This window comes from Motacilla alba, chromosome 1, assembly GCF_015832195.1.
Source record: "Motacilla alba alba isolate MOTALB_02 chromosome 1, Motacilla_alba_V1.0_pri, whole genome shotgun sequence".
NCBI classification, from domain to species: Eukaryota; Metazoa; Chordata; class Aves; order Passeriformes; family Motacillidae; genus Motacilla; species Motacilla alba.
In genome coordinates this window covers 100,643,175-100,715,263 of record NC_052016.1, presented here as the reverse complement: position 1 = coordinate 100,715,263, position 72,089 = coordinate 100,643,175, and positions in this window count along the sequence as shown.

Genomic DNA, 72,089 nt, shown 5'->3' with positions numbered 1-72,089 from the left:
AACAAATGCACTGGGAGATTTGGCATAAATTCTAGGAAAAAGCAGATTGTCACAGAAACAAAGTATCTAGCTGCAGGGACAGAGTGGAAGGGTGGAATTTCAAATTGAACCAACTCAAAATATATTAAAATTGACTGAATTTGCAAACACCAGTGAAAATCTGCGGCTCTACCTCCACAGGCAGAAATGCATGGGTTTGTCTCAGATACAGACTTCATGTGTTTTATGACAAAATGTTGAACATAATCCAACATTTTGGTGAGAAAAATGTTGTGGCAAAAGATATGTCAACTGCTCCTGTCATATGAAAAGAGTACGAATTTTTTGTTAATTTAGTCATGGTAGTCAGCTTCATGAAACACGGTACTTTTTCCCACCGCACTCAAGGTTTCTGTGGAAGAAAATCAGACTGCTGGTATGCAGTCTGTTGATCTAAATTTTCCCCCTTGCTTTCCAAAATAGTCCTTTTTGCAGATAAATAGTTCTCTGTCTCCGTGAAGGTTGCAAATAACTTTCACAGTAGTAATAAAACAATGAATAACAGCTCTTACAGGTTGGTGATTGTCAGAAAGACCACAAAGATGAAAATCAGGGCATTGATTTCACTGTTAGTGTTCTGATTTGAAGCAATAGCTCAGTTTTGAAGGACTATTTCCTTGATTGTCCCTTTGTATCAGTTTGATTGGAAAAGCATTTTTGTTGCACCAATGAGAAGCCTTTCAGAAGAATGAAAGCTTGTATTTCTGTTCTAGATGTGTGTCTTCATATTAAACCCACAATCCAGGATGACATAGTCCTCACTGGAACTGACCACAGGAATAAGGGAGAAAAACAAATCTGGAGATGAAAAAGCCTGGAGACTGTCTAGCAACACACCTGCAGAATCTGACCCTATCTGGAAAGCCTGCGCTTCCAGGAGGACACCATCACAGAAATCTTCTGCACAGCTGTTTCATAGATTTGTCCTCTGTACCCTGTCAGGTACCTCTGAGCCCCAGCAAAGAGGATTTCACTACTGGGTCTTACATTGTGGTTTTCTTTCCTCTCATGATTTGTGGTCTAATGTTCTGATTTTTGAAATTGCTTATTTTCTTAGCCTCAAGATGAGCTAAAATCTCATGCAAAATTCAAACAAGATTGATTACAAGACTCATCAAGTTTAGGACATTCAGGCCAAGCTGCAAAATAAAATCAATTCCAGTTGCTGCCTTTCATAATCTGTTTACTTCCTGACTCTGTGATGCTATTAAAATGCTTCATCTCCAAGTAATCTTATTGGCCTTTGCATTTATGCTATGGCTGAAAGGATTAGCTCTGAAAAGCACTTACATACTACCTGTGATATAAACAAGGAGATTAGTGGATGGTCCTTTGGACTGAAGCTATTATTTTCTTTGTAATTTATATACTGGATTCCAGAGGCAAAACATATCCCGTTGAATAGTTAAAATGCTTGTCACATAGGCTGCAAAGAACCTACTCCTCCTGTCAGAAGGCCTTTTGGAACTCTTTCTGTGAGAAAAATCTGTTTGTCTGTGAATTTTCTGCAAGAGACCATTTGAACATCTGGTGCCAGTGTAGCTTTTCCAGCAGCACACTCCAGAAGGTGCAAGGAAACAAGTAGGTAACAAGGTGACATGGTTTTCACCCACACTATTTGTCTAGTTGGAATGTGGGGCTATATTCGCAGTCTAAATTTTATTCATCTTCTAAATAAATTTTGTTGGGGACCCTGACTTGCCATGAAGAACACAATCCAGGGATTCAGAGAGCTACTGCTTCACTAAAGGTCATAATGAATATTGGCTAAACTTGGGAGATAGCAAATATATATGTGAAGCTTGGGAGATAAAACACACTAAGTATGTGATGTGTACATAATATTGTAAAAATACAAACAGAGAACCATTTCTTATTGTTTTTATTATGTTTACCAGCAGAGGCATATTCTTCAACTTAGGCTACTACATGATGTATGAGTATTTGGTTGTTATGACAAGGTCTGTTTTCTAAAAGAGGATATTTATTTTTTTGTGCAGTGCTAAGCATTCATCCTTTTGTCGCTTCCTTGGCTTAGATTGCTGAGGTTATTTTGAGATCCATTTTCATCTCCTATTTAAATCATATGGCTGCTGGTTCAGATCCAGTTTGGGTCAGTAATTCTGCCATATACATGAAAGCAAGTTCTTGGCATGAGCCAATTATTCCTGCTGAAAAGGTTGTCATGCTACAGGGAAAGAACAGCAGCTCCCTTGGCATTTATCCCACCAGCTTCACTAGAGACATTACTGAAGAGGTGTCCAGGATGATCTCTACAAGCTGGGACCAAAAATTGTGTTGCCGTTCTAAAAGCAGTGTGGAAAAAAATCAGTTGGCCATTCATCATAAAAGTGAAAGAGTTAATCTGCATCCTGATAACATCCTTATTTGCTTACAGATGCAAATATTTTAAATCAAATTATGTAAGTAGCAATAGTGACTTGTCAGACATATAAACCATTAATGAAAATTAGAACTACACTAAAATAAAAGGAAGTACTTGCAAACTTTTAACATTAGCTGAGATGCTCTTCCTTAGATGTTTGCTTCCTTGGTTTAAAAAAAACAATCTTTGCTCTACACTGATGTTTTAGTTCCAATCAGGTAAAGTTACAAGCGAGATCTAACTGATTTCTGTCCTGCAGATGATTAGCTAGTTAGTGCTGAAAAGCTTTGTCGTGTGATTTTATTTAATCTGGAAGGGTCTCTACTCTCAGAGAAAATTTTAGTCTTGATAGCACTTGCCTAGGCAGCAGGAAGGCCCTTTTTTGTTGGATTCATGCTTCAAATTAGACCTGGAGACATTTATTTTTTTTTCAAACATTTATTTCCAAAACATATTTTAACTTTCCACCCAGGTGTGTAGGTTTGCCATTGTTACACCTGGTAATGGGAATGGAAACTTGCTTTCCCACTTCCCAAAGGTTATGACAATGTCAGGCTGTGAAAACAGCAGTGTGGGGCAGGGGAACAGCCAGCACTCGCCACCCACCCCTCGCCTCCTTGGGAGCAGGGATATTCTTGTGGCAATACTTAAAGCTCTGCTGAGCTGGGGCCAGCCCTGCAGCCTGACATCGCGGTGTGCTTGGGCTGCCACGCCGGCTTGGTGCCCCTGGCCTGAGAGCCACCTGAGGGGCAGCAGCAAACAGCCGGGGTGTGAGCGCTCTGTCCTGGCTGGGAGGAAGGGCTTCCTGCCCAGAAAGCACTGCCAGGCTGTAACACTGCAGCAAGGTGCAGTCTGGCGGAGATGCTGGGGGTGGCAAAGGACAGAGGTTGCCCCACAGCCATTGACATTTCCAGCTGTCCCCACACTGCGGGCTGGACCAGCCCAAGGGCTGCTCAAAGACACCCTGACAGGCTGGATCTGCTGTGCTGCCAGGAAGGCACAGTCCCGCTCTGCTCGCTAGCAAAGCAGCTGGGGGTGCTCAGTGCAGAGGGACAGGAGCAAATCTTACAGCATCCAGGGTTTCCTGCCAGCAGCCAGCCAGCAGCCTATACCCAAGAGGGGCTTTGATGCATTTCAGTGAAAATGGGGGAGCTAAGTGGAGCTGATAATCTGCCCTTTTGCATCACACTCCAGGAATTACCTGGATACTCACTAACTCGAAAAACAACATGGGATCTAAATAAATAAATCATGAAATAAGCCTTGTACCATTTATAAGTAATGGAAATGGAATGTGCCGGATAACATGAACCCATCAGTAAACAATAAGGCTTCAAAAGGACACTGCCAGAGTCAGTAGACCACAAATTTGGACTTTTATTCTTGTGCCTTTGTCAGAGCATGTAGACCTCCTAATATCAGCTTACATCGTTGGAGCAACCTTATCTTTCTGTAGCAGATAAAGCAGCATTGGTTTTGCAAAGAAATAAAGAAAAGAGCATTAGCATTGCTGCAGTCATGAGCTTTCTGTCAGAATATGAATAAGGCAGAAATCAGCAAACAATATAAAAAATTCATATCCAGATTTTTACTAGAACATTATAAAACATTCAAATAAAATGTCTTTTCATGTTTTGAAAAAGGACTTCAGGTTACTCACTGAGACTGGAATTTCATATTTCAAGACATGTTTATGCACTCATTTTGAATCTGATTGATGAAAGAAGGGGAGGGGCTTTGTGTCTTCATGAAAGAAGGAACACTTCATTTACTGTCATCTTCTGAATCTGATTGTGCCCTGTGAAATGGAGTTGATATCCTGGCACTTTCTAAAGATTTCAGAATATGCAGATGAAATATAAAGACCAAAACTATAAATAAGGAGAAATTCAGGAATATGTGATCAATTATTTAACATCTGAAATAAATAACAGAAATTTTATTTCTACTATCTCACAGCCTGAACTTCACTCTAAGTTGAAATTTGAGACAGAAATTCGGATAAATTTTCAATTCTTCTTTAAAGGGAATTACTAAATTAGTCTGTGGTGGGGGAAGAGGTGTTTCATTTAGGAAAAAAAGGAAGCATTTTATAGCATTTTATCAGATTTCCAGAGGAAATCCAATTCTCCCTTCACACAACTTCTGTGTTAAAAGTTAGTACAAATATTTCATATGCAAAGAATCTTTCAGTCATTCTGCTGAGAAGTAGATGTTTTTAATAGGTATGCTTTGCTGGCTGTAGTGATAGCAGAGCTATTGTTCTGTTAAAAAAAAAAAAGAAATTAAAATTATCACTATTCAATAAAGTTTTAAACAGGATCACTAATGACAAAGAACATCAAATAGCCATTAAATTTCTGAAAATGAAAGCCATCTGTCCATTACCCTTTCACTGAATCTAGCTCAATGTGTCATTTTAAAGTGTTCTATCAAGCTACATCAGTCACTTTTCATTACACTACTCCCAACGACATCCAGAGACATGGCAGGCACTTCCTGGAATTGGGCCTGCTCCAGCTCAGCCTTTCTACAGCTTTTTGAATGACCAACTTTCCCTCAACATCTTTAGTGCATGCTAAATTAGAGGCCTGATCCTGCAAATCTTATGACTATATTTCAATATTAAGGGCTTTAAAAAACTCCTATTCCGTCAATTCCAAGGCAAACTACCCCTGACTTCCAAGGAGGCTGCCAGACAACTGATTAAGCACAGAGTAAATCTTCAGGGTTTAGTCCACTATTTTTGTCGTGACTAATAAGAACTATTTACCTGAATAAGGGAAAGAAATACACGGCATCAGGTTGTGTTACTGCAGGCATTTGTCATCACACGTGCACCTTACAGCTGGAGCTCTAACTCCAGTGACAGGAGTCTCCAATCATTCTCCTTGCAAGTGTTGTTTTCATCTTAAAATCAGTCCTATTTAGGAAATTATGAAGAAATTGACATATTTTTCTATCCTCTTTTCAGAAGGAAAGGGGTTGTTGTGTCAAAAAGCCTGAAATGTCTTGCAAGGTAAAAAGGAAGCAAGCTCCAATGAAAAATGTCTTGTTGCAGAGGTCTAATTGCTATGCAAGAAATATTTTTGCTGCAATATTTGGTATCTGTGCAGTATTTCTGTGTTTTAAGCAGAGGATGAGGCATATCCTCCTTGCTTGTGTACAGCAAGAAGGTTTTCATGCTTCTGATAGACTTTGAATTAAATAAATTAAGGAGAACAAAACTTTTAACCTATGCAAGATGAAGACTGATTGTATTACAGCTATGTCATATACACCTCCCAGTTTTTCTGGGAAATTTATAAAAAGAAAAAAGTTGATTTGGCAATGTTGTTTCTTTTGGCTAGTGCAGTCACATGTTTTTGCTATACTTTTTTTTTTGGAGGAGAAACCTTACCATGACTATAAAAGATAAATAGTCTAAATGTAATTCATTTATCCATGGCTCATAATTTTATGTAAGATGATGGTGAGACAAAATTATTTTAAGAGAATATATGAGTAACAACTATTAAACTGCATGCCAGACTGTTCTGTCAACTTAAAAAATTTCTCTTGAAGTTCATTAAAACTCAGGTTGCTTCACTTTTCACTGCCAGATTGGGCACCATTGAACAGCCTTGATTAGTCCAGATTATGCTGGATTATTTTGGGTAGTGGAATAATTTAGAAACTTTTGAGATTTTGTGTAAATTTTTCTGTGTGAATTATTTTAGATGAGGAAAGGTCCAGTACAAGCTCCAGATAAGAAGCCAGTGTGATGTCTAGTGAAAAAAAATTAAAAATATGTAAATTTGAGTATGATATCTGATAATTATATCGACTGAAAACTGGCTTTCATATTTCAAGTTTACAAAGAGAATGGTAGGAATTAAGGATGATTGAAATATGTTAGAAACACTCCTTGGTACACATTATAATGTCAGTTAGATGGAAAAAAGTTCTAAGAATTTAAAGGAAATACCTTCCTGCTCTTGAATTGGAGGCTGTGAAATGTCTTTTTCTTGTTCTTGTTGCCTTTTTTTTCTCTTTTCATTGTTTTGTTAATATATTTCAAGTCTCCTTGAATAAAAATTAGTTATTTCTATTATTGCTTCTTGCCAACTGCAAGGATCTACCAGTTCAAACACTTTGAATGTAATAAAAGTAATGTTAGACAATGGAACCTGGTGATAGATATATAAGCCATAGTTTCTTTTTCTTTTTTTAACCCTGTCTTTTTTGCATGCAGCTGTATTAATCCTTATTTTCATTATAAATCAAAGCATTATCAAGTTATGACTGAAAAAGAAGTATTGTACATTTAGAAGACTCAGACAGCTCAATGCAGCAAATTACTGAGAATTCCCTTCAGTTACCACAAAAAACCCCAAACAAAACAAACAAAAAAACCTTGCAAACCCTTTATTAGTGTCTTCTAAGTATTTGACCATTACAACCACTTTTTAAAAACATCTTTATATTCATGAAGTACACAGAGGGCATATCTTTATACATGAGTGTAGCTCAGTAGTTAGAAAGTGAGATCTACTTTCTGGTAGGCTCATCTGTTTGACAGGAAACAACTGTCTTTTGCACAAAACAGAAAAAGACTGCAAAAACAGTAATTTACTCTGACCAAACATATGAACCAGACTGGACGATTCATAATGATCTTAGTCAAACCTTCTGATTGAACGATAGAATTTATTGCTCATAAAAGAGGTCTGTCTGCTTCCAATTTGAGAAAAATCAACCAAAATGGAGAAGCAACAATACCCACAGACAAGTTCAGGACAGCATTTTTTATCCACACTTATACAACCTGCACATTAACTCCTATTTGAAATCGCAAACTTGCATCTTTTAAATATAAATGTCAAGACACAGGCTCCCAACATTACCTTTGATTTCCTATCTGGACACTTCAGATTGCAGCTGGCCAGACTATTTAAATTCTGAATTGTCAACAGGTATGCCCCCTTTTAGGGTTTATAGGTTAACACTGATCATGAATTTTATTATAATATCAGAAAAAGCTATTTGTTGAAAGGAACCTTAAAGATCATCTAGTTCTAAATCCCCTTCCATGGGCAGGAACACTTTTTAGTAGACCAGATTGCACAGGACCCCATCCAACCTGGCCTTGAATACGCCCAGGAATGGGACATCCACAATGTATCCAGGAAGTCTGTTCCAGTGTCTAACATCCTCATTTTGAAATATTTCTTACTTATATCCAGCCTTAAATCTGACCTCTTTCAGTTCAAAATTCTTGTTCCTCATCCTATCACTACATTCACTCCCTGATTAAGAGTCTCACTCCAGCTTTCCTGTTGCCCTACCTCAGGTATTGGAAAACTACTCAAGGTCTCCCTCGGAGCTTTGTTTCCTCCAGGCTGAACAACTCCAAATCTCTCAGCCTGTCTTCATAGGAGAGCTGCTCCAGGCCTCTGGCCACTTTTTGTGCCCCTTCTGTGGACTGACTCCAGGTCAATGTCTTTCTTACACTGGGGGCCCCAGAGCTGGACAGAGCACTTCAGGTGAGGTCTCCTGAGAGTGGAGTGGAAGAATCCCCTCCCTCGACCTGCTGGCTATGCTTCTATTGATGCAGCTGAATGCAGCTGGCTTTATGGGCTACGACTGCACATTTCTGGGTCATAGCTTTTCATCTATCAGTGCCCTCAAGCCTGTCTCTCAGGGTGCCCTCAATCCACTCATCACACATCTTGTACCCATGTTTGTGATTGCCCCAGTCCATGTTCAGGACCTTGCACCTTGCACCCTGTTGAACTTCATGAGGTTTGTGTAAGTCCACCTCAAAAGCCTGTCCAGGTCCCTCCATGTTTCCCTCCAGCATGTTGACCACACCACAGAATTTGGTGTCACCAGCAAAATTCTTGAGGGTGCATGCAATCCCACTGTGGATCAACAATGTTAAATAGTGCTGGTCCCTGTATGAATCCCTGAAGAATGCCACTTGTCCCTGGTCTCACTTGGACCTCAAGCCATTGATCACAACTCTTTGAGTGTGACCAGCCAATTCCTATCTAACAATATTTTTATTATTATGAGTTTTTGTGGATTTGTAGCAATTGCTTAACAAATGAGAACCTTGTCATTATTTGAACTGGATCTTATTGTGCAAATTAAGGTCTCAGAGTGTTTTTCTTCACTTCACCAAGCAGTTGCAGCATCCTCATACCCCCATATAATATTATATCCTCATATAATTATATCCTCATATAATCACTGTGTGATGGGTCACATCATTAGTTATTTTAACAAAGATGTGAGAGGCTTAAATGCTGTAATTCCTGCCTCAGTGAGCAAATTAATGAGTGTACAATGGGAATGTAGCTGTGGGGCTTGACAAAACAATAGACCGGAGGAAAACCACAACAGCACACACAGGAGGGGTTATTTCTGTAGGTAAATTAAACTGGATATGGCAAACATGGAGCTGTTTCAGGATTTTACACACTGATTTACAAAAATAAAAATTGGGGGCACAGAGAAAACACTGTGATTTGGGGAGTGCACAAGAAAGCATAAAAATAATTTTTTGGCCAGTCAAAAAAGAGACTGAATGAAAGCTACCACCTTCAGTGTGGACTGTGCAAGGGTGACGTGGTAAGACACTGTCAGAAACAACACACAATCTACAGCAATGAAAAGTGCACAGACAAATTGGCTACTGACAATCACTACATCCTTTAGTCAGAAAGGCCTGTAGAGAGAGTGTGAAGTGGCTACATTCCTAATTTAGGCACCCTTAATAATCCCATAATTACACAAGATGAATTCAGAACCTTGAGCCTTTCAATAATGCAGGGCTAGCCTCAATTTCAGCCTGCAGGCAGAGACACAGAAGTGAGAAGATCATTTCAGACCTCAGCACACAGTGCTGCTTCAGTTGTTCTCAGAGGCTGATCCCTCTTCCTAGGTACTGTACCACGCTACAGGTACATCATGCTGCTTTTTGAGGTTGAAACACACTAAAGGTGTCACTGGGACAGAGAATTTGCTACTGCAGCATCACTGCCCTTGTGTTATACACCTCTCATTGCTGCTCCTGCCTGAGTGGGGTGATGTACCTGAGGTTTTTTGAAAGCCACTGCCATTTGATTTGCTCTTTTTCTCATCTCAGAATATCTACATCCTTACCTCATGCAAGGTAAGTATGCCACCTCAACCAAGTGGCTCCCAATATCTGGGTGAGAACAGCCTGAGTGAGGCTTTGCATTGTTTAGTTGTTTACTGTCTGCACACATGAATTTCCATCTCTGTTGCAATAAATGCCCTCCTCCAGGTGAATTAAAATTGATTGCATGAATATTTGTAGGCAAAGAAAAACATTAATCTCCACATACCAGAATGGAACATACTTGTTTGCAAATAGATTTCCCTAAATATTAATGCAGTTCCTCTTCAGAAGTCAGAATCTTCAGGTTTGCTGGGGTTTTTTTTCTCTACTTGTCTGGCATTGCCTGTACATTTTCACTGATCTGTCCCTCCTTACCTTAGTCATCATTGTCCTGTTCCATGCAACACTGGCAGTATGGAAAGCATAAAATTGTTCTTATGTTCCAGTTTCATATAGAAAATTGTTGTCAAATAACTTGTTGAAGAATGTTGTGAATATTTGGAGCAGACCAAGGAATTAAACACAATTTTCCCATTTTCACTGCTGGTGACATCTCCTCAGTATTCTCCCTGTCACTTTATTCTGCCAAGGGAAATTTTAAAAATTGCAGTTTTAGTTCCTACCAACGACCAAGTTTTAAAACACTACAGCCGCAGTTATTGTCCCAGGCCATACAAAGAACAACTATGCAGATATTGTAGTGTGCATAGGAAATATCAAAAATTGTATGTATTGCAAGGAAGGGAAGAGGTGCTGAGATTTAAATGCCAGAGGTGATGTGGAAATAGCCAGAGGTAACTAAAGCAAAAGAGAAGAGGAGGTAACACTGTGCTGACAGTGCAGCCTTTGTGTGGGAAACTAAAACTACGAGCAGGAATCACTGCAAATCAGGCTTTGTCCCTTGCAGTATACACAGAATTATTTGCTAGGAAGTGAGATGCTTGCACATTCTTCTAAAGAACTGATTAACTGGGGGTGCTGATCCAGTGCTTTTGCCTTGGTTCTATGAAGGAGAGTTAATGGTACATATTCTAAATACAAATAAATGTGTTGGCTTCTTTCTATCTTTCTTTTCTTTCTTTCCTTTCCTTCCTTTCTTTCTTTCTTTCTTTCTTTCTTTCTTTCTTTCTTTCTTTCTTTCTTTCTTTCTTTCTTTCTTTCTTTCTTTCTTTCTTTCTTTCTTTCTCTCTCTCTCTCTCTCTTCTCTTTCTCTTTACTTTTCTCTCTTTCTTTTCTCCAAAGTTATTGCTGTACAGATAAGGAAGGCTTTGCCCTTAACCTGTAATTCACTGCATTTTTCTTGTCTTTTCCAGATCACTGGATAACAGCAAGGCCTGATACCTCTGAGTAACTTGTTTCTGACACCTTACTAGCCTTTCCTGTGACTGAAAAAAAAAAAGGAGGTTTATTTTAAAGGAAGGAGAAGGTGTTCTCCAGTACCCACAAGCTTCTTCACAGTATTAAAGTGTATTAGGGCAAAATAGCGAGAAATACATTTCTCAGTTATTTTAAGAGCAGGTTTGAAGCCACATGCATGCAAGGTAACAGTGGTAACCTGTACTGTCAATAATGACACACTCAGAACTATTTCTATTACTAATAGAAAAAGAGCTATTTTTAAGTCACAACATAACTATGTGTGTAAAAGGTGTCATGTCACATTACACTATTTTTAATGCATATTTTCATAAGATTGCAGAAACACAATTCACCATTGTAAATAAATTAGTTGCTGAATCCTTGGTTCTTTTATAATGAACTCATCAAATAACCCAAGAAGCTGTCTTGCCCTAAATGGAGTGCTCCTTAGGATCTCTGACAAGTGACAGCAATTTACTGATTGACACCTGACAGCTTTTATTTGCATCAGAATCCTTTTTTCCCCATGAGCAGTTCCAGGAATAGTTTGTAGGACAGAAAAATCTCACAAAAATGGCAATGCTTAATCTAAAATAGAAAAATAGCAAGACTTTGTTTTGTTTCTCCTCACTTACAAATTCTTCAAATTATAAAGAATCATTTAAATTGAAAAAAACAATGAATGGATCATTATTGTTTCAAGTTTCACAAAAATATTTTGAAATTTTATAAACACAAAATCTTATAAAATATAAAAAACTTGCCTGCTTTGGCTCTTGCTTTCTTTGATCACTAATTTTTTTAAAAAAAGATGGGCTCAATATTACATAGATTGTTTATACAAGCTAATATGAATTCAACTACATGTCCTCCGATGAACAGATGTTTTTTACTCTACAATGTTGATCAGAGTGCTTATCAATAAATGGATAGATTTATTCATGAAAAGTGCATTCTGGCATTTGTTTTGTTTAAAATAATTAAAGCAAGACATGTCCTTTAATTTGAGACAGGTGAGGGGGTTGTTTGTGTGGGGTTTAGATCTCATTTAAAAACCTGGTTCCCTATTTTTCATACTAAGTGGAATCGTTTCATGGAAAATATGAAATATGCCTGTCATACGATGACAGATTGTTCTATTATGTTCCTAATGAGGGAGATAAATTAAATAACATTAAATAACTTCCTGATGGATTTTTGGTGGTGGCGGTTCTTGGACAGGTATTTGTTACTGTTTCTCATTTTTTTACCTATTCAGTGCAAATTGGAAAACAAATAAACAAACAAACCCTGAGCCCATCAAATACTAACCCCATGTGAAAAACCTGCATAATGTAGGGGAAAGAAAAAACAAACAGTGCTTTTAAAGTTAATTATGAACAGTCACCTCGACATTTCTTCCCTACTTGACTGAAATAGTCTGTTTAGAATGTATTATGGAAAATGCCTGACCTGTGAACTAAACCGAGCATGCTGTAAATGTAGTGGAATCTTTATTAATGTAAATTAGAGAGCCCGAATATTTTGTTGCATGGGGGTCAGTTGGAAACACTGTAATCTAATTACTCTTCAGTTTCATTTATGTGCATAGACATTTGCTCCTGTAACAGGGAAGACTGTTTCTTTTGGCAGCAGCAACGACGAGGAAGCCTCCAGTATTTGGAGGCTGATAATAGGACTAATGTGCTGGCTCCCTGACAGAGGGCACAGGAGGGCATGCTATTAGATAAGTGTTTCTGCTACATTACCCAGACAGCATTGCCCTTCACAGAATGTTCCAGCCATTGTGCAGTTTGATATCACACAACTATAGAATGCTAATGCCAATGCAATTATGTATTTTGGCTTTCTTTTTGGTAATAGTCTGTACTTAAGCAAAATTTAGTACCATCTTATATATTCCTACAGCTGGATAATTAAAGGGCATTTCAGTTTCTTTTACATGGAACTAATGATATGAAGATCAGTGGCTATTTAAAGTGCTATTCACTGTGCTCAAAGAGTTGTGACAATTAGGTCTGTTTTCAGGCACAAAATGTATTTGCTAGAAAAAGAATGACAGTTTGCTGCAATTTAGTCAGATTTATTTCTCCTGGGTTAATGTGTGTGTCACATAAGCTTCCTTATATTTTCCCTCTTTTGAGTAGAATTTGCAGGTGCAGAGCTTTAGCTTGAATGTGTGGCAAACATTATGTGATAGAGCTACAGGAAACTCGGAATCAAGACGGCATTTTCACAAAATGACACAGACCGGTAGCGAAGGAACAATGAGACACTTGCTCCTGTCCCAAAGGAATATGATGTTCTTGCCAATCAATTTAAGGAAGTCTCTCTGCAATACATGATATCTTAAACTGAGATAAATCTGCATAGAAGGGGAAAGCATTACCTTGATTTATAGACTGTCTTTCTGACTTGTCCTCATGGGCACTCAGCTAGAAAGTTATTTTCAGTTCTTATCTATTGGTGAATATCAGCACAGAGTTGTCCATGGGACACAGCTGGGAACAGCAGGTATCTTATCATGCTCTGAGCAAAACATGGTCACTAGAAACTAATTCAATCCTGATAGATGACTTGGCCGTGAAAGTTTAAAAGAACGCCTAGGTAGGATTCTTGTGTCAAACTGAGTGGAAACGCAACAAGCAGGACTAGAGTTACCGTCACACACTTAGAACAGGTTTAAGATTGATTTTCAAACATTAAATTACCATAAGTTTAGCAGCACATGGTATTTCTGCATGTGAATTGATGCATTCTGAAGGAAGAACCGGGGCCATATGTGTTTTGAGTCTGCTTTTCCCCACACAACAGCAAGGGCGAGATGTATTGCTTAGGAACATGTGGCATCCACGGCTGCTCTCAGCACCAAGGAGGAGCTGCCTGGCAGCTTCCCTCCAGCCTCACTCCTGAGCCTCGCAGTCTTCCTGGGGAGCCTTTCTGCAGCCTTAGAAGGTTCTCTGGCTTCAAATGAGCTAAATAAGCTCTGTATGACAGCCCGTCACACAAAGCAGCTGCTCCTTCCCGCTCCCCTCAAAGGCTGGCTCCCGACCCCAAATTCCAGCTGCATTCCAACCCTGTGGTGTTTACACGGAGGGAGGGCTGGGAGCGCAGGGGCCAGGGTTCAGCCAGGCCCTACTCTGCCTCTTCACCACCATGGGCAGGAAGAGGGGTGGCGTGGGCTTTGCACAAAATTGTTTGCCTGATTGCAAAATGAGTTATTACGCTCAGCTTCTCAGTGGCTCGGTATCTATTTAGAAAGCAAATAGATAGCATATTCCCCCCTCCCACCCCTGAACTAGATCTGCAGCATATGGAGGTTCAAGTGACAAAGCATTCACCGCAGCAGGGTTTGTACATCCTGGATTTGGATCTGTGTATTCACAGCTATATTTCACATGAGATTTGGTTGCAAAGAATCTTGAAGCAGCTCTTTCCCATGCAGAATTATTAGAATGTTATGGTATGCTATAGCTGGTGTCCTCAGATATGCAGTGTTAGGGAGAACTATCTAAAAAATCGCACTTCTTCCTTCTTCATTAAGCTATGTAACTTTTGATACATGGCTTATTTGACACAGTAAAGGATAACTTAGCATATAATCTATACCTAACCAAAGAGTCTTTATTTATGATACCTAAAGGCTGTTAGTGCTATGAAGCTTAATTGGCACTGATAAATGGAGTAAAATCATGTGATTAGTTTAAGAATCAACAGTAAAGTATTTTATAATCGTATATTTTTAACAGGAAGCCATGTTTATTAAATCCATTAGAAAGGGGAAATCAGTGAATGATTTCCTCATTCTGAGCAGTAAAAATTACTAGGAAAGCACAGAAAAAATGGAACCAAAGACAGCAGCCAGTAAACTCTAATGAAATATTGTTTCTAAATATTGCTATACCAGTGATCAATTTGTATCATGTTTAATAGCAGTCAGCATTAAAAATGCAAATAATCAATTCATGTATTTATCCATTTACAAAACTATGCTTCTGAGAGGATTAAAAAATGAAGGATAATTAATCTTGGACCAGAGAGTATCAAATTTTTAAAGTTTTTTCTTGTGATTTTCAAAAGAAGCTGCACTTCCCGGCATCTGCAGCCTGAAGAGGGAAAGGAGCTGTGCACAGTGACAAGGGCTTCTTCAGTCTTAGCAGCCACAGGAGGGGCTCCTGTTTCCTTCCAACACCTCTCCCACTCCTGTTCTTCCCTGCTCCACTCCCCCACTAAATCTGCTAGCAAGTATAACCGTCTGAGCAGATGGGTAGTAAATACAGAGCTGGAGATTATGTCTGACAATTAAAAGAAAAGTGTCTGACTCGTCATTACGAGTTGCATTAGCTAAAGACCTCATACCAGGCTTCTGTCTTAAATGCACACATTCTCTAAGGATATGCATTTTTTCCTGACTAACCTTTTAAGAAAATGCAGTGTTTAGAGATACCTACATTTCAGAGTGCCAAACCTGACACCGTATAAGGGTCTGTTTCACAGACAGAGCCAGGAGCTCTGCCTCTCAAGGCAAGCCCCTTGCTGTAGCCCCAGGGTGGGCATTGATTCCCCAGTTCCCAACCTGCACTCCAGCCCCGATCTCACACTTTATCTGCTCCAGCAACTGGGTGTACACAAGTGCTAGGCAGTACACCTGCAAAACCAACTGGTTCCTATAAATTTTACAAGTGTGAATTCTAACACTTGCCTTCCCCACTGTTGCTGCTCCATGGCCAGGAGCATTTGCTCTTGCAAATCGCAGGGAGGTTCAAGTGCAGAAGTTTGCCTTAGCACCTTTATGTGCCAAAAATCCTACCTTTATGCCATTATTAGAGCTCCACATCTTGCACCATTCTACAGGGATACTAACAGTGCTCATGCTGAATGGCTCTTAAGTATGGGAGGCTTAAGAGATGGAAGGTATCATCACTGATAGAGATTTTGTTTCTGTTTCGTGGATACTAAAAACAAGAAGTCTGTTAACCTTAGCAGTAATCAATAAGATTTATCCCCAAAACCAATGAAATGTGATGCACTTATCTCACAAGAACTCTTGGCAGTATTTCATAATGAGGTATTTTAGGTTTCTGAGATGTTTTGTCTTGTTTTCTTTACTGACTTGATGTTGTTCCAATGCTATTTGCAGATGACAATGTTAGATAAAATCAAAGGCTATATGACTTGAAAGTTATATGATAGCTGTGATATAGCTTTCCTGAACTGCCATAAACAGAACTGAGCAAAGGAGTAAGCCTTTTGTGAAAGTAGAATCCATACCTGCCAGTCATGTGAAACTGGGAGCAGTTTGTTCCCAGATTAATTTTTTTAATTGGATACAGTTTGAGCAGATGCCTGGAAAGAGATATTACAGACTAGCTGCTTAGAAGGACCCTGTGAGTCATTGGAGTGCTGCTACAAACAATAATTTAAAGGGCTGAAGTCACACTTTTAATAGAAAAAATAGCTGTAAAAGATATAAATGCATTTCTTTGCATTTCTTTCTTTTTTTTTTAAATAAACCATGAAAATAAATATCATAAATTTCAGCAGTGTTCAACTCCCTTTTGTGCCAAATGCCTAGCCACCGAAACCATCTGGGAAAAGTTCAGCACTAGACATGTTCCTCTGCTGTAAGTGTCTCTGCATGTCCTTTTCTGACTTGTCATTAGTGTTTCATCATTCAATCTACAATGGCAGTATCTAACCCCCACTGCTTTGCCCCAGTCTCTGTAAGTTTCTTTGCCATCTTCAGCCTTATACTTAGCTCTGTCTCTCACAGAACATCAGAGAGGTTGAGAGGTTCAGCACAGACCTGCTGTCACTGCTTTTGTCCTCTTCAACTCCTTTTCTAGCTCCCTTGTGCCTCTGCATGCTCTGATATCCTGCCTTCCCTTGCTGTTCAAAATCACTGCCTCAGTTTTCTGCTCTTCACCTTCTAAAAGGGTTCAGGTCACCTTGTCCTCTACCTGGACCCATGCCCTCAATCATAACTCTATATCACAAGAAGTCTCCAGCTGAAGGAATAATTTGAAATGTTGTTTCCCTTCTCTTGGTACTCCATAGGGCTTGTACTATGAACCAGCATCAAAATTTAGTTGGTTGGCTATTGTTACTTTCAAAATTATAAAGATGTTTCATTCATAATCTACCTCCATAGTAACATACCTCCAACATGGTAATCTTATTTGTAAACCTGATTAGATTTGGGAAAAAAAGGTCTTAGAACTGAAAAATCACATGGAGAAACACTCTAACATGCTACTTACATAGTATGTTTACCATTGCTCTATTACAGTAAATCAGAAATGTTCTGCTGCCTGTCATAGGTACTGTAGCCTTGACTTGCAAACAACAAAGGGTATCCACCTTATCTCAAATGGCAGAGGTGTGCTGTTTGTAATCTACTCCTGGTCTCTCCTCGAAACTCCCTCCTCTGCCAATAATACAGGTTTCAAATCTTTGTACAAAAAAAAAAAAAAGTTTTGAATAATTTTCTCCTGATGGCTTTTGCACATTTGGATTTCATATTTGGCCCAATGTTATCACATCAAAATTCAGGCACATTGAGGCCCCATCTCAGCTGGGAGGCAGAAACCAATAGCTGAGAGCTGATAAGAAGCATCTTCTTCAACTACCTCCTCCCTGCTCCTGAGTCTGCAAGCACTATTTCTTCGTTTCCTCTTGAAGTCTAACTGCTCTAAAGAGCCAATTATTTAACCTAATCTGTTTGCCTTTCCACTGGATCAGAAGGGACAGAAGGAGAGGCTCACATCTAGACTTAGCTATCCTGTGCTCTACGGGGATGGACAACTGCCATCAGGAGCACAGCACCATTCCCAGCCAGCCTCACCCACAAGGTTTCATTTCCATTGACACACAGGAGCAGGCTGGAGAAAGCTGGTGTGCAGGTGTGGTGCTGGTGTAGAATTAGGAGCTAGGATCTGGCCAGAGCACATATGCTGGCTCAGAAACATGGAAATGCTCTCAGATCTGGGAATGTAGCTGTAGTCTTGAGATCAACTCAGCTGAGGTGCAGGAAATCTTGGCAACACCAGGATTTCAGAGGTTATTTTCCTTCTCTCCCTCCAATTTTCTTCCACTGGTTCAAGGGGGTCCAGCTAGGCTACACCATGGAGAGGATTCCCCCTTGGTTAGGTTGCCAAGGCTTCCTTCTGATTGCCATCCTTGCCGATACAGAATTGAGAAGATAAATAGTCAGAAGGGCAGGACACACACTGAAGGTCATTCTGGGTATTACTGGCTACCTAAGCACCCAGGGAATAAGAGGGTCACTTGAAGACCATCAACTTTTACAACATTTAAAGGGGGCCAGAGAAGCCCTGGAATATCTGCTTCACCCACTGAAACAGTCTGAAACCCAACATATGATTATGAGAGGGCAGCCAAGGCTTGTGTGACTTTCACAGCTGAACCCTGCCAAAGTGAACCAGACAGCAGGTTAAATAAAAAGAGGAGACTAGAGAAATTCAAACATAATCTTCTTCTGGGAAACAATAAGCTTACTTTATTACATTTTGCGCAAGTGACCTTGCAGAACATTTCTACGTTGCAGAGAGCAAGATTTTATGTCATAAAAACAGCCAAAAAAAAAAAAAAAGGAAAAAATAAAAGGAACTTAACTTTTGCCTGGGGTAAACCATTACTAATGAAGCTGTGCCATTTCATACTATGATTTTGGTCACTGTTTATCTTACAATAAAAAAAAAAAAAAATAGGCACCAAAACGAGCTGAAAACCCTCCTCAGCAGGAGACAATACATCAATGTAAAGCTGATCTATGGTCCTCTCAGATTTATTCTGTAGGGAGCAACCTTTGCCGTCCAGGGTACGGATTGCATGACCTAAAATGCCTTTTCCTTCTATTTCGGTGACGCGCAGTTATTTCAGCAACTTCGTTCCTTTTCTCCCGTCGGGTAATAGTATTAGCGGTGGATCTGCCAGGGGAAACCAGGGCTCTCAGTGAGTTGTAAAAATAGACCGGCGCATCCAAAGGAGGCGGGCGAGCCTCCCGCAGCCGGAGCTCGCAGCAGGCGGGGCGGGGGTGTCGGGGCGGGCGGCGCGGCGCGGGCGGGGCGGCTTTGGGCCGCGGCTGCGGCTCCCCCGGCCGGGCCGGGCTCCCGGGGCCGCGAGTGCCGCTCTCTGCGCCCGGGGGCCGCCGCCGCCCGCGCCGAGCGCTCGCTGCTGCTTTGCGTCCATTCAGTATTGCCTCTGTTTGTTTATTCTGCAGCATTTATGGGTATCCCCCTGGGTATCTGAGGAATTGCATTAAGGACTCGTCTATCTTATCACGGGAGACAAGCGCTGTACTCCCGCGGCTCTCTCCGCCGGGTGCCCGAGCCGGCCGGGGCCGCGGGGAGAGGCGCTCGGCGGCGGGCAGCGCAGGGAGCTGTGCGCTTTAACTCCTTCCTTGCGGAAGAGTTCTCGGCCAGACGAGAAACAGCAGCCGTTCTATCCCATCTCGCCCATTCCATTCCTGCAGAAGGAGCACTGGAAACCAGGCAGGACGGCTTTAAAGGCGGGTGAATCGGGGTGATTGCCAAAGGCGTAATCTCAAAAAATAGTGAAGGAGTGCTTCAGCTGTGGATGGATGAGAAAAGCCCTTGCTTCAGACTCTGCCACCACTCCCAAGTCTCTCTCCAGCTTTGAGTAGAGACAGTCCTTCATGCTCTGATTGATTGCTGGTACAAAGCCAAAGGGAGTGAAAACTGCGAGCCTCCCTGAGCCTAATGCCACGCCTCAGACCAGAATAAAATCAAGGCTGGAACTTTTCCTGTGGTCAATCTTCTTATCTCCCTTCAAGCACCTGACTTACACTTAACAGAAATGCATACATGGGCTAGCGTGCAGACTGCACCATCTCATCCTTGTACGCTGCTATTATCAGGATATGCAAGATTATGTGAGCAGTTTACATACACACGCAAACACAGCAGTGCAATTACAAGCTAGAGCGTGTATTGCAAACAGATGAGCCTTCAGCAGAACTGGCAGAAGGCAAATATCTGTTTTAGCTGTTGGCTCTTTTCTGAAGTACCAATAGCACAGCAGTCACTCAGCTGAAGCAATGGAAATAAGTGCGTGATCCACCTCGGTGCATTTCTCATGTGTCACAGATTCTTCTCTATCTGAAATCAGAGGGGCCAAAGTATCCTAGGAATCCTTCTGAAGGGGCTGTCCTTGCATAACAAAAATATCTGTTTGGACTATGAAACAAGCTCCCTGATTCTGTCTGTGAATTTCCTTTGAATGTACCCAGCCTGAACACAACTGAATTCTCTGCTACAGCTTGCAATGATTTTAAAGACATAAGAGAAAAAGACCCTTCAAAAATATTCTAATTTACCAGCTGTTTAAAAGAAAAAATGGGGCTGAAATATCAGGAGAGAGATTTTCCATTTTAAAACAGTGTTCATCACTTAGGGTATGATTTGCACAGAGCTAAAATTGCTTGCTTGTTTACAAACACATGTTTGTAATGGGTAAATATATGTAAACATTAAAAAAAAACCCCCATAGGTTTACAAATATATTTTATTTGACAACACAAATGACAAGGAACAGAAAGCCTAATGCAGAAATCACCTCTGTCATGCAGGGGTAGTGTGACCAAGACCCCCACAGCTCTAATACTAGCGCAGGGAGAGCGCTTATCTCTGTGCAGAACCTCTCCAGTGCCCAAGTCCTGTTTGGAACAAGAGCCCTGGAGATCTTTGTTCCAAAATTGTATTTTTAGACAGCATAAAACATGGCATAATAAGGGAAACTTACATAGTTTCAGCTATGCTGAAGGACATGCCAGTTCCCCAGCTGAGTGAACAAATACTCCTTAGTATTGGAAGAGATTGGGAAGACTGCTGATTTACAGCCTTTCCCCACTGCAACCTTAAGCAAACAGAGTTTAATTAGATCAATAATGATCAAAGTTACTTTGGGCAGAGAGGACTTTCAGTTCCTTTAATGGTGATGAATCAACTGACTCAGAAAGGAAAAACAGAAACACAGCAGAAAAAAGAAAGGGGATTTTTGTCAGTGCTAATTATTTAAAATAATTTTGTTTCTTGCCTTAGTTCAGAAGTCTGTGTATTGTCACAATAGCCCTTTGATATCAGATACCGATATTGATCTGGGTGCATCTGTCTCTCTCAGTAGCTGATAATGACAGCACACGTGATTTCCTGTTATTGAAGCCCCACAGACATTTCTGGATCCAGAGCTTGGCAGCTCCAGGGATCCTTTCCCATCAGCAGCCCAGTGGCCAATGCTGTCATTGCCTTTCAGCCGATGTAAGGAGGATACACTGCAGCCTCGCTGAGTTGTAAACAACTTGTTTACCTCCTTCTCAGTGTAATCTGTCCCTGCTTCTATCGGGTCCTGTGGCATCAACAGAGCATTAAAACACCCCGAGCTCATAGGCTGATGTGCAGAAAACAACCTAAGGAGCCTTTCCAGGCTCTTGCTTTGTAGGACACAGGAGGTTATTTATACCTGTTGTTTCCAGCCAGCTGAAGCAGCCCTGCTCTTGCATGTGGTTAACTTTGAAGTGAACTAGATTTTGACATTCTTTCAGTGGGAATGAAAATGTAAACAGTGTGGGCCTGATGCTGCTCTTCCTGCAAAGTTTCATTTTGGTCAGACAAAAAGAGACACCTACCTTTTTCATATGCTGTTTACATTTGAATAAGAAAAGTGAAAGATATGTGTGATTTATCGATCCCCAAATTCTGGGGGAGCACACAGCAGAAGGCTGGGTTGAAGGATTAAACCCTTATGGATTTTAACCAGCATATGGAAGGAGGGGAATCAGAAAACATTTGGAAAGTCTGTAGTCTGTCCTCTCCATACTCCTGACCGGGACTTTGGAACAACTGCCCAAGACACTGACCCAGAAACAAGTTCCCTGGGGTTTAGTGCATCGGGCAGTGAATGGAGTGACAGGGCTCCTGGTATGAATGCACTCACTTTGTGCTGGAGGTGCAGAGAGTGTGATCCTGCTTGTGTTGAAATCGATGGCAGAACTCTGAGCAGGTTTGGGGATTTTAAGAAGCAGATATTCATGAAGCACAGTTTTGAGGCTGTCGGTAGTTCACATCACTCTGAGCCCTTACATCTGAGACACCAACATACCCATACTTTTTCTGCCAGCCTCTGATCTGCAAAGTGCACACCATCAATATCAGGCGACTATTTTTGCTCATGGTCTTCACTAGTGGTGTTTAATTATATTTGAAAACTTCTAGGAAGTATCTGCTCTTAGTATAAAAATATATTTCCGTGTGTTTTACACTGCCTGCTTGTTCAGTTTGGTGAAGAACTTGAAATGTAAAGGAATAAAACAATTACTTTTAGAGCTTGTGTTTCAAAACAAAGTTCTTCCACTCTCAGTCACAATAGTGTTGAGACTTTCTGTTATTCAAATTGAACTGGAGCTGTTGAAAGATCAAGACAATGTATTAGGTAGAATAACCTGACCAAGATGTTAATCCAGGAAACCTCATTTAGACATTGCCTTATCTCAGGCCAGTGCTCCTGGGAGAGGGTGAGTGTAGAAGGGAAAGGAGAAGAGGCATCTAGTCTGCCTGAACAGAATTGCCTAAATTCTGCAATCTGTCAAAATGGAGCCATGGAAACCAACAGAGAGAGTGCTGGTGCCTCTCTCTTTGGCACATCCCTGGTATTGTCTGTGCAGGCAGTTTATGGGGCTCAGGAGTGTAGCCCAGCCAGATTTTGCTCTTCTGTTGACGAAGAACTTGTACTGGATGAATATTATTTTTATCTCTTCTCTTGAAGCTTAGCTACTCTTTTGGCAGGTATGTAACTGAAAAGGAAAAAAACAAAAAAGGGTCTTTTCCTGGTGGCTGGGAATAAGCTGTGAAAAAGAATAGATGTAAATCCTTGCCTCCTCTTGGTTTTCATCCTGTGTTGAAGTCATAAGTGCAAAAGGTGGTACCTCCTGTAAATTCCAGTCACCTGGAGGGCTCCTCAGGATAAAATGGATAATTAATCTGACCAACATTCTGCTCATTATAACTGGCCCTGAAACACTGAGGTCTTCCTCAACTAAACTTATAGCCCACAGTATGGCCTAAATTACATAATTACATAATTAACTTCTGTGTATTACCTGAGGAAGGAGGAAGGCAGTATCTTCCTTTGATTTCAGTTCATATAATAAGCCAATCCCTGAGGTTTAAGGCCAGGTTGGATAAGGCCTTGAGCAACCAGGTCTAGTGGGAGATGTCCCTGCCTGTGGCAGTGGGGTTGGAACTGGGTGGTCTTTGAGGTCTCTTCCAGACCCTTAACATTCTATGGTTATATGGATCTATGACTGAGAATGCAATGAGTTTACTTACTTTAAAAGAGCTAAACATGGTCGGAAAACTTTTCACATTACCTTTTCCTCATTTTCAGTATGATCATATACTCATGAAAATATCACAGAAAGTAGTGTCATGCTAAAGGTAGAAGAGTACAGACAGTAATAACATTTTCAGAAAGCTCAGAGTCATATGATTCCTGAATGTATTCTGCAGCTAATTTCTAGATAGCAAATCATTATTTAGCCAGGTCATTAATTGTGCAAAAAAAATGTCCCCTTTTGTTGTAAATAGTAACTTACTTCATGCTAAATCTGCTTCTTTAAAAGAAAGGAAACACATCCAGCTCTTAAGTTTTGTTTTTCATTGTGGTTTGGAGTGATGTGGTTAGAAGAGGTACATAATAAATTAATGACTGGAAATTGCAGAATAGGTCAAGGTCACTTTGTGCATAAATTGGAGGTCTAGGAGTTGTACATTTTGTGCTATCTGGCTTATACTACTTTATTGATTTTTCACTCTGAGGAAAAAGGAGAGAGAAGGTCTTTAATAGATTTTTATATCCTCAGTCTATTCTAAATCCGCCTGTGTTCTGATCTTCCTGATGTTCCCACACTTTTATGGCGATAGCAGAGTCCTGCTAAACTGCAGTGCTGTCATAACACAATGACTCGAAAACCAATGAAGATTTTAATCTCTCATAAAACTTTTGCCAGAAAATTCAGAAAGACCTGTAGCCCACACAGCCAAGAAAGGATGGACAGGGAAATTTTTAACCTTTCATCTGATTAAAGAGCAAAAATCCCGTATCACCTGCTTTCTCCACCTGTCAGTATCCTTAGAAAGCAAACTGCAGTGCAGTGTGGAAGTTTGATTACCACACCCACATGGAGAGCTTAGCAATAATGCTGTATCATGAACAGTTGTAGATAGAATTGAAAATAATTCACAGTGAGGTCAAGGTAGAAATGGTGAGTCCATTAAGACTTCCAAAAGGACAGAAAACAGCCCTGTCACTCACTCATTACTGGATAGGAATAAACCTTTATACCTCTGCAGCAGTCTTTGACTCTTGGAGGGGACAGTTGGTATCAGGGAGCTCATGCAAAATGAATTCCAGTGATGAATGGTTACGTAGGAATCAGAAGATACTGTGTAATGAAAATCACTAGATAGGTTCCTAAAGGATCCAACCAAAAAAACAATTAATTGCTCTATATTTAAATAATATATATATATGAGAACATTTTTTTGTGCTAAATGGCTAGTAGGGAAGATGTTAGTAGCATTACTTGTCTGAAAGCTCAGTGTTTTTACTTAGCTCATGCAAACAAGCAAATGGCTTTATTGGTCTACAGGAAACCAATGACAGCAGTTGAATGGAAAACTACTTGTTAATAGACTGGAAGACTTTTTAAATTATTTTAATATATTTTAAAGAAATGGAAGTAAAGTGCATAGATAGTCCATCCTGATCCTAGGCATCTTTCAAGCATTGGGTTTTTATTTCTGCCTGTTTACTATAAAATAACATAAATAATGAAGTTAAGGGAAGCACATGAGACTCTTTTCTAACTCTATTACAGTGCACCGAAACCATTGTAGTGCTGAGATCAAAAAACACATGCTCCAATACTGGAGTTCTGGAAATAGCTGTGCGTGGGAGATAGCACAAGTTCCTCAGCCATGCCCTTGTCACAACACAAGATGAAGGCTGAAGGAGGGGACTGGAGATGACCTGGGTCGCACACTACTCCAGCAATGTTAGTGAGAGCTGCCACTGCTGCCACTGCTGCCAGTGTTCCTCCTGGGAGGGGAAACGGGGGTTACCTGGCATGGCAGCCCCACTGCTACTTGCAATATGTGACATCAAGAAAGGAGCAAAAGTCTGTGCATGGCCCAACAATCAAAGTTTGTCTGTCCCAAATTCTTTGTCTAGTTCATTCAAGAGTCTGGGTTGCAGTCCTTTCTGCAGTGTGCACTGTGGTGTGATACATGGCTTTGAGTGAAGGCCAATATTTCTATCTCCTATCAGGCACATAAATTCCTGTTGTGTTTCCAATGAATTTTTATTTATGAATGGAGAAACTGGTCAGTGGAGGACAGCCATACAGTGTCATCCACAGACATCTGCATAGTTTCGAAAAGCTATGCAGATATGTTTCCAAAAGCTAGGCAGAGTACTGTGTTTTAGCTATGCAGACTGTCCTTCAGTCCCATTGGTGATGGTTGAAGGAACTCCATCTAACAGATTCAGTGGAGATTTATAGGCTATGCTGACTTCTTCAGATAACATAGGAACAAGATTTTTCAGTTCCTAGAGACAAATACAAACATAGAACTAATAACTAAACATGTTTGGCTAATGGCTCCCTATCCTACACAATATTATTATTTCAATGTCTTTATTAGGGACAAAAAAAACTGTCTGCCCCCTTCTGCAGACAAATTTACTTCAACAAAATACCTCTAAAGCTATTTATTCTTGCTCTAAACCTTGTCCCGCAGACTGCTTATGCATTTTGCATTTTCAGCCCACTGCTAGAATGTATATAATATGTCAAGCTCTATCAAGTGAATGTCTTCAGATCTAACCATGCTTCCTCCGTTTGCTCTGTCCCTTTCTCACGAACACACTTTCAGTAGGAGCGGTGGAGCACTTGTGCACCCCCGCCTCGCTTACTGCTTCATGGTTAGGACATGTCCTCAAGGAAATGAAGTCACAAAATTCCTTTCTTCTAGTCCAAATCCTCTGGCCATAGAGCTATAAGAGACAGGCACAACAGCTAACCTTTCTAATGAGATCAGCTTCTGTTCTTTCTGCCAAAGACATTTCACATGGCAAGGGTATTATGATTTGGGCCCCTCTGGTGATATAGGTGGGGGGCTGTGAACTTCAGCCAAGCTTGGGCCAGTTTTGGGCAAAAGATACCCCATTCAGCTGAGCTAATATTTTGGGAAAGTCATAGCAATTGAATTTCAGACAAAACAGTTGGCAAAAGGAGCAAGTGGTAAGGTAGCAGCCTGCAGAAATCTTTTAGCCCCAGGAGAGTAAACTCTGACTAATCAACAGCTTACATCTATCACTATAAATGCACCTGCCCCAACAAATGATAACCTCTGCAAACCAAAGGCTGCAAAGAGACATGCACTCCCACTAGTGCAAGCATGCCCTTTTGTAGAGCAGTTTGCTGCATTCTGCCTGCCTGGTGTTAGCCCTGGGTTGTCTCCTGTGTGCTCTTGTTCTAATGCTCGGTGGGAGTATGAGAATAACACAAACACAGCCTAGAGTTTATTTGTGAGAACTAACTTGGGTCTTTCCAAAAGAGAGAACACAGTGGGACTGGCATTTATACAATGTAATGATCAGGCACCAGGGGATGAACTGAGCAGATAAATTATCTGATAACATAGACACAGTCTCAGTTTAGGATACTTTTTTATTTGTTATGGCAGGTCCATGAGAGTTAGATATCTTCAATGCTTACATATACAGGTGACATTGCAACAGAAAGCAGTATTTGTCTTTTCTGGACTAAGTTCTTTTAAACTTATCAAAAAATTAGATTTTATCTACATACTTTCTAGTTTCTCTTTTCTGCTGGGAAGGGTCAAAGTACTCATGATTACTTTGAGAGCAACATTGTTTCAGACACTGATTTTTGGCTGATAAACAGAAGGACTACAAAAATCTCACAGAGGAAAAATGTCTTTGGTATCAAATTATTTTTAAGACTGATGTAACAAACCAACTTATTTTAATTTGTCCAAGGCTTCATCCTATCCTGAGTTAAACCCAATAGCTCTCACATCGTGAGTGTTTTATTTGGAAGAAGAGTCTAATCCTATTTTTATTTACTTACTGAGGTTAACTGTGTAGATTCCAGAAGCTGTAAAAGACTCTTAGTAAAATTACATAATTTTTTAGATAGAAATTATTACCACTGGACCTTTTTTCTTTTATTTTTTTTAATCTCTTTAGACTGAAGAGGTTTTTTTAAGCATAGCAGGAATTTGGCAATCTACTGATTCTGTCTACACATAGACCTAACTAGACTGCACATTTTAATTCTGATGCAAAACTACCTCAAGAAAAAGCACTTGGGACTTGGTGCTCTTCTATACAGTCAAAGGATTTCACCAGAGCTAATTTTGGGTGGAGATGATGCCTTGAGAGGCTACCTAGAACAGATGTTAGAGAGTGTTAAAGGAATAAAGTAGGTATTTATTAAAAAGGCCTTCAAAGGGTACACCTTGGGCAGTGTAAGAGCCTGGCTGAGGCTCCACCCAAGATGGACAATGAGTCACATATTTTCACACTTTTATAAGTTTTGATCCATTTACATATTGGGGTTAATTGTCCAATTACAGCTTCAGGTTATGAAGCCCCATCCTCCCAGATTGCTCTACTCAATTCGCTATTCTTTACACATTTTGGGCCTGAAGCTTCAGTGGTGTCCTGAGATCTTGGGCTGGAAAAGGAATGTTTTGTGTAGGTAAACTGTGAAGAGAACTTGCTAACACTTCACATGAAGTTCAGAGTTACACACTAATGCAGTACAGAATCTGGATAATATGAAAGCTAAAACTTAAGGCAACCGAGATCCCAAAAAAGTTCCAGTATTTTTTCATGTGAAGCATTGACAAGGTATAGCTCCAGGCTGAAATATGGCAGTCCACGATCAGAATTGTGCAATTACATGTTTATCTTTGTTTATTGGTAAAAACTTTTGTTTCCACCGTATGATTTTTCAAATTAAATATGGGATGACTAAGTCCAATCTTCATGTTTTGATCTGCCTATAAAATCACTCATATAATTGTGTAGTGAAAATTTTAGTTAAATCCTTATACTGGAGTGATTATTTGCATCATGGATTCCTGTAATTCCAGACGGAGAAAAACAAGGTTCACTGAGTACGAAGGATGATACTAAGGCTTTAATTCAAAATAGAGCCAACAGCAAAGTTTATTTTTTACTGTATTTTTTTTAACTTTCATGTACAATACAAGCACTAGAAATATGAAAGCTTGTTTGTTCTGCATTCTTCATCTTCTCTCTCATATTACCATGCTATTTTTACAATAGATACTGTAACTATAGCAACATTCTTTAATGGATAAATAGCACATTAGCAACTGGGCTGATATGCTTTTTGCAAAAACAAGCTCAAGTAGAACACTTTGTCAATTTACCTTCTCCTTATATAAATATATATGCATGCTTTATTAGTGGCAGAATTGCAGACTCAAAGTCATTTTATGGCCATAATAAGTACATTTCATTTTTTTCAGTGTTTACAGCTTTATTTCTGTAACATTAATAAAGATTGTATGCTGTGTCATGGGAGAGCAGAAAAAATGCTTTATTTATTGAGTCTTCATTTACAGAATATTTTTGTCCTATATTTTGTCCTATTTGAAAGTCACTTTTTTAAAAGCTTAGATAAATATGAGCCAGTTTTGCATGCACATTTTTATTAGCTACTTAAATATCACAGATAACAAGTGTTAAAATATTTACTTTCTGCAGATTATGCAAACTAAGTGGCTGGGTTTGTTGCCATTGAAGATAATGGGAGTTTTGCCACAGACACCTGTGGGAACAAGATCTGGCCTTCAGGAATTCAAAAATGTAATCAAAGTAAATACATGTTCTTCTTTTTCAAATAAAACTGTGATTAAGCTGTGGTTGTTTCCATGCTGATAGGAGTCTTCAAAGTAAATCAAAGCAGCAATTTTTCAAGGGATTGGTGATACTATAATCATTTGGGGTTCAAATCTGCAGCAAGTTTTAAATGCTGAATGGATTGAGACTGCAACAGTGAGGGATTTCACTAAAGAGGCACAGAAGAGCAGTCTCAGATCAAACTGCTTCAGACTCTGAAAGAAGGAGAACATGACTTTTCAGGAAATTATGGTCTGCCATAGTATTATATCACTATTTCCTTGGGGAAGCATCCAAGTTGCTAGGGGTTTATTTTTTGTCACATCACCCATAATAAATTTTCTGAAGCTTCCTTACTAGGCAATTCTGCCTCTGGAAATCAGTTGTATGGTGATAAATAAAATAATGGGTAAGCCCATCCCTAATGTCCTGAGCTGGACAGGAAAATGCACAAATATTATTTTGCCAAAAATTTTAAAAATACATATTTATTTGCACTTGACTTCATCATCAGTAAAAACAGCATGTCAGATACTGAATCTAACACACACTTTGCCATTTTCCAGTGGAGGTATTTCCAGACATTACATGGTGAAAACATGCCTGTGGACTTTTAGCAGTTATAAACATCAAAATCTTTGTTTTCAGTTAAAGGGGTGTGATTTGGTTACAATGGAAACCTCTTTTTAATATATGGTCACGTTTGTCAATGTGTTTATGAGCATCAAGTCTCCATGGAAGATAAATGAACCTTCCCTGAAAGTTCCCATATTTAATCAGGTTGAGTGTGACAAATTGTTTCTCAGATTCTTTTGCAGACATACAACATTATGTCTGCATATAACATTTTTGTTACATATGACATGAGTAAATGCAAGCTTATTTCTGTAACTTTAGGCTGTGCCACAAAACCTCTAAGTAAAAAATGCAGTGCAAAACCACTTCTAACTCATTCCAGGAGGGAAGTAGCATGGAGTGGCTAGGTGAGGAACACAGGCCAAGCATGGAGTTGGGCTGAGTCAGTATATTCCCACAGCAAATTAAAACTGATATTCTCCCTTTTCTCTTAGGGAGGTTCTGAGTCACAAAGATCCTACTCGCCTATTTCATCTATTGTGTATCATATTGCTTGGAGGAGGTTGAAAAGAAAAGAGGAAGATGAGAGGTAATCTGGAAGAGAGGAACCATATCAAAATATTTCCTCCACAAGCTTAACATCTAACCCATCTCTTTGTGCTACTCTAATTTTCTTAGTTTCTTACAAGATGTTAAGCTAGAAGAAAATGTTCTTGTGCAGGAGTACTTACTGGAAGTAGAGGTGTCAGGAAGTTGGCATGGCAATCCTATAGCTCAAAAAACTCTGTTTAGATCCTGAGGTATCAATCCATCAGCCTTACACAGGGATGTGGATTCAAGTACACAGAGTAGATGGGAAGAAGAAGAAAAAATCTGTTCTCTGTGTGTGTGTATATTCTGAGGGAAAAGTTTTAGCCTAAAATTAAAAGGATCATTATAAGTTAGTATTTATGTGGTATTCATCACTACATGATATGCCTGCTATTGACAAGGTATTATTATTCATTGACAGTTTAGCTGGTACAGGTAACGGAATGGGCAGAATGATTCTCTGCTTTCTTGGGAGCTTAACTTAGTACTACACAATTAGCACTCCATAAAATATGTATGTGTGAAATGAATTAAAAAACAGCTGAGACATGAAAGAAAAAAAGAGAAAATATTAATAAGCATAATTGCTTATCTCTTGCTGGTCAGTTTTCAGCCTAGTTTCTCTTTTAATATTTTTACCGATGACTTGAAATTAGACATTAAGTTGCCACCAGTGGGGAAGAAAAAAAAAAGCAGGTGGAATAATGATTGATTAAATACTCTTTAACAACAGGTTACAGTTACAGAACAACTGTCATGGCTTAACCCCAGCTGTCAACCAAGCCCCATGCAGCTATTCCCTCACTCCCTACTCAGTGAGATGGAAAAGAGAATCAGAAAGGTAAAAGTGGGGAAAAGTTCATGAGTTGAGACAGACACAGTGAAGTAGGTAAAGCAGAATTCATGTACAGAAGCAAAGCAGAACAAGGAATTCTTTCCCCCTTAACCCATGGGTAGGCAGGTGTTCAGCCATGCCCAGAAGAAATGGGATTCATCATGTAATGGTGACTTAGCAAGACAAATGCCATTACTCTGAATGTCTCCCTCTTCCTCCTTTATGTATCCTCCTTTATATCATGTCGTGTGGGATATCCCTTGGGTCAGTTGGGGTCAGCTGTTCTGGCTGTGTCCTCTCCCAACTCCCTGTGCACTCCCAGCCCTCTCGCTGGTGGTGGAAAGAGAGGCAGAAATGACCTTGACTTTGTCCAAGCCCTGCTCAGCAACAGCTGTTTCCAGCACAGATCCCAACCCCAGTCCTATATGACCTACTGTGATGACTCTACTCCAGACAAAACCAGCACAAGATGGAGACAGTGAGGACTTCAACATCACTCCAAGACTACAGAGCAAAGCAACACAGATCTTCCCCCTTCTTTGTGCTTACAAAGTTAGAAAGAACTCTAGGGAACTATCCAGTCACTATTCAGAATCTCAACTCCAGGAAAGCATTCAGTTATCATTCCCAGTCCCTTGGTAGGAAAAAAAAATTGTGTAGTTGTAGTGGAGTAATGGAGCCTTTTCTAGGCTCCTGCCCAGTTTCCAGGCCTTCTCAGATCTTTTCCATAGAGGTGTTCCTTGAGTAGTCTCTTCCCCAGCCATTATCTTCTCAATAGGCTCTTCCTTCCCATATGCACAATCTCTCCTTGCTGAATTGCACGAGTTTCCTGTGGTCCATCCCTCCAGTCTGTTTAGGTCCCCCTGAATTGTCAGTCCTACCATTGGTCCCCTCAATTTCATGTCATCTGCAGGCTCAGCGAGGGTACCCTTGAGTACCTCCTTCAGGTCATTCCTAATGATGTCAAGCAGCACAGGTCCAGGGATAGACCCCTGCAGTACCTGTCTTGTTGCATCCTCCAGGCAGAGCTCGACTCGTTGGTTGTGACCCTCTGAGCCAGGCCTGTACTTCTGTGGGTTTTGCTGGCAGCAGAGCTGTGTCAGTGCTGGCTCAGACAAGCTGCAGAGGCATCCTGCATGAGGGTACATCAGCACACATCCAGGATGGGGAGGAGACCTGTGGGTCAATGAGCCCGTCAGTTCTGTCAGCTTAACCATCTGAACCTGCCCTTATGCAGCATAACTCTGTGTTACACTGACCCAGACGTTTGGCTTCTTAGCATCAGTTGGCTGATTTTTCAAAAAGACATGCCATCTTACCTCCCTGCTGAAGGTGATGAAGGCCAGCCCTCGGCTGGTGTAAATACTGAGATAATCATATCGGTTGGAGCAACTCCCTCCACACAGGTCAAAGAGCCCAAATGAAGCAGGACATGCAATCAGAAACATCGTGAAAGGCCAAAATCTGAGAGTTTCCAAGTATCATTAGATATCCAGGGAAGCCAATGGTGTTTTAAGATGGCAACCACAAAAAAAGAAAAGCCTTCATATGTAAATTTGTACATAAGCTTCTATAAATGCATGTATAGATGCTTATAAATTTGTGTGCATGTATTTATCATACACATTATTTAGTGGGATTATTTTGTTGGGTTCATTTGGTTTGCCAAGCAGTTTGATACTCTTCCTTCTGCAAAGCTTTTATTATGATTGCATATGTAGGGTAATAATGGTTAGTGAGGCTTAAAAATTACAAAAGGTGAAAGATTTTAAAGACTAAGAAACCATCATAATGATGTTTTAAACAACTGTTATCGCAGGAAATTCAAGCTGGTCTCTTTATTTTCAGTAACCAAGAGCAAACATACAGTGTTCTCTAAAACGTGAAATAAAATAATGAAGGCAAGAACACAGTTGGGAAATCTGCATGACAGAAAAATCATGAATAGCAGAGTCTGAGGGGGTGGGGAGAAACAGGAAAATTAGGATTGTTTTCCAGACTAGTATACCACTAAAATAATACAAGTTAGAACTAAGGGGCATCTACTCATTAACCTCATTTTTTCATGATGATAAAATTCTCTTTCCCTTGTTGAAAAAATGATGTGTCTTTTCAAGGAACATGATAGTGGTTACTAACCATTCCTAGTCCCCTTCAGCATGCAGATATACACCTTAATTATTCCTGCTGATTTTACTAGCAGTGATGTGCATAAAGCCCCATACATCACCCTGCTATGCTATCCTGAAACATTTGCTTTTATTACTGACACATGAGAATATTCACTGGGTTTACTTTTCCTGCTCTCATCAGTGTCGTCCTCATTTCTAGGGATTTTTAAATCTGGTAAAATGAATCCTTTCGTTTGGAGAACCACATGTGCTATGTTAGTCTTCATAAACTGTTTGGAGAACAGTTTAAAAAGGCATGAAAAAAGAGAAGGGTACTCAGGTACAGTCAGCCAGGGAACATTGCAAACACTCAGTGAATTTATTCACACATTGTTTTACCAGAATTATGAATATACTCTAAACAATAAACAGCACTTTTATAATTTTATAAAGCAACTTGGGAAAAAGACTGATTTGCTGATGATATTTTTCATCATTCATTTTGGTGTCTTGAAATATTGCGCTATGTGATCCTAATATTTTTTTTCCTTTTCTTCTTTATTTGTATTTTTAGCTCTTTTCTGTCTTTTCTCTCTTCCTCCCTTTCTCCCTCTCTTCCTTCAGGACTGCTAAGAAAAGCCAATATGTATCACGCTAATTGCCACACAGGCACTGCTGTTTCCCTGCTTTTGCTCCCCATCCCTGCCATAGCTTGGTACTCCCAGCAGCCTGGTGCTACATGAATAGCTTGGCCCATGGGGACCTTTCTGTCTGGGACAGTACCATTCTGCCCAGACAGGGAGAGACAAGGCTTTTTTTGTTCTTTAGGGAAAAAAAAAAAAAAAAGGAAAAAGACAGACCTTGCTGCAGCCCTTCACTTAGTATTCCTCCTCAGGAATTCTAATTCCAGCTGCATGCTCCAAAGGGGCTCATGACAGTGATTATTCCAGGCATAAATCATCATTCAGTAGCTTTGTGTTCACACACTAGTTCTTCAGGGATTTCTTTTTTTTTTTTTTTACTTTCATATTTTGTACTGTACTATTTGCTTCCAAATCATAATCTAACCCAGCAATTGTGAGGACATATCAAAATTAGTAAACACTTTGTTTTAAAATAATTGCTGATTTGAGAAGTACCTTTGAGATATTATGTGTAGCACAGCTGTCAGTAGTAGCAATTATTTATATATTGAATGAATGACTTTGTCTTTTATCTATATGGAAGGGCATTTTACTTACCCATAATTCCCTTTCTCCAGGCACATTTCCATCTGCAGTTTTACAGCTATATTGTGACCAGCTTTGTGAGAACAAGTTTGTTTTAGAAGAAGCTTTTTCTTAAAAATAATTGTCAAAATGGGTCCCCTAATTTCTGAAAGGCAAAACCCAAAGGTGGCCTAGAACTCATTTGCTTTGCCCAATAAGAAGCTATCAGACAGCATGCCCAAAAGTCTGAGCTTTCTTGCAGGCCTGGATCTAGATATCTCGGATCAGAATCTTCATAGTTATTATTTCTTAGGCATCTATGCTTCCTTTCATCTATGCAAGATGGACACCATGAGCTTCATCAGGTGGAGGTTTTGCTTAAACAGAATGTTAAATCTGCAATTTTTTGTTACTAAAGACTATTTTTTTGAATTAAAATCTGTCATCTCCATAATTAACATATATATATCCTTGATGTACTGCATGGTCTTCCTTTACCTATAATCCAATATCCATAAAACTAAAAATAAAAGACTGTGCTAAGCACTTCTGCCAACTGCATTTCATAGATTAAAATGCAAAAGGCAGATAATTCTTGTGTTGCTCTTTAACAAAATGAAGAATATCCCTGGACATTGAAGGATTGAAGGCTCCAGTGAGGGCTCCTCTCTCCTTGGGCTTCTGATGGGTTCTCTCAGGCATCCACCTGCTTTGGTGGGGGTCTCCTCCATGGGCTGCAGGTGGATCTCTGCATCCCCCTGGACCTCCATGGGCTGCAGGCACCCCTGCCTCACCATGGTCTCCCCACAAGCAGCAGGGGAATCCCTTCTCTAGCACCTGGAGCATCTCAACCGCCTTCTTCTCCCTTGGCCTTGGTATGTGCAGAGTTGTTCCTCTCAGCCCACTTTTCTCTGGCCACAATTGTATCTGTGCAATAATTTGTTATTTTCCTTCTTCTTAAATATGTTATCACAGAGGTGTTACTACCATTTCTAACTGGCTCAGCCTTGGCCAGCAGCATGTCTGTCTTTGGTGCTGCCAGGGATTGGCTCTGCTGGACATGGAAGAAGCTTCTGGCAGCATCTCACAGAAGCCACTCCTGTAGCTCCCACCCTGCTGCCAAAGCTGGCCATACAAACTCAGGACACAGTGATAGTCTTTGGTGGCAAATCCAACCAGGTCTTGAGGCAACGTTCAGATCATCCCAGCTCAGGAATCTCAGCACTTAGTTGTGCATTTAGTTGTGCACCTTAGTTAAGCACCTTTAAGCGTGAACCTTCTTAGCACATGGGCCAGAAGGAACTTCCTTTTCTAGTATTCCTTCACGCTCCTCCTGCTTTTGGAAGCTGTCAGGATTTCCGAGTGTTGGCTAATGCAGGTCTCTGGCACTGCATCTAGAAGCACACTGAACTTTATATCTATATGTTTTCCAGCCCTGCAGACTATTAGCTCTAAGTGTGGCATGGCGACTGTTATTTCTGGTTTTCTATTACACACAGAGACAAAACGTGAGAAAAAAGGAAGTGATTGCTGCTGTGCTTGACTGCCTCTCCCACCAGCTACTGGCTCCATCACACTCACTGTCATCTGCAACAGACTGCATCACACACTGGTGCCAGCTGTGAGGTGAAGTCCTCACCCAGCCTGTGCCACAGATCTATTAATGACATTCCAGTAAACAGACTGGCTCATTTTTCCATGTCTACACTCAAAGAGAGTGATGCAGTATGCAGAGAGAGAAATTTAGGACAGACAGGCAGCATTGAGTTCAGCAGCTCTCCATGGGAAGAGAGTGAAAAAAATAAAAGCTTAGAAAAAAAAGCATGTTCACTACTACATACACAATGATACCTCAAAAAAATAAAGTTGATAATAGCATTAGGGGGAAAAAAGGGTGCTGTTATGCACCTCTATCCCCAAGTTAAACTAGACTTGGATTTCATGAAGTCAGTGGCAGGATGCTGAGCATGATCCCCACAGACATAAATAAAAATGGTTGAAGTAGCTGAGGAAGAGCTCTTGGCTGATTTGGTGAGAGAATCCCAAAAGGGTTGAGGGTAGAAAGGACCTCTGGAAGTCATCTGATACAACTCCCTGCTCAAAAAGGGCCCCCTCAAGCCCAATACCACATCCAAACACATTTTGATTATCTCCAAGGATGCATACTCCGCAACTTCTTTGGACAGCCTGGGTGCTTGGTCATCCTTGCAGTGAAAAATAGTTTCCTACGACAGTTGTGCAAGTTCCTGTGTGAACATCATTCACCTGAGTTTTGAAATACTCTACACACACCCTACTGGTGTATAAACACCATATGCCAGACCCCTCCTATTTCCTTATTCCCTTATTTCCCTATTTCTTTATTTCCTTATTTCCTTATTCCATTTCCACAAAAAACCCAGGCACCTTCACTTTAATTTGGAAGCTGCCTACAATGAGTTCAACCTTCCTGCTTTCCTTTTGTGCCTCTGGCACTAGAAAACCCCCCTCTTCCCTTTCTTTATCCAATAGGAGATCTACCAAGCCTGCAAAGCATCTAGTCTTTTTTTTTTTTTTTTTTTTTTTGTCATTTTCTGCTCTATCCTCTTACTGCTGGAGAAAACAGCAGTAAACTAATTCAAAAAAAATCATGTTAAATGAAGATCCCACAGATCTTTGAGAGCAATTGAAAGGGAATCACAGTCTTTGAGGAAATGTCCTGGATGCCAGCTTCTCCTCTTTTTCTTTTCCTTCTACTGGCTAAGGAAAAATGTACAAATGAAGATGATGTACAAGATAAAGATGAATAACAATATTAACAAGAATAACGTATCTTTTCTCTATGAAATGAAGAGTATTCTTCTTTTTTTCTTTTTCTTTTTTTTTTTTTTTTTTGTCAAATTGCTGTCTTTAATCCTTTCTCTGGTCAGGCCTACTATTTCTTATGCTGTTCACAGTTACAGTAACATTCTGCTGGAACAAGTGTAAAGCTGGCTTTCAAAAGAAGACAGAAAGTATGATTAATTTCACAGCCAGCTTTAGGAAGTTTTCTCAGACTGCTAAACCTGAATCAAACTTTTCCAGTGAAAGCTGTTAGAAATTCTAAATATGGAAAATTCAGCATGTTGTACAAGTTGAATGGTTGTCTTAGCTCTAATAACTGCAAGTTTCTTTCAGAATTGTGAAAATTTATTTAGCATCTGTCTTTTAAAATTAAAAATAAATAACCATGATCTAGAAGCAAGAGGTGAGGTCAAAGCAATTCTGGGTCATCTTTTTTGAAATCAATGTCAAAGTTCAATTTTGCTTTAAATGATGAGTTTAAAAAATCTGTTTACAGCCTCTGCAAATGGTTATTTTACAAGTCTGTCTGTAAACTAGCCCTGAGCCATGAGTTCTCACACAGAACTGCAGTCCAGAACTGATGGTTGTTTTGCATTCAAAAGTCCCATCTACTGAAGCAGGGGTATTCATGCCTATAAGCTTTGCTGTCAATGACATCACATCGTCATAATGTCTAATAAAAATAACGAAATAGCACAAGCGGTTGCTGACTAGTTCTGCTGCATTCTGCAAAGTATTCTTTGGTGGCCACAGGCTAGCTTCAGTGCAAGGGATGCAGAGATCTCTTCCCTGCAGCAATGAGCTCAGCTAACCCCTCTGCATGGCAATTTGAAGACTCTTAAGTGTTGAATTCTGACTATTTGCTGACATTTCCCACTCCACTGGAATCACGTAGTGTCACAACAGTGTTTTCTTTCAGCAAATAAAAATGCCTGTTGTATACCTGCTTCCAGCTGAAGTTATCCACTGTTTAAAAATGAATTTAAGAGCTCAAGCAGTGTTCCAGTCACACATTCTCAAAGTAGAATCCACCTTTTTATTTATTGCTGCAAAATAAACTCCCAAAACCAGACATTTCAACTGCAAGTGTCAAAATGCATGCAATAAATAATGGGGAAAACAGCAAATTGCAACAAACCCAGAACAATACCCCTACTATCTAGTAATTCCGTAAAGGTATTGCTAAACATTACATTTTTTTACTGTAACCTTCTTGCTAGAAATTAGAGCCTAATCACTAACAGCTATATAATTTTTTTAAATTTTATTTTGATAAACACATTATTGAGTTGGTACAATGTGAGAAATTGTCATTCTTGATTTATATTTTGAGACAAGGAGACAACTTTCAAACATCAGTTTTTCCTGTGGATAGCAAAAAGTTAAAGCCAAAGAAACCATGGACATGATGGATTGCTTTAAGACCAAGACAGTTTTCTCTTTTTGTTAAAAAAAAAAAAATCTCCCTTTTCCCTTACCCCAAGGAAATTTGCATATTAAAAGTCTGCAGAAATTAGGTTTATATTTATTCTTTATGGCTATGAGGTGGATGAGAGGGCAGTTATTGTTCAGCATTGACATGAGACTTAAAACTGCAGACTGCAGACCTTTACAATAGAATTAGACTTTCGTGTTGCATAATGAGATTCATTATAATTGACACGCATAATTCCAATCATGTTCTGTGTTGATTCAGCCTTTTGTTGTCAAGACAGCCTGTTATTACATGCTGAACTAACCTTACTCATATACAATGATTAAAACAAAGCGTCTTCAGGGGTTATTGGTTTGGAGTTTTATTTTTTTAGGTGAATGCAAGGTACCCCTTCCCTCCCCATGCCCACCTCCCCTGCAGCATTTTCTCAACAAGGCCAGAAAATCCAGTGTCTGGCACAGAACAGTCTTTTCTCAGTGTGAAAAATGATTCTCAAAAGGGGATCCCCTGAGAGTTTGATGAATGTTATCCCTACATTAAAAGTGTAAGGAAAAACAGTATAATAAATATATAAATTAATAAAGGAAGATATGGGTCTGCAGTATTCCCAGATTGGAGAAGCATAGCAATTAGTAAAGACTATCAAGGCTTTTAATGTTCATAAAGTGTCAATCAAGGTCACTCAGGGGTACTAATTCACTAAAATAGGCAAAAAACCTTTTCAACTGCTCTGCCTTTTTTTTTCTTTTTCTTCTGAGAAGAAATAATAAGAGCTGGCTACACAATAACACAGGTTTTTGCTACTGATTAATTCGAAACAGTATTGGTGGTTTTACACTAGTTTTTTCTTTCACAGGTTCTCACCAGTAGAACCATTCATCCTAAATTTACAAAGACAACTAGAGGTGCCTAAACAGGCAATTCTCAGAATGGCCCAAGCTGAGATTGGAAGGATCTCTGGAGATCACCTTTCTAACCCAGTGTTCAGGCAGGGCCACTGAGACCCCATTGCTGAGACCCATGTCCAGATGGCTTTTGGATATTTCTAAGGACAGGGATTTCACAATCTCCCTGGACAACCTGGGCCCCTACTTGGTCATCCTCACAGTGAAAAAGGGTTTCCTAATGTTCAGCAGGAACCTCCTGAGTTTTAGGTGGAGGCCATTGCCTCTAGTCCTGTCCCATGTTTCAGTAGCTACCAAGATACTCACAAAACACTCATTTACATTTGTAAACCAATGGAGGGAGCATTTATCTGTTCAAAGACATCTGTGATGGAAACATCAATATCTGAGTTAGTCAGCACCCTTCACAGCTAATAGAGAAAAACAGGTATTTCTAAGGACCCATTAATCTCATTTTTAAAAAGTATACCTAAAGTCAAATTAATCACATCTGCAACACATCTATTTACTCTGTTTACTTTCAGGGAAGTCTAAGTTGACTTCTTATAGGCAAAGACCTCTGTGTGGGGGCACTCTCTGGCTTACTTTCAAGACTAAATGTACACTTACAAGGTCCTGGGGACATGTGAAAACTAAGGCTGTTCAAATATTGCCACACAGAGCCTAATTTTTCCTACTCTTTGGCAGGACACAAAATTAGATGTTCCTTCATTTGTCCCATTTCCCACATATGTAGACTGCTCTGGTCACAGCAGAATACACACCTTGAAACAACAGTCTGTCCCAAAGCATAAATGTCCCCATAATTGTCACTGTGCCTGTCACTTAGGAGACACTAATGAAGGGAAATCAGGCTGGAAGCAGAAGGTCATATGCCAGTACTTGCTTTTCCCACAAAACAGTTGAAATAATTTCCTTTCACTTGGCAACAATTGAAAATTAGCTTGAAGGGAAATGCCAGTGTCACACAAAGTTCAATCAACAGCTCTGGCAACTCTGGAGAGACACACCAGAGAGATTTCAACGAGGTCCATATTGACTGCTCCTACAAAATTAAAATGCAGCTGCCAGTAAGGCAGTCTGTTTGATTGCCAATTAAGCAAATTAATCACCCACTACTTCCCCTTGCACTGGGTATTCTATCAAGAAATAGCACCCACATCTGAAGGAATGTCTGTGAGAAGGCAGATCAGGAGTAGGGCTTTCAGCTCAAAAGCAAGGTGAGAATCAGGCCTGGAGATGAGGAGAAGGTTAAAGCCAAGGCAGGCAGGAGGGGGCTGGTACCCACTGGAGGCAAATCTTCATAAACCTCTAGCAAAAGGCAGAGGATTGTACTTGCTACTGGGCATTTCAATTTAATGGAGACAAACAGCCCTCTGCACAGCCCTGGAGCTGCTGAAGTTCCTGCTCAATAGCTGCTAAAAGAGCAACTCCATAGCTATTTGTAAGGGTTGGGGCCCCTTCTTTGAAGGGCAAATTTAAATGGAAAGTCCCAGCCCAGAAGAATGTCATTGTCCATCACATGTTGATTGTTCTGAATGAATAATCTAAATGTGCACTTTAGCCAGTGAGTTTGGGGGAAAATTAAAGACTGAGGCTTAAAAAAATTAATCCTGAATACAGGGTGATGGTCAAGACTACAGTGAAATATTTGTTCATCCTAGCTAACTACCAACTTACTCTTTGCCTTTTTATTTTACTCCTGTTTTTTAAAAAGGAGGTCACTCGGGGCATGCTGTGGCTTTCTGCAGTGGCTTTTTGCTCTGGCTTCAGAATCTCACCTTTCATGACAGAAGCTGCTTGATGAGCTCTGGGATTGTCAAGTTCCAGCACCCTCTGCACAGGCTCCTCACTTTTGATTAAAACCTTTCATTGGCACTTTCTTCAGAGCTGGGACATTTATAACTCTTCTTCCAGTTACAGATTTCAAAGTCCATGAAATTACATTGCAGCTTTCCTTTAGTCAAGAAGCCAAATGAAATGGAACAGAACCAGCAGACAGGATTTATAGGACTTACATCCTTCTAGAGCAGTAGTAAGCAGACAGTGTTTGCAATGCCATTGACAGTAGGCAACGGTATCCCCCATTTGGGCTGAGATTTAGTACAAATTCAGCAGACTTAGCACTGAAGAGCCCGCTGTAGGCAGTGAAGATCCAGAGCTTGATTTAGTTGCTCTTTGTAATTCATAAAGTATTTGAACCATCCTCATGGTAAGATAAGGGCTCAGTGGTCTTCTGAAGTGGCAGCTGAAGGCTAGGAGAAATGCATTAGGGCATCTCATGTAGCACAGGATGTCTATATTTAGGCAGGTGACTACCACTTCAGATTGTGGTTGACTGTGGTCTGAGACAGTGACTAGTGGAAAAACACAACATATGTTGCAAGATCCTAAAGGAAAGTGTATACTATTATGTTAACCTCAGATTTAGGGCATCTATCTTCAAACTGTTTGGGGTTTTTTTATGAGATTTGTACAAAAAACATTTCTCTTAGAGATCTTAATCTCTGTGCCAAACTTGATAAAATCAGCCAGTGGATACTAAAGTTAACACAGTGTGAAGAGGGTAAATACCACTAAATACTCAGTACTGCAGTAACTCCTAACAGAGAACACATAAATTTTTATCACCTGGTTTCCAATCATTCCCCAAAATCCAAGATGTCTTGCCCCTTTCTGGCTCTGTAAGACTGTTCAAAAAGTCAAGAAACCTGTGTGGCCACCTCAATCTGAAAAATGCCACAGATATAAATTACTTTCTCAAAAGCACAGGTACTGCTGTCACAAAGATGTTTGGAAGCCTGGAAGAAAACAAATAGCAGGACAAAAAATAAAAATAACTGCCTTTTATGGTCAGCACCAAAAAAAGACTAAAACCACTTTCATGAGGTTGACAATACATTGTCAATAAAACTGTGCCATCCAATGATTACATACCACAGAAAACCCAGGAATTTGTGGAAACCTAGGACTGCTGAAGGTATGTTTGCAACAAGCAAACAAGGTGCTCCTCTTCTAATTTTGTTTGTGTAGCAAAGAAGGTAGTTCAGATAGGCACTTTGCTTTCCAAAGCAGTGCCACATGCTTTTGAATCAGACTATACAGAACTAAATGGCTATCATTTAAGATACATAAAATTTTTTCCCTGAGCTTTCTTGTTCATGTATGTGTGAAATGGGGCACACAACTACAACCTTTTATTGTCACTTGCTTTAAAGACATTGATTTTTTTTTTTTCCTCCAAAACATACAAATCAATCAGAGTGTAAGAGACATTAAAGAGGTTAAATTGCTGAGATAAGTTGATCTTCACTAAACTAGCCATACCTCAGGGACACTAAGATTTGTTTCCTGAAATGCTACATACAGAAAATTCAAACACTTCTGAACAGAACAGAGAAATATGTAAAAATTTCTCTGTTCTATTTAGAACAAGAAATATGTTGTTTATAGAACAAGAAATATGTAAAAACAGTTATTAGGAACAAAACCATCAGAAAATTCATTATCAATATTTAAGACTGATAAGACTAGAGAAATACTTGGGGGAAGTAAAGAGGACAACAGGAGGGAAAAAAGAAGAAATTATGCACATTTTTTGTTATAACTAGCTGAGGTACTGTGACACCCAAAGGTGGATGTTACATCATACCTATTTATAAAGCTATTTTACTTGCCAACTAATATTATCTAGGGTCTGCATTAGCAAACAGCTGCAAGTAATAACATCTATATTTTTACTAGATTAACAAATCAAGGTTTTAGACACCTCTGTTCATCCATTATTTCTCACTTTCAGCTCTGAATAAAACAATTTTAAAGCTCCATGTTCAACTTGTCATCTCAAATCCATTCCTGTGTTTGTATTTTTCTGCTCTAATACAGATCTTGAAATTCAGTTTGCTTCCTTATTGTAATTAAATCTTCTCAAATGTTAGATTTTCAGCTATTGTGAGAACCTGCTGGCAGATTAATAGTAGAAAAGTGTGAACAAATGCGTTCACTGATGGAAGTTATCTTCTGCTGACTATGATATACATCTGCATGCATACATGTTCTCTGCTGACAACATTTTCTCCTTTGCTTCCAGCGCTATCCTATAAATCAATGGCAGTTCTTTAGCAACAGTTTAAGTTAGGCTCATTGGCTGAATTATACATATAATCATGCATATACAATAAATCTTTTAAAACCATTCTCATTTCCAATATACTAGTGAAATCTTATGCTATGGAGTCCCCTGTTCTGGCAGTATAAATGCTGTGGGACCTAGTGAAATAGGAAAAAAGCCCTCACACAGAGAACTATTGAAAAAAACATTGTGGTTTTGTGTGTTGTTTTGTTTTGAGTAAATATCAGACCTTTCCACAGGGACAGCTTGCATCAGTGAATGAGTCTTCCACCAAACATTTGTTTGAGTAGTCCTTTACATCAGCTTGGCAGTGCAGTGACAACTTCTAGTGGAAGTACACGTACATTTACCTTAGGAGCTCTGTATTCTTACAGCAGACAATTCAGAATCTGGCTTTCAGTGAACACCTCAGTTCTGCAAGGTTATGCATACCCTTAAAAGGTGCTAATGGAAACTGAGACTGCATAGTACCTTACAGGTTTTGCTTTCATTTAAAAATATGCCATTTATGAAGCTGTAGTTTAGTAACCCAGCAAAGTTTCTGACTGACAAGTAGCTCTCTATAAGAGGTAGTATGCATGACTTAGAATCTTCAAACCAAAAATGTCTTTCTATGAACACATGAAACCATATATGCACAAAAAGGTACTATACATCCCTCCTCTGCTGAAGGCACAAATGGACTTTAAGGCCTTAGGATTGTCCTTTCCCTAATGACTCTCTAAAATATGAACAGCATTCATTGCTGCTTGATGATAGTACTGACCTTATAATAGTTTCCATGGAAAGAATTCTGAGATCATAAACAGTGACAAAGTGAGTTTGTTAGTTACCAAACATACACGTTCCAAAGGTACATGACATTTAATTCTAATCTATTTTTAGAAATCATAGGAAAATTAAGACAAATTAACTTTTTCCAGTAGAAGCGCTTACACTGTATTTCCAAATACAATTACATAGAACTTCTAATTGACTATTATTAGAAATCAAGTAGTTTTTATTACACCCTCGAAGCTCTTCTCCAAAACAGAGTATTTAAAAGGCAGCATTTATGACAGACTCAGTGAACTGAGTCTCTGAGTCAGATGACCTAAATTCCTTTAAGCCCCTGTGCCTAATATTTTGTGTTAAATGACACCAGGCTGATACTATTCAGCACCTTACTTATGCTTTCTGATTCCACTTCATACTATGGTGTAATGTCTTCACATACAGAGGCTAGAAAGCATAGCATTGGTTCTGGGACTATCATATTTCATGTAAAGAGGTATTTACCATTTACCATTTATTGCAGGGTCTCTGATCCCTACATTGTGACTTTGTAGAGCAGTCTGCTCCCAGAGAGCATCTGGAGCAAAAGAACTGCTTCTGTTTTAGATGAAACTTTGGCACAAGCAAGAACAATTTTTTTCACACACCTGTCCTTATAGGTGGCGGGAACATATTGAATTCAAGTGTAACTGTCCCTTTTCCTATCACAGTGGAGTTCTCCAGCTATTTCTCAAAAAATTATCACATCTCCCAGGTTCCTGTCAGTAGTATCTGATAAAGGCTGACAGCAACAACTCAGCTGATCCAGTGCTTTCTTTTAGAACAAGCAAATATCATTTGTACCCGAAGAAACAGCCCTCTGTTTTTTCATGCCCTTTCTTTATATCCACAGACAAGTCTCCCTGACTGCTGTTTGTACACTTAGTTTTGCCAGTTTAACTTTAGTGGTTTGAAACATAGAGTGATAAAGCTGTGCTTCAGTGGCATGGCTATTTAGCGAAATACTCTTTTAGAGAAGCAATTATACCAGGAAAACTCTCTTTAGCAAAGATAGAGTGCTCCCCATTTGGAGGGTGCTGTTAAACCTACCCCTGCAGAAGAATCCTTTCACCTCTGTGAATGACTTCCTCTGAGAGTGGGAGAGGAAGATAATGGTTAGGGGAGTTATGCCATGCAGACCTTAAGAAATACAGACAAGCCTGCTGTGGCATTCCTTCTGGATTGGAGGTAATAATTTTCACCCTGATAGGCTATTGTAAGACTAAATAAAGATAAGGAAAGGTGTCAGATAATGACACACTCATAAACCATGCAAAAAAGGTCATATAAGTATCTGGGGAACAGGAACTATCATGGAGAGGAATGTTTATTTGGTAAAAGCTGAAAATAACTTTTATAGAGACAAATCTGCATTGGATATGCATCTATTTTAGTAACCATATATAACCTACAGCCTCTATACAATATGCAAAATCTCTGAAAATCCAGAAAGAACAAATTCTGAGCCGCAAAGAGTAAGTTTAAGAGGGAGGGCACATTCCTCACGAATTCTAGAACTGGACACATGGGGAAAACTAGCCAATTTTACATGAGGATATAGTGGTAGAGAACCAAGACCCACTAAGTAAGGTCAGAACAGTTGGAGACCTCTGCCACATTTTCTTTGTTCCACTTATATGTGCCATATGTAAACATATCACATATCCTCCCCTGGTGCCCAGGAATACCATATGTGTTTCTCCCTACACACTGAGAAAATCCCACCTGTACAGCTGAATCCAAGCACTGCTTCAGGCTCATGTCCTGCTGTGGCATTCAGGGCAGCCAGGACGAGTGAAGAGAGATGCGGATTCTTGACTCCATGTTTCAGAAGGCTGGTTTATTATATTATGATATATTATATTAAAAATACTATATTAAAACCATAGTAAAAGAACAGAGAGAAAGGAATCATCAGAAGGCAAGACAGGAATAGAATGGAATGAATAACAAAGTCTTGTGACTCCCAGAGAGTCTGACCCAGCTGCATCCTTGATTGGTTATTAAGTAGAAACACCTCACATTGACCAATCAACAATGCACCTATTGCATTCCACAAGAGCAGACAATCATTGTTTACATTTTGTTCCTGACACCCCTCAACTTCTCCGGAGAAGAAAATCCTGACAAAAGGATTTTCATAAAATATCATGGCTATGTCCTGCTTCAAACAATATTTAGTGGCAGCAATTTCAAATCAAAATGGTAGCACTTGGTTAATGAAGACATGCGGATCTCTTCATTCCAAGAAATGCTTCCTCCTAGTTTTTGCCAGATAAGAGTCTAGTTTTTGCAGATTAGTGTTTTGGTATAGTCATGTTTGTATAAGAGACAATGAAGACAAATTTATTTGAATTTCAGAGGGTATTCAGCTCACACAATGATAGCTATTGTAGTGCATCCTAAAATGCTTTACAGTAGGATGACATGCTAGAATTGCAGAATGTTTTATTGTCAGCATTAATAAACACACTGTGTTTAATGTAATAAACACATTGTATTTAATTTCCAAAACAGAAATTATAAATCAGCTGTTTGAATTAACTGCTGTCTTTTTCCAAGAGTGGGATTATTTCTCATCTGTAGATGCCTCTTTTACTACAGTGAAGTTCTTGATACATTCAAATGAGCTTTAAGTGCTCAATGGAAGAGCTCCTAAAGGGAAAGAATGTTGGGGGTTTTAAAGCTGTAGAAGTCCTACAATGTTTGGCTGGTAGCTTGTTTTATAAATAGTGCAGTAAACCCTGATGCTCACTCTTCTCTGAAACATCTATAATTAAAGGGTAATGGGCCAGATCGTGAATGCTTTATTCAAAGTGAGACTGCTCATGGTACAAAGTACTCTCCAGGGTGAGTAAGTGCATCATAATTTGGGCTGCTGTTGTCAGAGTTTAGTAATAGACTGCTACATAAATAGGTCCTTGGAAAGTACCAAAGTGTTCAAGCCATTGTAATTGCATTAATACAGCAGACAATAATCAGTGGGGAATATTCCGGCATCTTCTGGTAAATTCTCATTGTGTCTACACAAAGGTAACCCTTGTGAGTCCGTGTTCCACTGAGAAATGTGCATGGCTTGCATTAATGTTTCGACTCAGGGGTAGCTGTGCAGAAACACAAAAACCACTGATATTGCTAAGAAGCCTGAGATTCCCAAGTCGTAATTTATTGACATCCTTCTGATGAAGATGGGAGATAGTGACTTTTACAGCTATTGTTGTTGTCAGACTTCTTCATTGCATGTATGTTTACTAGGCGTGATAGTCTCAATGAGATAGAGAGTTGCCTCACAAGATTTTCTTTATTTCTATTAAATCTGTGAGATTTGATCTACATAGAAGCCTAAATTTATCTCCATGTAATCTTGTGAATTTGACATTACAAAGCTCTTTATCTCAAATTCTTTTATTTCTTCTACCTTCATTTCCTCATTAAGCAAAAAAAGAATGTTGATACTGTCTTTGCACTATGCAAATAATTTCAATATTTCAAGTATATTGCAATAAATAGTAGAACTTCATAATAAACACTTAGCTTTCAAAAGGTAATGATGGCTAATCTTTTTTAAAATCCTAATAAAATTACAATCAACACTGGATATATTCATGCTATATGTCGGGCCTCCTCTGGCTTTGAATTATATGCTCTGAAGCCTCATTTGGTTGCACGCCTCTCATATCCGTTGGTCTCGCTGACACATATTGTGGTACTCTCTTTTTTTTTTAGCCTTTCACGTAAATGGGATGCTTCAGCGCAGTTGCCCTAGATCATGGCAGTAGTGTTGATTGGATGATTTACAAGTAGCTTAAGCCCATCTGCTTCCCTACCTGTAAGATCATGGATCATGTGGCAGCTGATGCAAATAGTCACTAAGTATGCAAAGATCCCCCAAATCTACCTTTAACTAAGTCTTTTCTTAAGCTAGTACAAGAATTATCTACATATTGCAGTAAAATAACTGCATTTGCTTGTCCCAGTTTCATCAGTATTCTTAAAAATAATTTACACAAATACTCTGCTCAGTCAGGAGTTTATAATCCCTCTACCCTTCTGTGACTCTTTTCCTTAATTATGTTGTGCATCTGCCTCCACATTGCAATCTGTTTCCTTCTTCCTTGGCTAATGTAAAAAGTTTCCCTCTGTTATAAACATATCCCTTCCATCTTTATGAGTCTTCTCTTCTCTGCTCCCAGTTTCTCTTTCTCTCAGGTGCTATGTTTTGTGTTTCCCAGTGCTAGTATCTTGAATGTTTGCTCTTTTGGCTGAACTGTGCATGTCACCAAGTATCAGAGCTCTAGTCCCCAGACCCCAGGTAAACCGAAATGAGCAGGCTCAGTTCTCTGCCAGGTAATGTTATCTCATCCAGAGAGAGCAGCCATACCCACACTGTATGGCTTATCCTTCCACTCTGCTTTGCCCCTCTCACCTGTGATACAATTGTTATCTTTTGCTATTAAGAGATAGGAGGTTCTTTTCAAACTCACTGAAATACTGCAAGGATTGTGTTGTAGACCACAGGAACAGCGTTTATTTAATGAAAAAAATGAGAGTACATGCTCTGTCTTTGGGACCCGTGAGAGCACATAAGAAAACACAAAGCCCAGTGGTGTCAGAAGATGATGTAAAGCAAGGAAGACAAGCCTGTGGCAGTTTTGTCCACACTCATTTCCAGGAGCTGTCTTGGACATCAGCGGAGCTGAAGACCATGTCTGGGTATTGTTGTGTGCCGCTTGCTGGGGTCATTGGAAGCAAAATACATGGAAAAAAAACACAACAAATCCTCTTTGTGGAAGATCAGTGGTCCAATACTGGTATTCATTTCCATATATTTTTTAGCAACATAAATGCACCCAAACAACCTAAATCCTCATATCCTGCTTTCATGGTTGTGTAACTTCATTAGCTTCAAATCAGGTACTCCTCATTTAAAATCACAGAAATCACATGAGATTAAGACGTTAGAGGTTTCAGTCATCAGAGTTACTTTAATATTTATATTTTATTTTAACAACAATAATTGTCAAATTGTCACTCACCCCATAGCTAGATTTGGAGGAAAAAAAAAATCAACAAACCAACACATTCCTTGTGTGTACTCTATTAGATGGAAGTCGTACTTATTCTTAATGAAATTTTGGATGGTTGAGTGTGACCAAAATCTGAATTTTGCTTCTGTCAGTAGCAGTGACTACTTTTTTTTTTATTTTAAGAAAGTTTTCTGATAACTCACCTCTGAGTTTTTAATACTATACAGCAGAGCACCCCCATGACTCACGTGTCAACAAAGTTTCTTTAGCACACCTGAAAATTACCAAACTGCCTCCTAATAATTATTCCAGGTCTGTGCTAACACTGAGTTGTTCACAGAAATGTTTTGGATGAATATCAGTTGGCTTAGACAAAAACAATGACAGGGGCTGTTCAAGTGACTTACAGTATAAATAACTGAATTGCGTTTTAATGTCTGTCTGTCTAAGTTTGCTGATTTTTTTAAATTTTGTATAGATATAGTTATTGTGACCTGGATAAATGAGATACAGCTGAATTACTTTTACACTTCAAAAAAATAAATTAGAACCACAAGTGTAAGAAAGACTGTTAAAATCCATAAAAGTTCTGTATTATACACAGAACGAATGAATAATACTACCTGTAGACTCTGAATACCATATTGTATAGACTGTCTCTTGGCTCCCCATTAGTTCAAGCAGTAATTAATGCAAAGGAACTGCTTCCTAATTAAGATAAACCTAACCAGTTTGTCTTCCATAATGAAAGTGAAACGTCCATGCTACTTGTATTTAGGTTTTCATAATAATTTACATTCTAATCCCACATTATAAAGCACTTTTACATGCCAGAATTTGTCTTTTGTAAGGCATATCTTCTAGGCCAGTTTTCTCCTTGAATATCATTCCACTTCACTTTGCCTTCCAAGAAAGAAAAAGAATTTGTGTATCCTGCAGGTAATAATGAAGTGTAGGCTATTCTAATTAAACAATTAAAGGCTTTGTAGCATTGTATATTCAAGGTTTTCATACTGAAAGATTTAGATGAGTAGGTCTTTTGAATGATATAAGGGATTGATTAAGTAGAGTCTGAAAATAGCCTACCTGGCATGCACAGTACAGTCTGTATTCTGTCCCATTCAGTTACATTTGTCCCACATAGTTACAGTTACAGATATCTTTTCTACAGCATTTCCTGACTCGACTGCACAGAAGTTTATTCTCCCTGTTCACATAACAGAGCCTTCTTCAGAGATTCCAAGGTCTAATATGTTGCATAGCTGATCAGTGTCTTCAGTGAGCTAATTAAGTGCTCCGCTATGAATCACAGAATCACAGAATTATTTAGGTTGGAAAAGACTTCTGAGATCATTGAGTCCAACCTTTGATCCATGACTACACTGACAATTACACTATAACACTAAGTGCCATGCCTAGTCATTTCTTCAACACCTCCAGCGATGGTGACAACACCACCTCCCTGAGCAGCTCATTCCAATGTCCAGCAGCCTTCTCCATGAAGAAATTCTTCCTGATGTCCAATGTGATCTTCTCCTGGTATAGCTTCAGGCTACATCCTCTCATCCTGTCATTAGTTCTCCAGGTTGACCCCCACCTGGCTACAATCCCCTCTCTGGCAGCTGTAGAGAGGGATAAGCTCTCCTCTGTCTTTCTTTTTCTCCAGGCTAAATAACCCCAGCTCCCTCAGCTGCTTACAAAAGAACTTACCATCTAGATTTTCACCAGTTTTGTTGCCCTTCTCTGGACATACTCCAGCAGCTCAATGTCTTTATTGTAGTGAGGGGCCCAAAATGGAAAATGGTACTCAAGGTGCAACTTAAGCAGTGCCGAATACAGGGGGATGACCACTGTCCCTGTCCCGCTGGCCACACTATTGCTGATACAGGCCAGAATGCCACTGGCCTTCTTGGCCCTAGGCACACACTGGCTCATGTTCAACTGCTGTCAATCAGCACCCTCAGGTCCTTTTTCCTCTATGCCACTTTCCAGCCACTCTGCCCCCTGTCTATAGCACTGCCTGGGTTGTTGTGACCCAAGGGCAGGACCTGGCACTTTGCCTTCTCAAACCTCATATGGTTGGCCTCAACCCATCTATCCAGCCTGTCAATATCCCTCTGCAGAACCTTCCTGCCCTCCTGCCCATCAACTTACTGTCCTCTGAGCACTTATTGAGGGTACATTTAATCCCCTCATCCAGATAATCAATAAAGATTTTAAACAGGACTGAATACAAACATGTCTTTGGCATATAACAAAGAGTCATGACATGCAACTACATCATTTGGTAAATAGGAATTGTAGAACAGGTGATACATTTTAGAGAGTAACAATGGCATTTTTGTCTCTTCTTCTATTAAATAGTGCTGGTGGCTTGTGAAATGAAAAATACCTAAGCCTGCCTTCCTTCCTTCCTTCCTTCCTTCCTTCCTTCCTTCCTTCCTTCCTTCCTTCCTTCCTTCCTTCCTTCCTTCCTTCCTTCCGAAATCTCTAAAGATGACACTTACAGTCATAGAATCATACAATGGTTTGGGCTGGAACGGACCTCAAAGATCATCTTGTTCCAACACCTCTGCCATGGATGGGGACACCTTTCAACCAATCAGGTTGCTCAGATCTCCATCCAGCCTGGCCTTGAACACTTCCAGGGCTGGGGTACACACAACTTCCTGGGGCAACCTGTTCCAGTGCCTCACCATTCTCACAGTCAAGAACTTTTTTCTAATATCTAATCTAAACCTACTCTTTTCAGTTTGAAGCCATTCACCTTGTCCTGACACCACATGCTCTTGAAAATATTCTCTCTCCACCTTTCTTGTAGGCTCCTTTCTGTTATAACCAATAGGAGACAGTAGATGAATCATCAGTGTAGAAAGTCCCATGTTTGATTTTCTTCCAGACACAGCTTCTAAGCTAGCCATGTAAGCCTGTGCAAACACAAAGTAAATTTGGAAACTTTTTATGTGGATTACATGTTAATTACCATCTCCACAAACAAAAGCTCTTTTTTTGTCTGTTTTGAAAGATGAGTTGATATTGGATTACTTAAAACATCCTACATCCAGTGAAGCAAATCTATTCCAAAAATAAAAATAGCTTGGAGAAAATCTTGCCCAATTTTCAGGCTTGCTAAAATTGCAATAAGCTTGGTTCATGCTGTGACTAGCTGGCAAACACAGGTTATGAATTAGTAGGAGGACATGTGTATGCACTTTCAATGGCAATGAGAACAGCTGAGAAACTCTTTCATTGTGAATCTGTGAATGAATGAATGAATGAATGTGGAAATTCAAAGCCCGAGCAGCAGCTATCTCAGGTATTCTGGTCATTAAGGTACTAAAAATTTTAGCAAGGCAGATTCTGCTCTTATTATATTACTTTTATTCTATTACCTTGTTGCATTGTTTGAAACTAGTCAGAGATGCAGAAAAGACAAAGAGTTTACTGGAGAAAATGGAAAAAAAAAGTGTAGAAAAAAAGTCTCTTTTCTTACAGGTGGATTGCAATGAAAATTGAATTAGCAAAAAAAAATTATTCCTCTTATAACTGTCAAATAGTTCCCTTTTGTCTGGAGATCAAAACCAAACTGGTACAGGGAGGAAGTCAGAACCATTTTTACAAATAAGAGCTTTCTAATCAGAGTTTTCCTGGGGGTTTGGCAATTTTCTGTTTGGGTTTGGGTTTGAGTTTTTTTGGTGTTTTGGGAGTTTTTTGTTTGGTTTGGTTTTTTGGTTGGTTGGTTTTTTGGTTGGTAGGGGTTTTTTGGGTTTCTTCATGTTTTTTGGGGGGGTTTTTTGGTTGCTTTTTTGTTTTGCTTTTTGGTGGGTTTTGGTTTTGGGTTTTTATATATTTTTATTCGTCATATTTTGGGTTTTTATCGGGAGGGAGTGATAAAATTGTCAGTCTGTTCATTATGCTGCACTACATAAAAATAAACAAACAAAATGTGAAGAAAACCTTTAAACTAAACTCTTTGGTTTTGTTTTTTTTTTCTTCAAGATAGGACACAGTCCTTTCTCCTTTATATTTTTTTTCCAGGACATAATTTCATGGGCCACTTTTGTATCTCAGTGTGATTATACATGAAGTTTCTGTTACATTAAAAGGACAAGGTCAATACAGATGAAAAATAGACACAACAATAATCTTTTTAGAAAGGAATAATGGCATTTATATTCATAATGGTAAATTTTAATCAAATAGCATAAAAAGACCCAGGAACACAAAGGCTAGATAGCTATTGGAAAGCTCCTTACTTGGTTCTTCTTGGTAATAATAATGACAGTATTCATGATGTGTTTTTAAATGGTCAGAATTAAACACGTTCACACAGGCATCTTCAGAGTAAAAAAAAAAAAAAAGGAAAAGAAATGGACTGAGTTTCATTTGAGGCCCTTAAATATTGAGAGGTTAGGGGGGTAGTGCAGGGGAAAAGGAAAGGTACAAAGGCCTTTGGAAAGAGACAAGCCAGAGAAAAGGATTTTATTGTCATGAAAAGTGTTGTTAGTGGTACTTGGAAAGTCTGTCATCCTCTGAAATGTACTGCATGTTTTGCAATGGTGAAATCCTGTTACATCCGTGTGGTGTCACTGGGTTTTCAGGTGGCTGAATGGTGCAAATTGAAAGCAGATCTTAACTGTTATGTAGCAGACTGCAGTTTTTAACATTTGCTTTCACTGGGACTAGTGTTCTTTCCCATAGTATTTATAGTGACCAGAAGAGAGTTTCAGTGAGAGCTGAGATTTTACTATTGTTTTGGTTTTAGCTGCCAGGAAAAAACTGACCTCCTAAAGTCTTCAGTTGTGTTTAGATGGATGATCAACTACATTTCGATTTAAGTGAAAATAGCTTTTTACAGAAATATGTTGGAGGCAGCATCCTGGGCATGCAGGGAAGGAAGGACTAAATAGTTCCTTCTTCCTCCTATTACATGGTCAGCATAAAAAGTAGTATTGAGAGGAGTACTTGCCTTCAAGAGAGGAAAGATTGTTTTCCCTGTGAGTGCCTCATGAAAAAAAAAATGGTGTGGGGAGGGAGTGCAATAGAAAAAGCAGTTACACTTTTGCTTCTGCTCTTTTGGTTTTGTGCCTGGTTTACTGAGGAGGGGAGAGTATGCCACATTCATTAGGAGGTTCTAGAAAAGAAATGCCTGGCACTTAGGGTTTGACAAACAGGTTTGACAAAGAAGGACTTTCCTCTCATGAAGAGACCAATGAGACTGGGTGCTCATTCTGGTGTTTTTCAATACCTCTCAGAATAATCTTCTCCATAACCTTACCAGGCACTGAAGTGTCACTGGCAGGCCTATTGTCAGATCATAAAACCTCACTGCCTGAGGTGAAGGAGACCTGTTGTCAGATAAATAATGAAGGGACCAAGAGCTGCAAGTAGGCTGACCAGTTTATTTCCATGCAGCCAAATTGCAATTGGACATCTGCAAAGCTAATGTTGCCTACCACTGAAACTTCAAAACTGTGTTGATTAGTAAAAATCACAGAGAGAATTATTTCCTCCTTTTTCTAACATTTACATCCCAAACTACATGAGAGCAGTGACTACTTCATTGATGCCCTAGGGCAGAAGTATCACTTCTTTGTTAAGTTGACCAGGAACTTCAAATCACTTTTAAAAGCCTATGCATTCTTTACAATCTTCCCACAAAATGCTACAATAGAATATGTTTGCTACCTTTTGCAGTTAGGCTCTTACAGTTAGATTTAATATCATATCCTGTGAGTGTCCTTAAATACCAGTTTCTTTGCTATTACTCGCCTATGCTTTTTTCAGAGCACTCTCACATTGTGTTGCTGTGTTTGATTTTAGAAGTGGTGTTGTTCAAGCTTTGTGGTTTAGAAAGACACCTGGGATAAAATTTGTGTCATAAAGCTGCTGCCATTTAAAGGGTCATGCAATGACTGTAACCGTGTGGATTTCTTTCTGACAAATAGGTTCCCCCTCAAATTCACAGCAACTGCAGATGAGGTTGTGCCAACAGAAGGTAACAGAATGCATGTAAAGGGTGAGAATTTAAGATAGGCATAATGAAAGCCAAATGTATTTCATACTTGACTTCACAGAATCCAAAGAATCCAAGGATGGTTTGTATTGGAGGCAACCTTTGAAGATCATCTGTTTCGGTCACCCTGCCATGGGCAGGCGTGTCTTTCACCAGATTAGGTTGTTCAAATCCCTGTCCATTTCAGCACAAGGAAATACTGTGCAAAATTTTATCAGACACGGTCTAACCCTTAGACTGGAAAAAAATAGTCTGATTTCCAACACTTAAAGTCTCTAACCAGGTCACTGACCACATAGTTTTATTTGCCAAATAAATTAATTGAAAAATACAACTGGGTGGAAGTGTGCCACAGAGACTCCATAAAATATCTAAAACAAAAAAGGTCATGTTATGAAAACAGCTGTTTAAAGATTTTTTTCACAAATTCAATATTTCCTTTATTTTTATTAAAATATGCAGTTCTTTTCACTAATTGTATAACTTTTTTCCATCTGCATTTGGAGGTTATAATTTTAACAGATTTCCACTAACCAAACTTTTTATTACCTGATGAAAGGTATGTTTTCCTGTTTTATGAAAGAGCACCTAGTTGCTGTCTAAAAGCTACATGTCTATTAAAATCAAGCAATGACATGTACTTTGGTAGATATAGTATCCTGGGAATGACTCCAGGAATGCAAAGGTTCACTCTCATCTTTTTTTCTTTTTTTGGAGCAATGTACTTGTTTACCTGTAAGAATCTCATAGGAATGTAAATTACTGTACCATCACTTTGCTTCCACCATTCCTTTTCTTCAATCTGATACATGCCTAATAAAATATTAATTTAGTTTGTGCCTAGGGTAAAATATACAATAGGCACATGACAGTGGTCTGTGTAATCAACGTAAGGTTCCTGTTCTTATGCCAAGAAGAGAGGAGATTAAGCAATTCTCAGGCTTACCTTCAGATGACTGGTGAAGAATTGTCTTTGTCATGAATGCTGTCCACTGTTTCTGGTATTGGATTGTTTTCAAATAAAAATAAGAGAAAAAAAAGTACCTGGCATATAAACTAAATTATTGTATTTATTGCTTACTGAGATTACAGTTAGCTATCAACATTTCCATAATTCACATTAAGAAGCTGTGTCTTTATGCTTGACCGATTTCCAGTTGTGTTCAACAACCAAAACTCCTCCTGAAGGTAACAAAAGCTAAGAGTTCTCTGTACTTCTAGAAATACTAAGATACCTTTTCTGAGAGTCTCGAGGTGCATTTAACTGCCTCCTTTCAAAATCTGAATACTATGCCTAGCAACTACAAGATGTTACCCACTTGGAAAGAACCTTTGTATTTTTACTAATCAATATGTTTGATTATCCTTTCCCACGCTCACCTTGTGGCAAAAAAACAAGAGTAGAATTTGAGAATTCTTGGTTTCTGTTCCTGAACTCAGACTAGTAGGAAATACCTTTTTAGAGAAGAAAACTGTGGGCTTAAGAAGGCAATTGCCTTGATTAGAAGGCAATTCTGAATCAAGGTACAGATTCCTTCATTTTCATTTCTTGATCCAATTCTGCACGTAGGCATACACTCAGAAATAAATCAGATTTTTTTTTTTTATTTGTTTGTTTTAACTGGTTTCATTTCCATTCATACACAAAGCTGTCTCAACTTCCATGTCACTTTTTACGTCCATTTTCATAACGGGTTCAGTATGTGAATCAAAACTGGGGCCTAGCTTTTTCTCAGCCTGATTGCTCCCAGTTCCTCTAACTTTTGTAGTCTCATGCTTCCTGTAGCTTCATTCACATGCTTAGAAGACAGTGTGATGCACTGGCACAGACCACAGGGTGAGTGAGTGCATGTCCAGCAAGACGTGGCCTTCGCCATCCCCGGGCCCGCTGCGCCAATGAGGCAGTGACACTTCACAGGTGCTCCTTCCCCTGCACTGGGCTCAAGGAAGAGCCCTCTTCAGCTGCCATGGTAGGGCACGATGAGGGTCTGAACCTCATTCCTTCATGGTTCTGATTCTCCCAGAGTCTTTGAGAACCAACTCATTCTCACCTCCCTCAGGTCTTTGCTTCCTGTTGTGTTGATGTGTTCCATCAGGTAGAGCTATAGTGTACTCTTGGAAAAAGGAGGGCATTTACATCTGCCCATACAGAACAAGGCAGCAGGTAGCTATGAACTTTTCTATATTTATGTCTGAGAAGGAAGTACTATAGGAGGCTGCAAAATGGCCTTGGAATTTGGCCATATGGTCATTCATATAAATTTTGTCCCAGACTTAAATTCATCTCTTGTAGAGATGAAAACCAGTAGCTGCAGACAGCGCCCAGGATCTTATTCCCACAGTTTGTTCCAGGAAGTGTAGAAAATTAAATCAAGTTGTAACTGCAGAGGGCATTTAAAGTTGCAATATATAATCTAATTAAACAGCTCCAAACTACAATTTTGCCATGACTAACAGATCCTAGTTCTGTAAAAGTATGAGTAGACTATGAAGCCAAATCCTCAGCTTTACATCAACTATCAATATTCTTAATAGTAATTTTTATCACACTTGTATGCTATTCATACAAAGCACCACCACCACCCTTACCAGTCTATTCTGAGTGTTTAGTAAGGCACTCAGCAGAGTAGATTCCTTTGGGAGTGAAAAACTTGTTAATACAAGCTAATACTGTTTTTAATGAAGACAGACATGTTAATCTCCAACGACATGACTGTGTCATGGAACAAATTAAGTAAATGAATGTATTCAAATTTGCCCCAGAAGAAGACGCCAGCTTTTGTTTAGCCAGAGGAGGAGAGTGCCAATCAGTCCCTCCAGGCCAGTAGTGAACTCTTTACCGTAATCATTGAGCAATTGTTCACCTTAGTAATCCTATTACTATATAATCATTTACTACACCCACATATGGACTACAGCAATAGTCTTCTTCAAAAAATTGTTTATGGATGTGAGTGGGATTTTCACGCTCTGGTCCTTTGACATCTATATTTCATGTATGGGGAAGGAACGCTTCCTGTTAAGCAGCCTACACACATATTATTGCCTGTGTATGCAATGTCCATGGATGGGTCAATCACAACTCCCTTTAAATATAGTCATCATCTATTTTATGAAACTGTCTTTCTCATGGATCAGAAGACACTAAATAATTTTCTTAAAATGCTACAGCACAGTAGAAACCCTCACTATTCCCTACCACCTACATTTTTTACATTCCTGGATGACTGTCACAAATCTTGTGAGCAAAATATACCACTGAGTATATATTTAAATATATTTAAACAAAAAAATATATATATGAATATATATATATATATATATATATATATATATTTAAATAGTCAGCAACAGAATGGACTGATCCTGTTTAAACCCGCTTATTGCTGGGGCCTAGCTTTTTCTCAGCCTGATTGCTCCCAGTTCCTCTAACTTTTGTAGTCTCATGCTTCCTGTAGCTTCATTCACATGCTTAGAAGACAGTGTGATGCACTGGCACAGACCACAGGGTGAGTGAGTGCATTTAAATAGTCAGCAACAGAATGGACTGATCCTGTTTAAACCCGCTTATTGCTAATATGTGCTAGAAAGACACAGGGTAAGGACCAAGGATGAAATACAGGGTGAACCTGATACACTTTTGTGTGAATTATCTGCACCTGACAATGTTTTCCATCTGTAAATATTCCAGCTATTCATTTATTTATGAAATGCCTACACAGGCATTTCATAAATCCTGCCTACACAGTTCTGTTTTACACATGCATGTGTGTGTGTCAATATGCCGAGCAGCAAGGAGATGTTTTTGTATCAGGTCTGCACCCAATGCTGTGTTTGTGATATGGCCAGCTCAGATGCTTTCCTCCTCCACACTCAGTGTGGGTGTCCTCTCTGCTGGGCGGCTTTTCAGATACTCCTCCTCTACTTCCCTTCCCACAGCCTCTCATGATCCCACCTGAGCATTGTCATGACTGTGACTGTGTGAGTCTGTGTATGAAACAGAGACTTGGAGCTGCGCATACTGACAGTAATAGGGTAGGTGGTTGGGAATTGTGCTAGATCCCTGCAAAGGAGTGGCCTTTTTCCACGCAGAAGTGCTGGATTTGGTAATGCTCCAGTTTCACCCAGGGAGTAATCGTAACATGGATAAAAATGTTAATGGCTGTCCTTGGAAACAGTCCTTTGCATTTGGTTTCATACTGTCCTTTCAGAAACTTTAAGTTCTTCAAACAGAAAACAAAGAAACTGTGATATAAGTAATAGACACATAAAGGATTGTTTTTGAAGTTATACTGAGTACATAATGGTACTCAGCAGTACTATTATTATTACAAGTTGCTCAAAGTTTCCACTCACAATCACTTTTTACAGAATGCAATGTCCTGGACATTTCAAAACAGATTTTGGTCAGACTTAATATACAAGGCACCTATAATCTCAGCAGGGCACTTTTAACATATCTTATCTGCTAATATCCAAAAATTTCTTGACCCTGAGATTCTTTGTAAAGCAAAAACTCTTCTCATCAAGAGGGACCTGACACAAACAGGTATAGAGAAAATAAATGCTTTGTGGGGTTTTTTTCAGCTTTTACATTGACCGGTTTGTTTACCAGGGATGAAGAGCAGTTCACAGGGAGCTGCAGAAAATGCTGTGAAAGGTTTGGGATCTGAAAGGCACTACTCAATATAATCAAATGATTACTGTGTTGGAGGAGCTGCACACTCCTACCAAGAAACAAGAAGCACCAGATCATTAGTCTGCCTGAAGGAGGTGTGTGGAAAGCATAAGGTAAAGCGGTTTGATTTTTGGCTGGTGGGAGGTTTGGGGTGGATTGCAGAATGAAGTAGATGAGACACATGAAGCTTTAGAAACCCACTCCATAGATGGAGATGGCAAGCCACATATTAATTGCCTGCCCACACAGCACTGGTGGCAAAGCAGAAACGTGGGTGCTGCAAGTGGGGGTGGCTGAAAATTCTGAAGGATGCGAGATCTTCCCCAGGCTCTGCTCACTGGCAAGAAGGGGTTGAAACTGACATGGTTTTGAGGACAGGTGGAAAGAATAGATTGCAGTTAACATGTTCTTTAGTCCTGAAGTCATCTCATGAAATGCTGTTCTGTGGCTTAATAAACCAGTGTGGATTTACCCAAAAAATACATGGTGAGGGGTAGCAAAGTGGATATCCAATAACAAGACATTCTTCATATTTGCTTTATATACTGTGGATGATGCAGAAGCGTTCTGTATTTCTACAGTCCTTTGTCATGAAATTACACTTAAAAAATATCATCAACATCTCAGCAAGAGGTACAGGAATTGGGGAACCATAATAGGACCTCTGGATTTTAATCTATGAATGTTTACTTTTGAGTGGCACAAGAAAAAAAGAACAAGTTGAATGAAGCAATACTGTAATCAGTGGCACTTGAGCCCTTGCATTAAATTTTGGAGAGATGGCCAAGACCCAGACATGTCTAAAGGTTTCATCTAAAGAATCATCTGTGCATTCAGTTTCTCTAAGATTGTACAAATATTTGCATTCTGCTTCTTATCACTTTGAGGTCATCTAAATATCAACATTATAAAGGAATAGATTTTTTTTCCTGCAGAATTATTTTCGAGGTGGCAGAAGGGCAACTTCAGAAAGAACTCTTTCATCCACCACTGTCATAATTTCTGTTGTTTACAACTGCCATAATGTTGAATCTAAAACCTTTATTATTTATGTCTCTGGAATTTTAGCTATTAACAGTCTGACCTATTTTTTACAAGGTCTTTTGAACCTTGTCTATTCTCCACTGCTGCAAAATTGAAGTACTTCCTAATAATTTCTAGTTTTCATCCTAAAAAACTCTCAATCATGATAGTATAAAAATCCCACTGATTTACACACGGGGAATTGAGGTACAAGAAGACTAAAAATAACATAATATTTAGAAAGATGACAATTAAAACCAGCTTTTTTAGCTAACACACTGGAACACCTGAACAATAATGCAATTCTCTAGAATTCTTCTTTTCAGGACATGCACATACTGAAACAAGCAATTGTTTTTATCTTTCTTTAACTTTGAGGGGTACAACTGGTTTACCTAGCTGTGCAAAAAGCACTAAAAGCAAAATTTAGCAGTCATCTGGGCTGTTTATCTTGATCATGATTTCTTCAGCGTGTGACAGCTCGGGCTGCAGGCCATGTCAGGTATCCTTGGTATCTTACATCCACTAGGTAACAGACTTTCTGGAAAGCTGATCCTCCTTGTGTTAGTATCCCCCATTTTGCTGAAGGCTGTTCTCAACATTCAGTGTCCTTGAGGGCTGAAGGAAATTTCTCATGGTTTTTTCTGCCAATATTTGGGGCCTCATCCAAGTCCATTGGATCACACCCCAATCCACACTTTTGTGTATTCTTGTAGAAAGCTTTTATCTGTTAATTGCTGCAACATCTGTCTCTCTTTAAAATTTATTGTAATAGTTGTTGAGTACCTAATAAAATAAAGCATGTATTGTATTTATTTCTTTTTTTATTAAGCTCTAATGACTTACATATTAGTGATTTTTTTTTTCTTTTGGGAAAGACCTTTTATTTTTTTTTCATTTCTACAAAAACCCATCTTCTGTAAAGGCACATGAAAAATCATCCCACCTTTGTGTTTTACACCCACTTATGCATTTTAAATATTAAAATCTTAATCCATGATGACATCCTTCTGCATTTGGCCAGCTTGTCTGCTCTCCTTAGCTCTGTGTTAGACTGCTTCCTTTTTTTAGCTCTAATTTTTTTTATTGTGACATTTACCTAGTGAAATTAGCCTCAGGGCTTTACTTTTTGGGCACTTCAAAATCTCTTCTTTTTTCTTTTTAACTAGCCTAAAATAGACCATGTTCTGCTAGTTGCAGAGGTATTCTCACTTCTGTCATTACCAGAAAGAGGCATTTTAAAACTCTTTCACTATTTACAATCTACAGTTGGAACTTCAGTCAGGAAGATGAAGACTCTTCTCTGGAGTCAAACGTTCTCGGCACCAAAAGCCAAATCAATTCATTTTTAGAACCTTGTCTTTTGACAGATACTTATTCCTATGGCATTCTTCTTATGAAGTGTCTTGGAAATGTGCCCAGGATTATTTTTGTTTATTTGTTCCAAATTCCATTCCACTCGTACTAACACAGAATTTTAATCTTTGCCTGCTGGCAGTGAGGGGGTTTATTATAATGCTGGAGAAAGATGTTAAAGGAATATTTTTTTTCTTTTATCCCATCCTTGGAATTTCTGGTCTGCACCAGTAGTTTGAAGAGACATTGTCTTTGCAATTCATGCCAACCTGACTAAGACAGACAATGTTTTTCTCCCTTGAAGTTTAAGTCAGAGAGACTGAAGGAAGGTAGGTTTCCCCTCTCCCTTGATACAGTCAAGCTCCAAAGCACAAGGAGATCTCAAACTGTGCAGTGCCCACTTTTTTGTTGAAATGTATACAACAGTAGGGATGTTTCTCTTTGAAATCAAAGCTTGGTTGTATAACTAATCTAATTCAGGTTAGCATTCATAAAAGTTTCTTGTGCAGCACCACATGTAAGAACTCAGGCAGTCTGTGCTTTCCACTCCCTCACTTGTTTATGCCAGTTTGTGTCTTGGATTACCTCTGGGCAAAATAGTGCCAAGCTGCTCTGTAAACAAACACAGCTATTACAAGGCTCTTGCACAAAGAAATGAACCCATCATTTTGCTTGAATGGTGGCAAACTGCAAATGTGCCTTCAGATCTGGGATTAAGTCATGCCCCAGATGAGGGTGCTGTGCCGTGTGTGGCAGAGCTTCCCTGGGGGCTCCCTCAGCTGCAGCATCCCCATTAATCCCAGCTGCCTCGAGGGGCATGGGAAAGGATTCATTAAAGTTTTAGAACCAACATCTTGAAGCAATTTTGAGCTACCAGCAGGAGCCAGAGAAAGGGGCAGAGCTCTGGTGTGGTGTTCTGTCTACCATCTAATCCTTTTAGGAGGCAAGTTGCTGCAGGCTGAACCAGTTACTGCTTTCATGTGGCTTTCCACTTCATCTCACATAAAAAACAATTATATTAGGGTTTTATTCTTCACCTGACCTTACCTGACACCTCTCTTGCATCTACCCTTTTTGATGATGAGACATCTGTTATTCAGATGCTTCACTGCGTTATTATTATTAGACTAGGTGGATGTATCCCCCTCTCCCATCACAAATAATGATAAAAGTACAGGACACTAAGTCCATCAAATGAAAAATCTGGTTCTTATTGCTAAGATTGCTATTATTCTTGATGTATCACACAAATAATGTATTAGACTTCCATAAAGTCCTTTAGCAAGGGCTGTCCACCTGCTAAACTAAGTCGGAGCCCGGAAGGACCCCACCAGTATCCAGAGAGGTGCAGAAAGGGTCTGGGTATTACAGCTTACCCCATGCAGGTTTATGATCTGCTGATTTAATTAATGTGATGGTGACACTTGGTGACAATCTTTCTATTTACAGAAATTTATCAGATATCTTTCTCTTTATCATTACCTGTCTTATGTTGTGCCTCTGAGAGAGACTTACACCTACTTCTTCATGTTTTATTGACCTGAAGAGATGTGTAGGCACTTTCTCACTTGTGGTATTGAATTCTGGCCCTTCTCCTAATGTGTTCCAGGAAGTGTACATTCCTCACTGTCAGAAATGTTCAATGAGCATGATTCCTGCCACCTTCACTCAAAGAGGAAGCATTAGGTAGAAATATTTGTCTTTGTATAAGAAGGATTTTTTTTTTTTCCATCAGCAAGAGCATCTTGTTCTCCTGGAAAGTTCAACATGTTAAGGAAACTTAGTCCTTTAAAGGATCTGGATTATGCATAATATTACTAGTCTGCTAAAGAATGGGCCTAGGTAGCATTTTCCTCTGCTAAGTGGAACAAAATACATAAACCGAGTTTATCTGTGCCTTGGTTTAGTATATAACATGATAAAGGACAAAGTGTTTGTCTTTATAGTAACTGTTTATTGGATCACGTTCTTATTATTTTCACTTTTTCTTTAGTATTAAAAGATTTTAATTTGCCTTGCTGAGTCTTACAAAAGCTATGACATTTACATAAAGGTAAATGCTGCCTCCTCCCTAAAAACGTAGAATAGGTGGGAGGACTTTTTTTTAATTTCGACCATGTCCTGGTTCCAATATATATGCCTCAGGTCAGACCCATGAACTACCAAAATCATCTACCTGGAGAACCTTTATTCTTATTACTCAGTGGGTAGTTACCAGGATTCCTTCTATGGGCAGTCTTAGAGATGCATGAAGCCTTATTTTGTATGTTGTCTTAGAAATTAGATGCCACATAAAACTGAGGGTAATTTAATAAATTATGTGTAAACATAAAAAGGTACAGTTGGGTGCTGAGAGTGATAAGTCCTTGATTTTCAGAGTATAGCTCTTTGATTTTCAGAGTATATTCTCTTTTATTCATTGCTCATGGCTCTTTTTTAGCTCAAAACAATTATTTGGCTTAGAGCTGTAGATTTGGTAAGCTCATACCTTGATCCTGAACTGTTTCACTTCAATGTCTGTGGCTTTTGCTAGTTTGTTTGTTGCTCAAGAGATGTGCTTTTTTTTGCTTTTTTTTTTCCCTAATTGAACTAGCCCTGAATGAGCAAATAAGCAGACTCTGTAAGTTGCTTTCTTTGTTGTTAAAAACTGGTCTCCATTTTTTTGGGCATCAGTTTCATAGAATATCATTGTTTTTTTCAGGCAATCCTGCAACTTTTTCAATATACACCCATCACTCTGGTTGTGCTGTTACTTGTATTTACCTTACAATGGATGCATTTTCCATCTGTAGAGAAGGATACAAGATGTCTCTAGGGAAAATAGGATTTTTCCATGGATGAGGCAGGTCAGTCTGTGAGCAGCAGTGCAGACCATTTCTTTCCTATTTTCTTTTTTGACTGTCTCCCATAAGCCTGGAGTAAAGGATATGTGCAGGACCAGGAGTTGGACTCAATGATCCTTGTGTGTCCCTTCTAGCTCAATATGTTCTGTGATTCTGTGATATGTAGATGAAAAATTATCATAATTATCACTTCTTCATGAAATGGTGCATAACTGTGTCCTGCAAAGAGAAGGACATCCAACTCCCCTGACTGGGTTGCCTCTCTTTTACTTCCTTTTTAAGTACCTCAACCAGGACATGTCAATTTATTTCAATGGGGGTGCCTTCAATGAAAGCAACAAAAGGAGGGCTAAGGAGAATCTCCATCCTTTATTGGATGCAGGGAAAACAGTGGAGGAAGAAAGGGCTGAAGTACTTAATACCTTCTTTGCCTCTGTCTTAATAGTAAGGACAGTTGTGCTCCAATATTCAACGCCATGAGCTGGAAGACAGAAACAGGAAGCAGAATGAAGCCCCAGAATACAAGCAGAAATAATCAGCAACCTGCTCCATCACTCAGACCCATAGATGTCTGTGGGGATGGAGGGGATCCACCCAAGGGTACTGAGGGAGATGGCAGAAGAGCTCACCAAACCACTTTCAATCATTTACTGCCAGTCCTGGTCAAATTACACGTTAGCAAATGTGGCACCCATCTACAGGAAGGGCAGGACGGAGGATCCAGGGAACTATGTTCCTGTTAGCCTGACCTCAGTGCTGATCACCAAAGGAGGACAACAAAGCTGGTGAAGCCTCTGGAGCACAGGTCCTGTCAGAAGCAGCTGGGGAGCCATGGTTGTTCAGCCTGGAGAAAAGGAGGCTCAGGAGAGACCATCACTCTCTAAAACTCCCTGAAGCAAGTTGTAACCAGATGGGGGTCAGCCTCCTCTCACAAGTACAAAAGCACAAAAGCTCTCAATTCACACTAGGGGAGGTTTAGACTGGATATTAGAAACCTTTTTTAATTGAAAGGGATGTCAAACATTGGAACAGGCTAATCAGGGAAGTGCTGAACTCACTGTTCCTAGAGGTAGTTAAAAAGGATATGATTTAGGGCTGGACTTGGCAGTGCTGAGTTAACTGTTGGACTTGAAGGTCTTAGAGGTCTTTTCCAACTTAAATAATTCTAGGATTCTATAATTCTGCATCCAGAGGAAAATCTTATTCACCTAAAACAAATTTGCATCTAACTTTGGGAAGATATCTTTTACTAGCTTCCACCTTTGACTTTTGTTTTAATTAATCAGTTAAATAGGAACACCTTTGTATCTCTGCTACCAGCATCATGAACTTTGGCTCTTCCTTTAGGCAATTTCACCAGTTCAGCTAAACGAAGTACCTCCAGATCTGGTTCCCTCCAGAAGGACTCCTAAAACACTAGGACGTCTTTACTTTCAGTTTAAGTTCTGGAAATAGTATTCTCAAAAGAAAAACAAACAAACAAACAAAACCCCCCAAACCAAACAAAAACAAAACCAAACCAAACCAAAACAAAACACACAAACGAAAAACCAAAAAGAAAACCCCCTACATTTCCTGCTGGAAAACAGCAGTTACTCATTGCACCATCACTAACAATGTTGACAACACTATCCAAGATAAAAAAAATCCCTTTGTTTGCTCACAATTTTCAGCTTTTATTCACAGTTGACTCTTGTTCTTGTCTGGTTTTTTTGTTGGTTTTTTTTTTGCTTTTTCATTTTAACTGTGATATGCTAATTGATGACTCCTGGGTGTATCAAGTTTTAAAAGAATGAATAGAAGATAACAGTAGAGTGTGTGATAGAAGACACAAAAAAGGAGTCTAGTGAAAGAAAAGACACAAAAAGGTGTTAGTAGACTGAAAGAGATAAGGGAAGAGTGATTGGAAGTGAAGAAATAGCACATTTGCCTCTGAAAGGAAAACAGAACCCTACAGCTGTATTTGATCATTCAGATTGGAACTTACTACCCTTGAACTGTGACTTTCTGTCTGGTGAGATCTTACTGTAAAATGTATGAACACAGAACCTTTGTTTTATTTCTACGAGATGCTCTTTAAAGATAGTAATTGCAATTCATTAATCAAGTTATCACAAGTGATTAATTATAAAATAAATAAATCAAATATCTATATTTTATACAAACTAAAGTGGTATAAAATTTCAGTAATATCAGAATAATTTCACTATGTTCTTTGCTTAGCTGTCAAAATATCAGGAAAAAATAGTTGCTGATGTATTTAAGCATCACATTGCATAGAAGTTGTATTTCTAAGGTATGTTCTTCATCAGAAAGGTAGAGGAAAAATGTTGTTACACAACCAGTTCAAATGCAGTACCATGTAGAAAGTAAAGTGTTCTCTTAGCTTGGCTTGAAAATCACTGCTATGACTTAATAATAAAATATCATGACAAATCTCATAATAAAAATCAGATTTCAGATTTATCTGCTCTTCAAATTATTTAACATAAAGCCACATGGCCATCCTCAAGTTTTAAAAATGGGGTTTTTCCACTAGGAATTCTTCTGCCATGATTCTCCCTGACTTTTTTTATCTCTAACAATGCAGCAGGAGCACCTTTAAGCTCCCAAACTCACTTGATTAACCTGTTCCAGGTAAGAAAGAGGCATGAATTAAAAGAGAGTGAATTTCAGAGGGAGGGCGCTGGACAGTGATGATGGTGCATCTTTGCCGAACTGTCCTTGCTTCTGTGAGAACAGACCCACTCCACACGCAATTTAACAGCCTGCAAGGCCAGCCCACACCCTGCAAGTCTCTGCTTTCTCATTGAAATAACAGCTTAGTAAAAACATATTTGAATACTGTATCAGAAAGGACGTTCTATCTCAATAGACATGTTGTAGTACAGAGAGAGAGGTAATAGATTGCTTGGAAAATATCTGTAAAACAAGCTGTGAAGTGAAAATAACAAATAATACTACCTAAAATCCTGTCTCTCTAATACCATCTAACTTCCCCTGCAATTGGTGATGCCTCTTTTACAGAAATATAGAATTTGGAGAATTTTAAAATATAGACATCTGGCTCTATACTGTGACACACTAGCCATGCTGATCTGATCTAGCAAAGCAGGAGCTCTTATGCATGCCTAGGCTTCACCGAGTTTTCTTTTGTGCTTAAGTTGCGCTCTTCAACACTTGTTTGATTCGTACCAGAGCTTTCAGCACGTACAAGAGCAAACCGAGTGAACTTAAAAGTGGCTCCTCCTACATCTGATAGAACACAGAACAATAGCCAGTTTTGAAATCTTCATACTGTCTTGAACATATTTCAAGTAAAGGTGTGAAAACAGAGATGCCATCTACCATTTGGAAACAGGGAATTGATGGCTGGCTGATCTTTCCTTCCTAAATATTTTCCCTGATCATTTTGTGGAAGATGTAGATGAAAACTCAGACTCATCATCTCTTAAGCAGCCTCATGCTGTCCAGATCACAGGCCCCTTTCTGCTCTTATGTCTGGCTTTGCCCCCAGTGAAAACAATGGCAAAAGGAACGATGAGGATAATGCAGTTGGCATTTTTGCCAGGATATACCAAGAAGACATATGAGACTCCAAAACTATTAAGGACCCTTGATTTCCATTTGTTAGCAATAGACATAAAGTTGACAAAATTTTTGCCATTGACTTAATACCAGTTGAGAATTCACTCTGTTCCATTTGTATGTGACTAAGCATGAAATACTACTTTAAACTTGAGTTAACTTTTAGAACTGCAGAGCTGAAGAAAATTTGTTTTTTCCTGTTATGAAATGTGAAATAATTATTAAGCTCACAGTGAAAATGACGCATTACAAAAATCCCTGAAGGAAAATATCCAACTAGACTGGTAGGATAGAGAAGAGAGGGGAAGCAGGCAGAATCTCAAAATGCTGAACAGCTCTTCAGGGTTATAGCAGGATCTATGGTGGCAGGGTGGACCTGGAAGCACAGGGAGGATGCTTAGCTAAGGACAGAGAAGAGAAGGAAAGTGTAGGGAGGACAGCACAGCCATCTGTCAGACTCAAGCTGTGGTGGGAACTCCTCAGTGGGTAAAAAGGTTCCCCTTCACCTCCTCCTGCCCCAACCCATCAGTCCCAGGACTCGCTCAACTTTGTGGGCAGTTCCTCCTCAGGTACAAGTGCAGAGTCACCATTTTGGGTTGAGCTCAAGGACTGGGCATGCTGAGGGCTGCAGTAACCTGAAAGAACGTGACGCTGGCTGAGAAGTCCACAGCCAGGTAGAACTACCTGTAATTTTCACACTGACTTGAAGTGACAAAGAAGTATGCTGGAAGCACTGTGAAACATGCAGACTGTTTTTTGAGGATCCCTTATGAACATTTTCAGTATAATGCCCAGAATTTTTTGCAGTCACTCCACAGAGCACCATTGATGAAGTTAGTGTATTCACTCTAATGTAACTAATAGCAAAATTTGGTTCCCTGTGGACGCGTCTCCCATCCATTCATCCTGTTTGCTACTGCTTCACCCCATCTCCCCTGAAATGATGGATTTTCATTAAATTGAAAACATCTCTCCTCATGGTGTCATCACAAGCACCATAATGTGCATGTGTTGTATTGCCAAGCATTGCTTAGCAACGGGACCTTGTGTTCTGCCAAGTTTCTTTTCATGCTGTCAGTCTGAATTTAACTGAACTTGCTGTGTTGTGTTTCAGAGAACTGACTACATGTCAGTAACGTGACTGATGAATGCTCCAAATACACAAACAAAAACTGGCACTGACCTGCTGTATTTAATAAATAGTGCGAATTTCAAGAAGTCACTTTACATTCATGTTATTCAAAGGCAAATTGTTTACAATCATGATAATTAATCTTGATAAATCCTCATAAAACACTAACCAATTGGAAAGTATAATTAGACACTTTCAGTTTTGAAGTTATATTCAATAGGACTCTATGGCTCAGCCCTCTACAACATCAACCCAGTCAAGAGCCACTGTTGTACTAAAAATCACCAGTCATTTATCACTTAGTTAAATAAAATATTGAATATTTTGAAGGTTTGCATTTGCAAAATCACCAAATCACTTAAAATATTGTCTCTTAAATAAGCTACACGGAGTTGGAATGAATGGCTCTGGAGAATCTGATGATGTGTTCCCATGCCACCATAAGAGAAGACTTCTCTAGGCAATGCTCAGGACACTGTAAAATTGGATGGAGATGCAGATATCCTGGAAGACACCAGCTTGTGCAAAACTGAGTTCACTGCTCACTGCTTCAGTGTGGTTGAACAGCTCCAGATCTAGCTTACTACCTTTTGGGTTAAATATATTTGAGAAGTCCAAGGTCCTCCTAGTTTAAAATCATATGCTTGAATCTTCTGCTGATAAATTGACCTGGTTCAACTTTCATTCTTAGCCAAATTTCATTAGCTGGAGATCTGAAAGTTTGACTGTGAAAGGTTTTATCATAGACATCAAATTAGCATTTATATATTTCTATCTAGTATATCTTTAATTAAGATTTTTTTGTGTGTTTGTCTGTACACCTTTACCTATTAATAGTTATCTTCATGCAATCCAGAGCCTTCCAACAACACAAAAGGAACATGTAGAGTGAGGCTTAATTGCCCTGTGCTTAATTGCTTAATTGCCTCTGTGCAACTGTCTTGGATACCTTCAAATGTCAAAAATGTCACTATGTCCCTGTGTTTTGGAAAAGGAATTCTATATTTTGTATCTAAGGTGTATTAGCCCACCCATAATGTTTGCCTGCTGGGAGGCTTTTCCGTCAGTCAGTAAGTATTCTCTGTTAGAAACACACTTGTGTGATGTAACAGCTTTTAATGCCGCTCCTATGCCTTCTTAGAAAGTGGAAGGGAAAAAAGCAATGCTGATGTTTTCTAGGCTTTAGAAGGTTCCACCTAAAGGCTTGGGTAAATCATGGATTCTAGAAACATAATATTGCTGCTGGTGCAGGATTAAAACAGAAATCCATCAAGGAATCAAGAGCTAATGGGAAGATTTTGAGCATACAAGGAATTAGTTCTTGCCAGGTAGATAATTTCTCCCAAAATATGCTTCCAGGGCCTGTATTACTGAAGATTAAGATAGAGATATCACCACTGTCATATATGAAATGAATTTGTGCTTTCTTGGGAACATATCTAGACACAAAATAGAAATATGGATAAAGAACTTCTGAGAAATAATGGCTAGAAACTATTTGCTAGGCTTATTTTACTTTTCAGGCAGGCATGAAACAGTATACAAGGAACAAGTTAGGCATGTGTTAGGCATTTCATATAAACCTTGAAAATTACAATGGAAATTTGGTAAAATCACAAAAAATTATGCTAAAGTGTTCCTACATAGTTTCATTGTTCCTACATCCTACATTTTTTCAAAATGTGGTAATTTATAATTTTGATAAGACCTTTTCCATCAAACATCCCTTGTTCACTCTTACCTTCCTGGAGCTTTTTCCACAAATATTACTACTGATAGGATTTTCTCCTTTCCTAGCTGTCTTATATTTCTCCAAGAGTAATATTTCTGTGGGTTCTGCTTTACTTGGACAAGTTACTGTGCTATCAAGTGTAAAAATTGTAATGATAATTGTGTAACTGTAGAAAGTTTACTTGCACATGGAACCTATGAGTTGAAGTACTTAGGAGGGTACAGGGTGTTCAGAGGCAGAAACTATGATTTCATAACATTTCTGACTTCTTGTACAGCCTTAAAACTTTCTGAGAATCTCATATGTTACAAACTCATACTTGTGTCTCTTCAAAGACTTTCCTTCAACTCTTAAT